The 71,618-nt window shown below is 41.3% G+C and overlaps 3 protein-coding genes across 4 annotated transcripts; 1 reads left to right on the top strand and 2 right to left on the bottom strand.

The window, feature by feature from the left end:
- The first annotated feature begins 11,839 nt into the window (after positions 1–11,839).
- On the top strand, positions 11,840–18,545 carry EIF2B2 (eukaryotic translation initiation factor 2B subunit beta). The gene is made up of 8 exons (XM_065871534.1): positions 11,840–12,074; positions 12,194–12,314; positions 12,455–12,603; positions 13,548–13,711; positions 14,685–14,780; positions 15,402–15,539; positions 16,627–16,693; positions 17,987–18,545. Exons 1-8 carry the CDS (start codon positions 11,912–11,914, stop codon positions 18,142–18,144), a joined length of 1,056 nt encoding a protein of 351 aa, XP_065727606.1. The 5' UTR covers positions 11,840–11,911; the 3' UTR covers positions 18,145–18,545.
- Positions 18,546–29,375: 10,830 nt separating this feature from the next.
- Positions 29,376–55,355, bottom strand: MLH3 (mutL homolog 3). Of its 2 annotated transcripts, XM_065871947.1 has the most exons (12): positions 52,073–55,355; positions 49,564–49,662; positions 48,775–48,860; positions 47,934–48,038; positions 46,825–46,897; positions 42,203–42,274; positions 40,811–40,922; positions 39,640–39,799; positions 32,709–32,732; positions 32,525–32,603; positions 30,459–30,610; positions 29,376–29,498 (listed from the first exon to the last, which is right to left on the bottom strand). In XM_065871947.1, exons 1-12 carry the CDS (start codon positions 55,353–55,355, stop codon positions 29,376–29,378), a joined length of 4,368 nt encoding a protein of 1,455 aa, XP_065728019.1. The 2 variants fall into 2 exon arrangements, with proteins under 2 accessions (XP_065728019.1, XP_065728020.1); XM_065871948.1 differs by lacking the exon at positions 42,203–42,274.
- Positions 55,356–58,606: 3,251 nt separating this feature from the next.
- On the bottom strand, positions 58,607–71,381 carry ACYP1 (acylphosphatase 1). The gene is made up of 3 exons (XM_065872146.1): positions 71,074–71,381; positions 66,403–66,500; positions 58,607–59,035 (listed from the first exon to the last, which is right to left on the bottom strand). The coding sequence occupies exons 1-3, from the start codon at positions 71,234–71,236 to the stop codon at positions 58,820–58,822; spliced, it is 477 nt and encodes a 158-aa protein (XP_065728218.1). The 5' UTR covers positions 71,237–71,381; the 3' UTR covers positions 58,607–58,819.
- Between the last annotated feature and the right edge of the window lie 237 nt (positions 71,382–71,618).

Genomic DNA, 71,618 nt, shown 5'->3' with positions numbered 1-71,618 from the left:
AAGAGAAGTCATGGACAAGCAGCCTTGGCTCCTCAGGGCCAGGCGCATGAGTGCTCAGAAATGCGCTAAACGTGTGGTGAAGGAAGGAAAAGGCTCTGGATTTCCTACACTGCTCATGGGACACAAAATAGAATGGTTGCCAGGGGCTGGGGGGAGTGGACAGTTACTGTCTAATGGTGCAGAGTTTCAATGTGAGAAGATAAAAAGTTCTGGAGACGGTGATGGTTGCACAAGAATATGAATATAGGGACTTCCTTGGTGGCGCAGTGGTTGAGAATCTGCTGCCAATGCAGGGGACACGGATTCGGGCCCTGGTCCAGGAAGATCCCACATGCTGCAGAGCAGCTAAGCCCATGCGCCACAACTACTGAGCCCATGTGCCACAACTACTGAGCCTGTGCTCTAGAGCCCACGTGCCACAACTACTGAGCCTGTGTGCCACAACTACTGAAGCCCGCGCACCTACAGCCTGTGCTCCACCACAAGAGAAGCCACCGCAATGAGAAACCCGTGAACCGCAATGAAGAGTAGCCCCCGCTCGCCACAACTGGAGAAAGCCCACACGCAACAGCAAAGACCCAATGCAGCCAAAAATAAATAAATAAATAATTTTAAAAAAGAATATGAATATACATTTAAAAACAAACTTTACTTTAAAAATGGTTAAAATGGTGAATTTTATGTTATGTATATTTTATCACAATTTAAAAGAAAAAAGAGGTCATAGAAAATACATCAACATGTTCTTAATGAATATTTTTGAGTGAAGGGATTACGGGTTGATCTTTATTCTTTTTAGTTTCCGACATTTTGCCCCTAGTAAATGAGATTTTTTGTTTGTTTGTTGTTTGTTTTAAGGAAGCTTGCTTCAGCATCTGCCAGATGTGTGCGGGGGTGGGGTGGGGGGGAGGGTAGGTCCAGCTGCAGTTGGAAAAAAATGAGGGGAGAAGCACAGCCTGCTGGGCGAGGGCTGGCTCAGAGAAGGCCCAGGGTCTCCCCTAAGCTCTCGCTCCCCCCTGGCTGGCCTCTTTCTCTGCCTTCCCTTCACACTCTGAGCCTTGCCCAGGGGCCTCTCTGTAGGAACAGTACAGTTGCTAGCCTGAAGGGGCTGTCCCAGCCATAGTGGGAATGCGGGCTCGGGGCTTTCTCAGATGGTCGGTACCCACGAAGCCTTCCCAGCTGCTGCTCCGCCCCAGCCCAGCTGCAAAAACAACAGCCCATACCCAAAGCCCTGTTACTGCAGCCCAGAGTGTTGCTTCAGTGTGCAGCAGCAGGAGTAGGGATGGGGCCAGTCAGCCCGAAAGAGACCTAGGGAGATGGGAGGTTCTCCTCCTGCTCCGCTGCAGGAAACCTGGCCCCAAGGTGTAGGGGGAAAGGGCTTTGGGAGGCCTGGGGGCTGAGAGCTAACTCTGCCAGTGGCTTCCCTGGCTCCCTGGGGGCTGTGGGGGGTGGTGGTGGAGGGGGGCAGGAAGTCAAGCCACTTGGGAACCCGCTGAGCCAAGCCGTGGGCAGGAGGCGGTACCACCGTGGCTCCCAGGCAGGCCAGGGCTAAGGCTTTCCCACGGGGTGCGCCTGGCCACTGGGCTCCAAGGATGCATCCACCCCAGGCTAGGCTTGTGAGCCCTGGGAGGTTTCCACTCAGGCTTCCCTTCAGGGGGTAGGGGTTGGCAGGGAGATTCCCTTACCCACCCCTCAGCGCCCTCAGTTGTGTGCAGGGCATCCTAGCAAGGCTAGGGCACAGCTCTCAGAGGACTGCCACTCAGCTTTCTCAGCATCAGCTCCAGTCTCATCCTTTGGCTCCTTATTCATGTGACAGGGTAGGGACACAGAGCTTTATATCCCCAAGATCCTGAAGACCTCAGGGACTGGTGGGAGTCTGGCCCATTTGACCCCTAAAGACCATTCCTCCCACTCTAACATGAACGGTATAGACGTTGCGGAATTAGGAGGCACTGTGGAAGTCACTGGAGAAGACCAACCTGGGTTAGAACCTAAGCTCTGTCTCACTGGCTATATGCCTGGGCATGGCATTTAACCTCTCTGAGCCTTGGTGCCCTCCAGTGTAAAATGAAGAAGTTAACATTTACCTTGTAGAGACTTGGACGGTTTCGATGTAATTAATACATAGCCTCTGGCACAATGTAGGTGCTTAGTAAGTGGAGGACACTGTGATTCTTATTACTCAAGCCCTAAGAAGTGAAATTAGCTGAGATTAGAAAGAACTTTCTGGGACTTCCCTGGCGGTCCAGTGGTTAAGAATCCGCCTTCCAATGCAGGGGATGCGGGTTCGATCCCTGGTCAAGGAGCTAAGATCCCACATGCTGCGGGGCAACTAAGCCTGCGTGCCACAACTACTGAGCCCACGTGCCTCAACTAGAGAGCCCACGTGCCACAAACAACAGAGCCCGTGCGCCACAACTAGAGAGAAGCCAGAATGCCACATGAAGATCCCGTGTGCTGCAACTACGACCCAATGCAGCCAAAAATAAATAAATAAATATTTTTAAAACAATAATTAAAAAAAAAAGAAAGAACCTTCTGATCTCAGTACTCAGTTCAGTTCTCCCCATCTGCCACGTTCTGCACAATATAGACAGCACGCTTGAGAAGCCTCCTTGCCTCTCCTTTTTCCACTCTGGTCAGGAACCAGTTAATCAAACTACCCTCTGCAGTTAGACAATCACTGTCTGTTGTTAAGGATGTTCCTGGCCACAGGCCTCAAACCAGGGATAGAAACTATTCCAGGGAAAGAAGGAGGGGAGCCAGATGGGAGACGGTGGGCCTTGGGCCCCTGCAAGCCACCAGCAGCCTCTGCCCGTAGGTTAGTTGCTAAGTGTCACTTATGCCGCAAAAGTGGTAGGAAGTGCTAGCACCCAGGACCCAGGCTTCCTGACTGGGCTGCCCCATCATGCAAGGTCTGTAGCTGTTCTGAAATACTCTCAGGTAGTTACACTAACTGATTCATTCTTGAAGAGAGGAGTTATAGAAATAAAAGCTAGCATTATTTTTGTCTGGACTATCTGGTCTTCAAAATTCTAAGTACATTAGAATCACCTTTTACTAGAGATTTAAAAAAATTCTCTTGATTATGGGTATGGGTATCCAGACCTACTGCTTTAAAGATCAATAGTAGTACAATGTCTCTAAATCTTTAAGATCACTACCCTTTATCAAACGTCACTGTTATTATCATCGCCACTGACAGTTAACATCACTCAGTTTCGGAGGGGCAGACCTAAGATTTCAACTGCGATTTACATGACTTCCAAGCCCAAGCATTTAAACATTTAACATTCCATTACACTGCTACCATAGCTAAGAGGATAACTGTGGGCCTTGGTCTCCACATTTTTTCCCCCAGAATCACAGACTATTTGATTTTGTCTACCTATGTGCTTGGTACAATTCTCACTTAGGATGGACCTGTCAATTGTGGAATAATTGATCTCTTGACCAGAGCCAGCCCACTTCATAGGGCTCTTTAGAGACCAAAAGAGATAAGGAATATGAATATCTTTAACTAAAAGGCAAGATCCTCTAACTGTAAGGGATGCTGCTGCTTATTATTATTGAGTCTCCCCTGTTACAGGGGCTATTTTCCAATATGCAGTGTGGTGCTTATATTTATTTATATGCTTGATAAATATTTGTTGCCTATTGAATATGTTGTTCTATGAAGAGCAACTGTTAATACAGTCTTAATAACAATAGTGGTAGTAGTTTCTTCTAATCACACTCTCTGGGACTACCACTGTGTCTGTCAGTAGAATTTCCCTCCAAATTCCTAGCAACGAACCACATTTAAGTACCAGGGAATCTCAAGAACAGAGCCAGTTTCCAAAAAATATAAATCCACATTTAGACCCAGACTAGCTTCTAGTCTAGCAGAATCAATCAAATAATAATAAACTCCTACCTTAGCTGAGAATAGGGTTGGGTCCCTTGGAGGACAAAAGAGAAACATAGTCAAGGCTCTAGCAACTCAACAATTTAAGCCAAAGGGGAATATGTTGAGAAGTCCAAGGGTGGCTCCACCTTCAGGCTCCATTTGCTCTTTCCCCTCTCGCTCTAGGACTTGGCTCTGCTTGCTTCTGCTTCTCCTGGAGCAGTTGCCTGACTTTCTCCTTCAGACAAGCTTTTCTCCATGACACAGGAAAGCTGGCCACTGATAGTCCAAGCCAACTTCCCTAGAGCAGATTTAGAGGAGAGAAACCTGCTCTCTTCCAGGTCTGTATAGCAAATCACAGGGAAGAACTGAATGGCTTTACAAAACCAGCCATCATGGAAGTGGGTGACTGACTAGACCTGGGTGGTATGCCATCCCTGCGGTGAGGGGCCATGCTGGGCACCAGGAGACCCTGGGATTGACAGTTTCACCTGAATGACATGGGATGAGGAGGGGCAGTTCCCAAAGGAAAGGGGGTGTAGGGCAGACAAAAACAACAGGTGTCCACTACAATAGCACTTGTTCTCAGGTTGCGTAGAGACATGACTTATCTACCAAAACAATCAGAGAAGGATAAAAACAGTAGTGCATTCACATGCCCAAGCCTTGAGTCAAAGCCCTTCAGGAAAAGGAAGTGATCTGATGGCCTAACGGAGATTCTTTAGAACAGGAGAAAGACACAAATGTTTTGGTCAGCTTCCCTCCCCCTACTTGAGAATTATCATCATAATCACCTTATTCTCCAAATTAAGTTTGGAAACTGCGATTTGATAATTATGCAGACAATTAGCCAGAATGTTTGAGATTGGGATCCTTTGGGAAAACCTGGAAGATTTGGTCAACATAATCATACTCATTGAGAGAATGGGCCTGATGAAGGATTTTTTTCTTTGACTTACAAATAACTTTTCTTTCTGATTATAAATGGGTGTGTTTATTGCAGAAATTTTGGAAAATACAGAACAGTACACAAATGAAAATAAAAACCACTCTTGCATTTGTTAGGACTGGGTGTGACTGCAAGTGAGAGGAACCCCAAGATAACAATGGCTTAAACAGGAATGAAGTTTATTTTGTTCAAAGCTACATGAAGTCCAGAAGTCCAGGCTGGCATGGGAGTTCTCACGGAGGCCTCAGGATGCCCAGGCTCCTTCCAGCTCACTACTCTGCCTTCCCTGCAGTGAGGCCTGCATCCTCATAATCTAAGCTAGCAGAGCAGAAAGGAAGCAAGAAGAGAAAAGGATAAAGAGGCCAAGGACCCATGACGGCTATTTCCTAGGGAAGGTTCTCATAAGTAGCAACACAGCACGTCCATACCATCTCCATTGGTAAGAATGTAGTCACATGGCCACATCTACCTGCTGGGAAGACTGGGAAATGTAGTCTTTTTTCTGGGTGGCTATTTGCCCAGGTAAAACCCTATTATCATAGAACAATGGCTTTTGAGGCAACTAGGGGTCTCTGATAAACCTGTAACCATTAACACCCAGAGATAACCACTGTTAACATCTTGGTATACATCATTTATACACACATACAAAACCACACACACACCTGCACATAGAAAAATAGATATAGGTATATGTAGACATATAGATAATGATACTTGATGTATATGTGTGTGTGTGTGTATAGGTGTGTGTGTGTAAGTATATATGTGTGTGTATTTTTATAATTTATATGAATAACATATATAAATATTGTAAATGAAATTGAGATCCCACCAATTATACTATTTTCTCATCCTGCTTTTTTGAAAAATTGCAGACCTTAAATAAATTCTCTTTTATTATCTATTTTAGCACTGAGTCATTTAATAATTACAGTTAGAGTAATGTAATGCTTTATGATTTTCTTTTAAATACATGTTTTTCATTTATAAATCCTGGTTCATGAAGTTTTATTTATTTTGAAATCACTGTAGATGCACAGGAGGTTGAAAGCAAGGTACACCAAGGCCCATGCATTCTTCCCCTGCCTCCTCCAATGGTAACATCTTATACAGCAGTGGTACAGTATCAAAGCCAAGATATTGACACTGGTACAGTCCATAGAACTTATTTAGATTTCACTAGTTATACATGGACTCATGTGTAGCCTTACATAACCATCACCACAATCAAGAAACTCAGTTCTACTATCCTTTGTGTCATGCCTTCAGAGCCACACCCATCCCATCCCCCCACTCATCCCTAACTCTTGGCAACCATGAATCCATTCTTTATCTCCATAATTATGTTTTATCATTAATGTTACACAAATGGAATTAGGTAGTATGTATACTTTTGAGATTGGTTTTCACTCAGTGTAATTGTCTAGAGGTTCATCTAAGTTGTTGCATACACCAATAGTTCCTTTTTACTGCTGAGCTGTATTCCACGGTATGCATGTACTGCAGTTTGTTTAAACATTAACCAATCGGAGAACATTTATTTGGGTAGTTTTCAGTTCGGGGCTATCATGAATAAAGCTGCTATGAACATTCATGTACAACTTCCTATTTGGACATAAGTGCTCATTTCTCTGGGATAAATGACCAAAAGTGTAACTGCTGGGTTGCATTATAAGTCCATTTTCAGTTTTGAAAGGAACTGCCAAACTATTTTCCAGAGTGACTGAAACTTAACAGTATGTTGTCAACAATTCTCCTTATCATTAAGCACTTCCTATGTCATTAAATATTCTTCTAAAACATGATATTCCATTGTATGGCCATACTATAATTTCCAAACAATTTCCTAATTTTGAATTTTAGGAATATTCTTATTTTTGTGCTATAAATAATAAAGTGAAAAATATTGTGGATAAATCTTTGTGCCTATTTCTGATTATTTCCTTAGGATAAATTTTTAGACATAAATATGCTGGTTTAAATATGAAAAAAATTTTTTAAGTCTTTTGCTTTTTTTTTTTTAAATGTCCTATTAAAGGTTTCAATTTACAATCCCACAGCAACATATGAGAATTGGGCAAAGTTTCTAAAAATACTAATATTTCAACATAAACTGCAGTCAAACAGTTGGTATCCTTAATATATAAATATATCTTATAAGTCAACTAGAAAAAATAAATACCCCAAATCAAGATGCTTTGGGCTGCAAATGACAGAAAATTCCAATTAAAATTATATAAGCAATAGAGAAATTTATCACTTCATATAATAAGAAGTCTAAAGGCAGGGCAACTTCTGAATTTGTTGATTTCACACAACTTTAAGAAAAAGGCATCACGATATATAGACTAATGGTGCAGGCTCTGAAGCTAGATTGTTGGGTTTACATCCCAACCCTTCCATTTACTGAGTGTGTGACACTGAGCAAGTTACTTATTTATGCCTTAGGTTCCTCTTTTGAAAATGGTTATATTAATAGTATCTGTCTCAAAGGATGAAGAGTTAATATATGTAAACTATCCATTAAGTATTGACATTATCAAGAGTCTAGGTTCTTTCTGTTTTTCGGTTCTGAAATCCGCAGAATGTTAACATTATCCTCAGTCTTAAGACCTCATGGTCACAAGATAGCTGCATTAACTCTAGGAATCTCATCCAAGAAGTCCAGAAATAGAAGAGATTACGTAGTCTGTTTCTTTCTTAAGAACAGGGAAATCTTTCCAGGAAGTCCCAAACAGATTTTCCTTACATCTCACTAACTAGAAAGTGTGTTATTCTACACCAATCTGTAAAAAAAAAAAAAGTAGAATGGAATTACTATGATTGGCTTAGACCAATCAGGATTTATTCATAAGCTAAAACCACCTTCCCTGTGGGTAGAAACAAAACAAAATCAGTTATTTTTAACAGGAAGAGAAAAATGGATATTGAATGAACAATCAGAATGTCTGCTATACATCATATTAGAAAAATGGGCAAACCACATGCACCAGTAATTCATAAGAGAAGCAATGCAAATGGTAAATAAACATGAAAAAGGCTCATCTTGATTAATGAGCAAAGGAATGAAAATTAAAAGGAGTTTCTGTATTTTCTCTATCAATTTGGCAATGATGAAAAAGAATGATAATCATCTACCGTAGTGACAAATATATAAGATGCCTAGGAATAAATTTTATACACAAGATGTGCAAGACCTAAATGGAGAAAATTATAAAATTTTACTGGACAACATTAAAGGAGACCTAAATAAGAGATATACACCACATTCATGGATAGTAAGACTCAGTATCTTAAAGATGTCAATTGTCCTCAAATTGATATAGAGATTTAAAGCAATGTCAGTCAAAATCTCAATACAGTGTTTTGGTTTTTTTTTTTTGAGAAATAGACAATTTATTTCTAAAATATATATGAAAGAGCAAAGGTCCAAAACTAGTCAGGACACCTTAAAGAAAGGAATATGGTAAGGGAGTTTTTCTTACCAGAGAGCAAGACTTTTAAAAAAATAAGACAGTAATAATTAAGATAATGTAATACTGCCTCAGGGATAAGCAAATTTAGCAATGGAACAAAATACAGGGCCCCAAAACAGACTCACACAATATACAACTTCACATAGTACAATGGTAGCACTGAAAATCACTGAAGAAAGAATGGAAAAAGAAAATAAAATTGGATCCCAGCTCTTACCCTACATAGAAAGTAATTCAAAATTATGTGTAAAGGCAATTTTTAAAATACAGGAGATTATCTTTATGCCTTTAGATTAGGGAAGGATTTTCTAAATAAAACACAAAAAGCATTAACTATAAAAGACAAGATTGATACATTTAATCACATTAAAATCAAGAACTCTGTTCAAAGACATCTCAAAGTGAGTAAAAAGACAAGCCATAAACTAAGAAAAAAATTAGTATTCAGAATATACAAGGAACGCCTACAAAGCTATTAGAAAAAGATTTTTTTTAACCAAAAGCAAGTAGGTAAAAGACACAAGTAGATATTTCACAAAGGAGAAAAAACACATGGCCAATAAACATATGGAAAAAGAAAAAAAAGAACAACCTCATTAGTAATCAGGAAAACAAATTAAGATTCCAATGATATATCTTTTTATATCCACCTGATTCCACCCCCAGCCCCCAAAATAGTTGATAATACCAAGTGTTGGTAAGCTAGAACTCTTTAAGCCCTACTGGAGGGAGCATAAATTGATTTAACCACTTTGGAATACTAGCACTATTTGTAAAGTTGAATATTCACATAGCCTATGACCCAGCTGTTCCACTTGTAGGTATGCCAAGATATACAAAAGAATATTTATAGTTTATATTCTCTCACCCCCCAAAAAGATTGGAAACAACCCAAATATCTGTTGAAGGAAAATGAATACATAAATTGTGGTATAGTCATATGATGGAACATTACACAGCAGTGCAAACAAGAGAACTACAGATACATATAACAACATGGATGAATTTTAGCAACGTCATACTAAGTAAAAAAAGCAACTTGTAGAAGATTACATTATAATGCCATTTGTAAAAAAACTCCAAAACAAGCAAGATCAATCACTATGTTGTTTAGGGATTGTAAATATAAATTATTTTTTCATAAAGCAAAGGAATATCAATCAAAATTTAGTTTAGCGGTTATCCTTGGGTGTGGTAGAAGGCAGGGAAATGGGTTAGGAAAAGAGCACACACATTGATGTGATGGTACTGGCAGTATTCTGGGTGTTTTTTTAAAAATATCACACATTATTTATGTTTTAAAATTGTGGTAAAATACACATAACATAAAATTTACCATTTTAACCCTTAAGTGTGCAGTTCAGTGGCATTAAATGCACTTATCTTGTACAATATAAATGCACATCCATCATCAACCATCCATTTCTAGAATTCCTTTCATCTTGTACAACTGAAACTCTGAACATTAAACAATAAACAATCCCTCCCTCGAGCCTCTGACCACCACCATTCTACTTTCTGTGTCTATGAATTTGAGATTTTTAGTTTTCAAGTTGACAGATGGGCCCATGGGTGTTCATTTTGTCGTCAAGTTTCATAACTTGCATATACATACGCACATATTCTTTTATATGTATAAAATAGTACGTACCTTATTTTTTAATGGCTTTATACCTGGAAAAATAATGACAATATCCAAAATTGGCCAGAACATAAGTGCCAGCAAGCATGTAAACTCAGAATTTTTTGGACGTTTTAAACTTAACACACGGTAAAATTGACAAATATTTTATGGCTTTTGGGAGCTACTACGTTTTCAATCTTGGTTTCTGATTATTCATCAGTAGTATACAGAAATATGATAAATTTTTGTGTGTTGACCTTGTATCCTTGCTAAATTCATGTATTAGTTCTAGGAGGCTTTTTCTTATTATTGTTGATTCTTTGGGAATTTCTATGTAGACAATGATGTTTTCTGTTAATAGGGACAGTTTTCTTTCTTTCCAGTCTGTATGTTTTTAAAATTTCTTTTTCTTGCCTTATTGCACTGGCTAGATCTTTGAGTATAATATTAAATAGGAGCAGTGAGAGTGGACATCCTTGCCTTGTTCCTGATCTTAGAGAGAAAGCAGTCTTTCACCATAAAGTATGACGTTAGGTATAGGATTTTGTAGATGTCCCTTATCATGCTGAAGAATCTCCTTTCTATTGTTAGTTGGCTGAGAGGTTTTGTGTTTTTTTTTTATATTCAATGGCTGTTGATTTTTGTCAAATGCTTCTTGCATCAATTGATATGATCCTGAGGTTTTACTTTTCAGAATATTAATATGGTTTCTCAAATTGATTTTTGAATATTAAAATAGCTTTGCATTCCAGGTTTAAATTCTACTTGATAATTATACATTAATCTTTTATGTATTGATGGATTTGGTTTGCTAATAACTTGTTGCAGATCTTTGTATCTGCATTCATGAGGGACACTGGTCTGCAATTTTCTTTTCTTGTACTATCTTTGTCTGATTTTCGTATTGATATATTTTTTTGGAGGGCAATTTGTCAACTGTAACAACAGTCTTAGAAATGTGTGTGCCCAAGGACTTCACTTCTAAGAATTTATCTTAAGGAAATAATTAGAGATTCTCATTACACACAGACTTTGGGTTCAGACACACCTGGATTTAAATATAAACGCATCCCCTTACTAACTGCTTAAGTTCTGTGGCTCTGTTTCCTGATCTGTAAAATGAGGATAAGAGGACCTACCTCACAGAGATGCATTAGATGAGACAATTCACACACAGTGTCCAACACCTAGTAAGCTTTAGGTAAATGGTAGCTCTTGGTGTTATGTTATACTCTCTAGTCTCTGTAGTCTGTCCAGATGGAAGGATATCATCTTTGCTCCCATATTAACTCCCACTTTGAATCTCCTTATTGGTGGGTATTCGATCTCCTCATCCCCGATTCCTCTGTCTTATATTATGCGTGCTAGACGTTTAAAAGGAAAGGGCAAAGGCAAACAAACAAACAATATATATATTGTCCCTGCCGTCAGGGAGCTCAATCTATTAGAGAGACAGAGGCGCGAACGAACCAGTAACACGCAGTGTAACAGCATTATAATGGGGCGTCGGCCCATGCGGTAGCTGACCCTGGACGCACACTCTGAGCGTCTGTGTCTGGAGGCTGGGCCGTCACCGGAGCTGAGGGACCGGGAAAGAGGGCGGCAACTTCTCCAGCGTAGCCTCGGGTAGTGGTGGGGGACGTTCAGACTGGCTGTTTCCACAACTGGTCTAGCCACCCTCTCGACGCCTCACTTGCAAGGTCTTCAGCGTCTGAGGAGCAAGAAAGGTCACTTCCGGTCCTCCAACCTCGGAGGCGCGCGGACGCTCGGCCGTAACTGAACAACTCGAGCTCCAAGTCTCTGATTGGCTCTGGCAGGTGGGGGGGCGGGATGTGGCAGCGAGGGGCGTGGCCCTGCCGTCTCCCAAACTGGAGTCTTCCTCGCAGAGCGGAAGCCGACCTCTCCTGCCCCGGAAGTGCAAGTCTGGAGGTCGTGCAGGTGAGGATTCCGCCGGCGAGGCGGGTTTTTTCGAGATGCCGGGGGCTGAGGCCAAGGGCTCGGAGTTGTCCGAGAGAATCGAGAGTTTCGTAGAGGCACTGAAGCGGGGCGGCGGGCGGCACAGCTCCGAGGACATGGCCCGGGAGACCCTGGGGCTGCTGCGCCGGATCATCACGGACCACCGCTGGAGCAATGCAGGTGAGGCAGGCCTAGCTCTATCGCCTCCCTCGCCACTTTCCGTTTCCGATCCCCGGGCGGAAAGTCGCCCAGGCCCCACCGCGCCCTTGCCGCGCTTACCCTCTCTCTTTGGACGACAGGGGAGCTGATGGAATTGATCCGCAGAGAAGGCCGGAGGATGACGGCTGCTCAACCCTCAGAGACCACTGTGGGCAACATGGTGCGGAGAGTGCTCAGGATTATCCGGGAGGAGTATGGCAGGTCAGGCCCACGTCCTGGGCCAGGGGTTGGACCCAGTGACGCTTTTTACATGGAGCCTTTATTGGAGCCGAGCAGCTGTTGTTACCTTAATGACCACATCTCTTCCCCACCTCCCTCTTTGGGTCTTGTTGCCTCCATAGACTCCACGGACGCAGCGACGAGAGCGATCAGCAGGAGTCCCTGCACAAACTCTTGACATCCGGGGGCCTGAGCGAGGATTTCCGCTCCCATTATGCTCAACTCCAGTCCAACATCATTGAAGCAATTAATGAGCTGCTTGTGGAACTGGGTGAGTCCTGATCCCTAGGTGGACAGGACAGGTGGCAGGCAGATGAGGGAACAGAAGACCCTGGAAGTTGTCATCAGCAGAGATGGGAGATTACCAGTCCTCTGGTTCTCGGAAGTTTGCCCTCGTCCTGATTAGGAAGGGTTGGAATAGGTGGCAGACTAAGATAACCCTCTTTACATTTCCTTACAGACTAACCCCTTATCGACTGCAGATCCGCTGTGGCGGAGACTCTATTTGGGAAGAGCTTTATTTTTATTTTAAAGAAGATGAACCCCCGAAAACCACAGTTGATAGACCGTCCTTCACTAAACTTCCTCTTGAATTTTTATACAGACACACATACACATACACACAGGCCGCCTCCACCCACCTTGTCTATGTGACTCGGGAGAACTGTAGATACTTATTGCAGTCAGCGTTCCCAGGGGAGGAAGAAGCCGAGTCTGTCTGTGCACTGAGCTGCTGCTTCCACATCCACCCCCCCACCCCACCCCCAGTTTTTCTACCGTGGCCTCCCTGTCAGTTGGAGGTGTTGTGGCCACCTTTTGGAGGAGGAGTTCTTTTGGGGGAAGCTCTGTTTACCCCACGCTCAGCACTTTAGAATTTCCCAAATTGGACCATTTCTTGCCTAAATTCATTGTCTTCAAAGTCAATTGTAAAGAGCTGGTGTTGGGACCCGGCAGGGGCACGGGGAGTAAGTTGATGAATAGGGGTGCTGCTGGGCAAGAGGGTAGGCTGAGAACTTGGGAGATGGAAGATCGTGGAGGAGCAGGGCTTTTAAGGAAAGGTGACATTCCACATTAAGTCCATTGACCACATGTTACCAGGGTCTGCTAGGTGGGCAGTCTAGAGAAGGGTGCACATCCCTTTCTGTTTTCTGTAGTGTCTGTCTGTGTTGTAGTATAGCAGTGTCATATTTTTCTTGAAAAACTGGCTTCTTGCAGAAGGGACAACGGAGAACATCGCAGCCCAGGCTCTGGAGCACATCCATTCCAATGAGGTGATCATGACCATTGGCTTCTCCCGAACAGTGGAGGCCTTCCTCAAAGAGGCTGCCCGAAAGAGGAAATTCCATGTCATCGTGGCAGAGTGTGCACCTTTCTGTCAGGTACGGGGACTGCTGGAGTTGCTAAGAAAAATTTAAAATAAGGAGAGAATAAAGGAGAGGTAGGTGGGCTCCATGCCATCTTTGAATTGATAAGCAAGGCACAGTGAGAAGACAAAGTAAAACACTAAGGGAATTTTCAAGTTCATCCTGTTAACATTCTTAAACATTGGTTTAGGAAAGTTGGGTGACATATTTTTCATACCATATAAAGAATGAAACCTTTGTTTTTAACCTTCAAGACCCAGTTTAGATATCATCTCCTCTGGGAAACTGTTTTTCACGGCTGTTCTTATCCCCCTTCTCCCCAACCCTTCCAATAGTAAATGAATCAATTCTAGCTCTATACTACTTCCTGCTTCAGTACCTCTATTATTATATCTATTACTGCATGTTAGAGTTTTATATATATATATAAAGTTTTATATATATATATGCCTCTCCTAAAAACTCCTTGAGAGAGTCAGTGGTATTCACTTCTGTAAAATAAAGGCTCAATAAATGTTTTCATAGAACTGGGTAAAAAAAGAAAAAAAAATAAAGTTGGGTGAGCTGCTAGGCCCAAGAAAAATATAACTATTGGTTGTTTTAGGAATCAAAATAGGGTAAATTACCTTGAGGATGACTGATGCTTGGTCTAACCTCACTCAATCTTTAGGTAAATAATAGGTCTCCAAAAAAGGAAGTATGTAAGGATGCAGTAAAATAATGAGCTAGGATCTGTCTTGTCAGCTCTGCTGGATTATGCAAGAAAGTCATATTTCCAGTTTTGTGGCTGTCCTAGTGCTGCTGGGGAGTAATAAACATTTATTAGAGTCTCCTGGGCTTCCTCCTGCTTCCCAGAGAATACCTACCAGATGAGTTAGTTATCTGTTGGAAATTGCACATTGGATATGCCCAGTATCACAGAATCCCCAGAGCGCTTTCATTCTCTCTCACTCTTCCTCCCAGCATCAGCCTTTCTCTCCTATTGCAGGGTCATGAGATGGCAGTCAATTTGTCCAAAACAGGTATTGAGACGACTGTCATGACAGATGCTGCCATTTTTGCTGTTATGTCAAGAGTCAACAAGGTGGGTGTATTTGGGTTATAGTGTGTCGAATTCATGAAGATTATACTTATAAAATGTTGGTTCTCCCCCCCCACCCCACCCCCAATATCCATGAGAAGGGAAGAAAGTTTCTAGCACCTTTTAAAAATATATACATGGGCCTTTTTAATCTATTAACTGATTTTGTTTCCCCCTTTATCTGAATCATTATTCCTCACTTGGAGGAGCCTCATTTTGGTTAAAGCATTGAAAAGAATTAAGTGGGACTAAGGTAAGTGTGTCAGCTGCTAGGGATCTGGTAAAGGGCTGCTCACTTCTGCTCAGAGAGCTTGGCGGTGGTGGATGGTGGAAGAAAGGCTCCCTGCTTCTCAGGAGGTATGAAAGATAGATTTCCAGGAAAGACAGGGCTAAGAACAGTAGATATTGCAGTTTCCTGTCCTGTACTATGATCATTCTTCCCTTGCGAACCCACTTTTATGCTAGAACTTGTGGTCTGAGCCTAGACTCCCTTTCCCTTGGGTGTACCAGCGTGTGACCTCCCAGTACACCAAGACTGAGGCTGAGCATTCCGGCTCTTGTGCCCAATGGCCTATTTAGGGCTCTATTCCTAGGATGGCTAACATTTTCTTTCCTGTCCCAAAGGTGATCATTGGCACAAAGACCATCCTGGCCAACGGTGCCCTGAGAGCTGTGACAGGAACTCATACTCTAGCACTGGCAGCAAAACACCATTCCACCCCACTCATCGTCTGTGCACCTATGTTCAAGCTTTCCCCACAGGTATGTCTGTCTGTCTCCATCTGCTCTCTCGTCTGTCTCTAGCCAACAGAAGGAAGTCAAGGTGTAGGTCTGAACTGTGGGCCTTCAACCTTCTCACTCTGGGGCTTCTCTTTGTCTGCATTTACTCAATGGATTAGACCCAGTGGAGGCTGGAAAAAGCCACAGAGGTCTTGATCCAGGAAAAGCCATTGATAGTTACAACCTGTCAGCTTCAGGAAGTCAAACTTGTAAGGTCAGGACAATACGCAGTTGGGGAAGGCCCTTTGTTTACATTGCCACCACTCGCTGACACCATTTCTGAAAATGCCAAGTAAGTTGAAACTAGAAACATAGAATTGGTTTTATTTGTTCCAGAGACTGTCCTCTGTAGCCTGAATACAGGGAGTTACAAAGTGAAGAGCAGTTTCACCAGTGATAGAAACTACTTGCTTTGAACATATCAGCCTATCTATAGGTGTCTACTTTTTTAAAAATTGAGGTGAACTTCACATAACATACAATTAACCATTTAAAGTTGTATAGTTCAGTGGCATTTACTACATTCACAGCATTGTGCAACTACCACTCTCTAGTTTCAAAACTTTTTCATCATCCCAGAAAAACACTCTGTACCTATTGAGTAATCACTCCCTATTCCTCCTTCTCCCCATCTCCTAGTAATTGCTAATCTGCTTTCTGTCTCTATGGATTTGCTTATTTTTGATATTTCACATAAAAGGAGTCATACAACATGGACCCTTTTGTTTCTGATTTCTTTCACTTAGCGTAATGTTTTGGGGCTTCATCCGAGTCGTAGCACAGTACTTTGTTCCTTTTTGTGGCCGAATAGTATTCCATTGCAGGGATATACCACAATTTAATTATCCATTCATCTGTTGATAAGCATCTGAGTTACTTCTACCTTTTGGCTTTTGTGAATAATGCTGCTGTAAGCCTTTGTAATCAAATGTCTGTGGATGTATGTTTTTTATTTCTCTTGGGTGTATACCTAAAAGTGGAAGTGTCAGATGAGCTGACACTCTCTTTTTTTTTTCTTTTTTCTTTTTCCCTAATTCTTTTTTTTTCTTTTTCCCTAATTCTTTTCCAGTTCCCCAATGAAGAAGATTCATTTCACAAGTTTGTGGCTCCTGAAGAAGTCCTGCCTTTCACAGAAGGTACAGAAGTTGCTTGAATGTATGTGGCACACGCGCTTGTGTGTTTTGGGTTTTTGTGTATGTGTTTCGGTCTTTTGGCTTTGGTTTTGGTGGCCAGTGGGATTGAATGCCGTCAGGTTGTGTTTTTTTTATCATACTTCTTGTGGGGACTGTTCTCTTTAGCAGCTTAGAGTGCTCGGGGTCCTGATCTAATCCATGTTCATTTTCTTCTAAAACTAATATATTTTAGCTGCGTTATTGGGGCCATGGCGGGTTGGATCACCCAGCACTGACTGGGTTTGGCCTTGAAAGTTCTTTGAGACACAGGCGACAACCCAATGAGAAAATGTTCTTGTTTTCAGCTGCTGCAGGGAGTCATTTTGGTAACGTGACTGCCAAAGAAAGCAGGCTCTGAAATGTTACTTCTGAAACTCGCCTGTAGCCTGGACACCTTTGTGTGTTGGGGTCCATTTCTCTCACATATTCTGAAGGCAGCTTTGCTCAGTGAGCCTGCTGCCTCGTCAACAGTTCGCATGGGCTTTAACACCCTCCTGGAGCAAAGCATAGTACTCGAGGTGCTGATTCTTCTTGGAAATTGAATAACTTCACCATTTATCCAAACATTCATTCTTTCAAGAAATATTTATGACTATTGAGTACCCACTGTGTATCCAACACTATTTCAGGCACTAGGGATATAACAGTGAATAACATAGATAGGCCCTGCTCCCCCAGAGTTTACATTATGTTGCAAAAGACAGACAAGAATATGTCAGGTCATGGGATGTTTTAGGAAGAAAACAAATACGAAGGATGAGATGGAAAGTGACGAGGGGACTACCTTGGTCCGGGGAAGGGCCTTAATGAGATGGCATTTCAGCAGAGTCCTGAAGGAATACAGCCTGCTGTGTGAAGATGAAGGAAAGAGTTTTCCAGGTGTTGGTGCAAAGGGCCTGATTTAGGTACATGCTTTGCCAGTTGGAAGAACATGGCCATGTGGCTAGAGAGTAATGAGCAAGAGAGAGAGTAATATGAACTATAATTAGTGTAATGTGGTGGCGAGGGGCCAGATCTTGAAGGTGCAATCCCAAATTTGAATATTATTCTAAGGGTTATCTATGGAAAGGCATTAGACAGTTATAAGCATAGGGTGTATCATGAACTGAAGTCATCTCTTCTGGTTTGTATGTTGTGCAGTTTCCCTTCCTTGGGGTGGCGAGTGTACTTGCATTACTGAGCCTAGAATCTATAAGATACTTAATTATTAGAACAGGAGCCTTGGTTTTATCTTTTGCTCATGTGATTACCTTTCAGGGGACATCTTGGAGAAAGTCAGTGTTCATTGCCCTGTGTTTGACTACGTTCCCCCAGAGCTCATTACCCTCTTTATCTCCAACATTGGTGGGAATGCACCTTCCTACATCTACCGCCTGATGAGTGAGCTGTACCATCCTGATGATCATGTCCTATGACCACCACTCGTCCTAAGCAGAAGCTGCTTAGGCAAACACAGAATGGAGTGGAGACTTCAGTGCCACAGCTGAAACACATCTTCCTTGTAATGGGGGAGTGATCTGGAGTCAAGCTGAGAAAACTTGATACTGATACTGTTCCCCACTGTTTCAGTCATCCTATAACCAGGATGCACATCCAGGATGATTTTTTGCCTTTCAGGTCTCAACAGAGCAGCAGGGCTTGACCTATTGATTTTGGAGCCTCTTAGTGACTTGGGGCGTCTGTTTCAGGAACTTAAACTTTCTGGTTCAGTGGTGTGTTAAACACAGCACTGAAGACCTTGCTGGGCCACAGGTTTTTGCTCAGAAATGACTACCACGCCTTTTCTGAGGCTGTGCCAATAAAGGCTGCTCGAAGGTTCCTGAGTTGGTTTATTTACTGTCCTGCTCTGACTGAAGTGCCTGCAACAGCAGCAGCAGAGCCCTTTGGTGTTTTCATAGAGGGCAATAATCAGAGGTAACAGCCTAAAACAGAAAGGCAGATGAAAGTATTTATGATTCCTTTATAACTGACTGGAATTTATCCCAAACAACTTGTTAATAATCCAAGACAGTGGTTCCAAAATCACTGATCATCAGAATCATCTGGGAGTTTGAGAAAATATACAATCCCAAACCTACTGCATCTGATCTCTGGGATGGCACATGGGAATCTGCTTAGAGTGCCCCAGAAAAGGACCCCCTCATGTACTGTTAATAGGATTGTAAATTGGTACAACCTTTTCCAGGGCAATTTTGAGTCCTCTAGAATTATTTTTACAAGCACACAAAGACACAGACAAGAATGTCCATTGTAGCAGCTGTAATGTCACAGCCTAAGTGTCCAGCGATATAGCATTTTGTATTCTGTTAGTTAAAAACAAGACAGGTTTTAAAATAAGTATGATGTACCGTGGAACATTATGTATACACTGCAACAGAGGTTTCAAAGGGTGGCTTGAGATCAGTGTCTGGATTAGACATTTTAGATGGTTCATCTAGTATTTAATTTGAATTATTTACCAGTATTTTAAAATCTGGAGGTTACACATTAAACAAATTCAGATTTCTTGCTACTCCTGAAGATTTGGCAACTCTGGGCCCACATTCCCAAATGGCAGCATTTGGCTATAGTTGGGTAGCTTCTAATTCCATTAAATGGAAAACCCCCAGTTTTCTGCAGTTCCAAGCCATGTCCACTAAACTCATTTATGTTGTCTGCCGAACCCTTGTAGGCATCTGAGTGGTGACCCTTGTGTTAATGAATGGGATAGATTTGTAAGCAAGTCTATTTTATATTCTGTATAAAACCAAAATCAAGCTGGGAAAACAAGCTGCAGAGCAATCTACATGATATGACCCTAACTAACTTCCTTAAAACAAAATATATGCATGCATAGGATAAAAGTCTGGAAGAATAACACCAAACGGTGGCAAGAAGGGGGACAGCTTCTAATTTTATTTAGTGTGTTTGTATATTGTTTCTATTTTTTATGTGTACTACTTTAGTAATTATGATTTCAAAAAGTCTCCCCAGGTTATCCAGATGATCTGGATGCCATGTTTGGGAAGTTTCGTCCAAAACAGGGGTCCAAGGTCCACTGAGTGTGCAGGGGGAACCCCCTGGGATGCTTGTCACAAAGCCAGCCTCCTGCCTCTTGCAGCAGTGTCTATGAGGTACGGGAGGAAGTTCTGGGAATCTGCATGTTTAACAAGCAACCCAAGGGATTTTAACAGGGCATTTGATAACCTTGTTTTGATAAACACTGGCCAGAGGTAGACGATGAGGGAAAGGGCTCCACTCTCTGTTAGCTACTTGACATGGGCAGATCCTTTCCTTAGGATTCTTATCTTCCTTGAGACAGGGAAAGAGCAAGACTGAAGAGGGTCAGTCTAAAGGACTGACCTAAAAGCTCTCTGACACAGAAGAGCCTGGCTCACTTAGGTCTCTGTCAGTTATTTCTTAAAGCATCTAAGACCCCACGCTTTCTCAGTGAAGTGGCTTATAGCTACCAATTTCGAGCAATTGTCTCCTCTGAAGGCACCAGTTCTTGACGGCAGCTCACTTGGGTACGACCATGTGCTCTGGGGTAAGAGCAGCAGTGAGTCAAGGAACTGAAATCTGTTTCTGGCTCCAGAAGTGCTTTATGATACTTGTCCTTTGTGCATCTTGGTCCCTGCGTCTAAAATTAGCACCAACATCCTGCCCAGGCAGAACTGAGATGGACGAAGTTTACCAGGGTAGAGGCTGTCTCTTTGGTCAACACTTACAGTGCCTAGAACAGAACTGCACAAATGCGTACTCTTTAGAACCTCAGTCAAGTAAATCCCACAAAGCTGTTTATATGCCTGGTTTTTCTATTTCTCTCTCTCCCTTTTCCCAGTTGAGGAAGAGTAAATATTGGAAAGGGAGAACCTGATCTGAACAGGGAGAAGCTAAGGCGTTTGTGTCAGCTTCCTACCTTATCAGCCTTTGTTTGGGCTTGCCTCTCACCCCTGCTTTTGCAGCAGAATCCAGAAGCTCATTTAAAAACTGTTGTAGCTTGGAAAATTAATAGAGGATTACATGGACGTGGAAGTCTTCCTGAATACGCTTAATAAACCAAGTTAGATCACTTACTCAACACAGTTGTAAAGACGCTTTTTCCCACGGTTTATGTCTTCCAATTTGGACGGAGGGCAGGAAAGGCACAATTCCTGGAACTCAAATAAGGAATAGAAATTCCCAACATAGCCTCTTAAGAGAAGTCTCTGAAAAATACTCTACCAAGAAAAACTGAAGTGTAAAGTGATACCTCAAAGAAAAAACTGCCGGTACTCGTAAGATCATAAGTTTCACAGATACGCTTCAAAGCCATTTCTCAAAGTAATCTGTTGCAGCAGTCTTCGGGTTTATGAAGGCTGCCAGGCTCACAGTTCCACCATTGAGCTCCATGACTCTGTAATACCACATATGTAGAACTCAGTACATCAGAATGCTTTGCCATAAAGATAGTACCAGATGGTGATGTAATTATTGTAAAGGCCTACACTATCCACCTGTCCTTGCAAAAACTCCCTCTGCAGACATGCATCTAGTTGACACAAAGGAGCTATTTTGAAATGTGGTTTGGAAATGTTTTTTTATCTCTGCTTTGGATTATCCTTTCATTCACCAAACAGTTGTTCCAGGATGTTGTGCAATGGCTAAGCGATTACAACCAATAAAGAGCTATAGTCTAAGCTTTCAGTCTTCACAACACACAGCAGAGGGCTGCCTTCAAGCCTAACCACACTTGAAACGACGATCGCCTAATGTTTAAATTAAATATTGTGCTGACGAGAAGGGGCCTTTCAGTAGTGTTTTTGCAGGCATGTTAGTTACATTTATTTTATAAATTCATTTATTTATTATTTATTTTTGGCTGTGGGTCTTCGTTGCTGTGTGCGGGCTTTCTCTAGTTGTGGTGAGCGGGGGCTACTCTTCGTTGTGGTGCACGGGCTTCTCATTGTCATGACTTCTCTCGTTGTGGAGCACAGGATCTAGGCGCGCAGGCTCAGTAGTTGTGGCGCACGGGCTTAGTTGCTCCGCGTCATGTGGGATCTTCCTGGACCAGGGCTCGAACCCATGTCCCCTGCATTGGCAGGCGGATTCTTAACCACTGTACCATCAGGGAAGTCCCTACTTACATTTAGAATTAAGACCTGCCTAGAGAAGAAGGAAGCTACTTAAAAACTTGACAAGATTCCAAAGATTCATAATTTATATGTAAAATTCTGCAGTTAACTACTATAAAAGAGAGGTCATGAAATACTTAAGTAATGATAAACTAATAGCAGTAGCTAACTCCAAACTACCATTTTTTTTTTTTTTTTGATTAATTGGATGCTCCTTAGAGCAAGTTGTTTAGTCAGGCAAGTTGTACAGGGAAAGTCTGGCCAAATCCAGCTTCTTCACACCGCTACTTGAGTCATGCTAGCTTGCTGGTTCGATAGATGGAGACACTCAGATGTAAGACACTCAGATTCCCACAGGCTTTGATCAGGTTGCCTGAACTTTATCAGATGTCTCTGGATAAGATTGAGTGCTCTGTGACAAATGGGCATGGGATGAAAGTGATTTGAGGTCTTGAAAAATCCTAAACCATAAGATAACTTCTTTTTTCTTTATCTCTTCCACAATTTCTGCCTCAGTACATTTAGAAGGGACTCACTAAATGTTACTGAATGATAAATAAATGAATAAATGGAGAGATAGAAGGAAGGAAGTGTTTATTTCGTGCAGATTATCCAGATTTTTGGTTTCCCAAGCTTTCTTTTCCTCTCTTCTGAGCCCACCTTTTTGCCATCTCACTGTTGATGAGCAACTTCAGCTGAGAAGGGGTGAAAATTGGCACGATATACAGTGGCAAACATACCAGTCAGTTCTCATTGTTAGCCTGCTTTTGTGAAGGGTTTTGATGGAAGGAGGTGCACTTCAGTGGAAAACAGGTAGGGAGAGTCTAGTTCTTTGTGCCAGAAACTGCTCTTCCCTTCCTTCAGATACGCGGGTACTGGCCCCCACCTGAAGCTCGGGCTGAGCCTGGTTGTCAGTGCCGTCTAGGAACTGATGGGCTGCATCTGTTCTTACTTGGCATGGCTTCCTCAGCCCCCTGCACATCTCTAGAACTTGGCCTTGGGCCCCTTCCTGCTGTGACCTGTTATGGTTGCCTTGTTCTTTTTATTATCTGTTAGGCTCAGATCCCAGCTGCTCATTTGTGTCTGACCTTTTGCCTTGCTCTGACGTCTGATTGCTAGACCCTCTCCGTTCTCAACTACTCATGGAGTTCCAGATCCCCAGCTGGGTTCCGGACTTTGCCCTAGCCCCCTCCCCAGACTCTCCTTTTCCTTCTAGCCTACATTCTAAGCTTTGCCTTAAGCTTTTCTGATACTAGCTCCTATTGCCATCTATATAGCCTTAATTCTGACGGTAGAATTGTTCATTTCCATTTATTTAAATAATAAAGACATAGCTGTAACTCAGGGTGATCCCTACACTTAGAGGAAGTTACCTAGTCTATCATTAGTTTCCTTGTCTCTCTCTCTGGCTGAAGCTAAGCTTCTTGAAGGTATGCACCTTTATTTCTCTATCCAGTTCTGATGAGTGTTACTGACAAAGGAACTCGTTAAGAATGGCTTCGTTACACATCTCATCTCTCAAGTTAACAAAGCCTCCGCTAACCAGAATCAAGTACAGTTAAACCACTAGGTTTACAAACTGATAAATCCCTAATAAATTAAAAAGATATAGGGCAGTGTGGGTAATAATGGGAACGTGTGCAGTGTGAAGTCCTACAGACCTGGGCTGGAATTCTCCCTCTCAGCAAACCGGTTAACATCTCTGAGGTTCAGTAGTCTCACGGCAAGAGAGAGATACTAGTTTCCTAAGAGGACCGTTGTAAGGATTAGAGATCATGTATACAAAGCATTTGGTATATAGTGAGCCCTCAGTAAATGGAAGCTAGTATCAGGACTTCCCTGGTGGTCCAGTGGTTAAGAATCCACCTTCCAATGCAGGGGACGCAGGTTCGATCCCTGGTCAGGAAACTAAGATCCCATATGCCGCGGGGCAACTGAGCCCGTGTGCCGTGACCACTGAGCCTGCACGTTCTGGAGCCCACGTACCACAACTAGAGGAGCCCGTGACAAAGAGCCCGTGTGCCACAACCGGGACCCGACACAGCCAAATAAATAAATAAACATTAAAAATAAAATAAAATAACATCTTTAAAAAAAAATGGTAGCTAGTATTCTTGTTCTTGGAGCCAGAAAACTTGGATACCACTCTCAGCTTTACTTATTAGCTATGTGATCTTAGAGAATATTTTTCAAACTTACTTTCCCACTTTGTAAAATGGGGAGAATAATACCACCTTATCTCATGGGTTGCCAAGAAATTCAAATAAGTTATGCAAATATTATTTGTAAACCTTAAAACACCATATAGGTGTTAATGATTACCATCATGTGTTTGAAGATTAAATGTATCTCTGCTCTTATGGCACCTGAGTTAAAACAGAATGAAACAGAACCCTAACAGGCAATAAAAGTAATGTTAGATATTTTGGGCTGATTGGTTGGTTTTATGCTGATACATGCTACTGAGTTCATAAATTATTAAGATAGGATAATTATCTCCTGCATTGCTAGAGTCAGGCTGGGCAGGATGATTGGTTACATGATTTTTGGAGAACTTTTTCTAGTCCTCTGCTCTTCTCAAGAACACAGGGGTTTGAGATTATTAGCAAGACCTTGTGAAATCACACCCCATCACCATAATATAAGAGGTATCGTAACGCTTTTTTTTAATCGTACAGATTGGTCTGACCTAAAAAGATTTTTAAAACTCCCAGGACAGCTGACCTCCATGTAGCTCTGGAGAGGGGAGACAGAGGTCCAGAGGCCACGGCACCCCACCGGGCCTGGAGGCTGAGCCCCTGAAAATACCCTCCTTTCTAAGGCTAGACCTCCCAGTCTATGAAACCACTTACATGTATTTAGAAGAATAAGGCCAGTGGTGCCTATTCTTCAGGGTTCCAATTACGTAATTCTACAAGGATCTATGAGGATCCCCTTGAAAACCAGTGAAGGCTTTCCCTAAACCTTCTGTGAATGCACTACTTCATCACTCCCGTAAGATTCACTGCAGGGCTGCCGGCAAATGAATTTTTCTCCCGTAAGCACAAATTTGTTTCCTGTATTAAAAAACGAAGAAAATCATTCCATTTGCTACAAAGACCAGTGGGAGCAGGCTGGTCAGGAAATACAAAAGTAGATATTCTCAAAAAAAAAAAAAAAAAAAAAAGTAGATATTCTCACTGCAACATCTTTCTCATTGTATGGCATCCCAGATGCAAAAAACATTACCAGCTGTTTTTTTGCTTTTTCTTTTTTTCTTTTATAGGACTTTAGTCTTTTGAGTCTTATTAACCAGAAATCAAGTCATCTAAAAAGGTAGGGGTAGTACGGATTAAGAGTGGCATAACAAGCGTCTGCAGAAAGATCAGTCCCGGTCCCAAATGAAGTTACGAGGCCATTAGTTAGGCATACTGTAATGAAACCAAGATACAATTGGAAAGGGACCAAAGTAACCTTTGCCTCCTGAAAAAGGGTAGAGAATACATCTGGCTAGGTTGAAAGAATAAATGCTGCATTTTTGTTATGAAGATTGCTTTCACATAGATACTTAAGTACAAAAAAATGTTTTCTAGAACAAGTGCATAGTACTTTCACCATTTTACTGGTTTGGGATATGAACAATATCAGTCTCTGAAAGGGGTTTTATTTATTTTTTTGTCTTACTTTCTTTTATTTTTTACATATATGCAAATATGTTTTATGTACAATAATTGGTTCTACCAAATCATTAGACCAAGACATTCTATTGGTAATCTTCCCCAAAATAGATTCAGGCGAAATCAGATATTCGTGCACTTCGTGGACTACCAGAACTTGAGACTTCATTATTGATTTCAGTTTTGAGATCATATACATAATTCAAAATACACATGAACTGGGTTAAGGTGGTAAATGTGGGCTGAAAGAAACCACAGGATTCGGAACAATTAAACTGTATTTTGCTGGCATTTGAGCCACACTGTGAACAGCACATGTGTGTATCCCATAGCTCTTTTACTGTGGGAGAGGGGAAGAAAACAGCTGATACGACCTGGCAGAGGCTTCTTCACCAAGGGCTCCTTTCTTCTCCGCCTCTGCCCCCTTGGGTTCTTGTTTCCCTGTGTCATCCGCCAGGGTGGCCTGGGCGGCACCTTCAGCCAGCAGGGAACAGTGCAGCCACAGGAGGAAGGAGAGTTCCTTGGCTATGCCAGTGTCTTTTTTGTTTTTTGTTTTTAATTAACTTATTTATTTTTGGCTGCGTTGGGTCTTCGTTGCTGCGCACGGGCTTTCTCTAGTTACGGCGAGCGGGGGCTATTCTTCATTGCGGTGCGCGGTCTTCTCATTGCGGTGGCTTCTCTTGTTGCGGAGCACAGGCTCTAGGCGTACAGGCTTCAGTAGTTGTGGCTCGCGGGCTCTAGAGCACAGGCTCAGTAGCTGTGGCGCACGGGCTTAGTTGCTCCGCGGCATGTGGGATCTTCCTGGACCAGGGCCCGAACCCGTGTCCCCTGCATTGGCAGGTGGATTCTCAACCACTGCGCCACCAGGGGAGTACCTATGTCCGTGTTTTGATGGTCAAGTCTTCCTCCGCCGGTTCCCTTTTACCCACGGGGTGGCTCACCGGCTGGAGGCAATCGGAGCCACAGCCAAATCTTAAACCTGGCGTCCACGCTCGTCCCCTTTTCATCCACTTGAATCTGGAATTTCATTACGTCACCACGTGTACAGCCCCCACAAATCCAGTCCCAACATGTTTAGATGTCTTGTCAAGGGACCCGTTTCTAGAATTTTCATATGATCAACAAGCTTGTGACAGAGCGGGGCTGGAGCTGACAGCTCCTCACGTGGGCAGGCGGAGGCTCCGGAGCTGCGTGCCGCCAGGGGTGGCAGCTCCAGCCACCACCCCGTGTGGGCTTGCACCTGCCTGAAGGGTTTTTTTGTTTTGTTTTGTTTTTAACATCTTTATTGGAGTATAATTGCTTTACAATGATGTGTTAGTTTCTGCTTTATAACAAAGTGAATCAGTTATACATATACATATGTTCCCAGATCTCTTCCCTCTTGCGTCTCCCTCCCTCCCACCCTCCCTATCCCACCCCTCTAGGTGGTCACAAACCACCTAGCTGATCTCCCTGTGCTATGCGGCTGCTTCCTACTAGCCATCTATTTTACGTTTGGTAGTGTATGTATGTCCACGCCACTCTCTCACTTTGTCACAGCTTACCCTTCTCCCTCCCTGTGTCCTCAAGTCCATTCTCTAGTAGGTCTGTGTCTTTATTCCCATCTTACCCCTAGGTTCTTCATGACCTTTTTTGTTTTGTTTTGTTCTTAGATTCCATATATATGTGTTAGCATACGGTATTTGTTTTTCTCTGACTTACTTCACTCTGTATGACAGACTCTAGGTCCATCCACTTCACTACAAATAACTCAATTTTGTTTCTTTTTATGGCTGAGTAATATTCCACTGTATATATGTGCCACATCTTCTTTATCCATTCATCTGTTGATGGACACTTAGGTTGCTTCCATGTCCTGGCTATTATAAATAGAGCTGCAATGAACATTTTGGTACGTGACTCTTTTTTTTTTTTTTTTTGTGGTACACAGGCCTCTCGCTGTCGTGGCCTCTCCCGTTGCAGAGCACAGGCTCCGGACGCGCAGGCTCAGCGGCCACGGCTCACGGGCCCAGCCGCTCCGCGGCATGTGAGATCTTCCCGGACCAGGGCACGAACCCGTGTCCCCTGCATCAGCAGGCGGACTACATGACTCTTTTTGAATTATGGTTTGCTCGGGGTATATGCCTAGTAGTGGGATTGCTGGGTCGTATGGTAGTTCTATTTGTAGTTTTTTAAGGAATCTCCATACTGTTCTCCATAGTCGCTGTATCAATTTACATTCCCACCAACAGTGCAAGAGGGTTCCCTTTTCTCCACACCCTCTCCAGCATTTATTGTTTCTAGATTTTTTGATGATGGCCATTCTGACTGGTGTGAGATGATATCTCATTGTAGTTTTGATTTGCATTTCTCTAATGATTAATGATGTTGAGCATTCTTTCATGTGTTTGTTGGCAATCTGTATATCTTCTTTGGAGAAATGTCTGTTTAGGTCTTCTGCCCTTTTTTGGATTGGGTTGTTTGTTTTTTTGTTATTGAGCTGCATGAGCTGCTTGTAAATTTTGGAGATTAGTCCTTTGTCAGTTGCTTCATTTGCAAATATTTTCTTCCATTCTGAGGGTTGTCTTTTGGTCTTGTTTATGGCTTCCTTTGCTGTGCAAAAGCTGTTAAGTTTCATTAGGTCCCATTTGTTTATTTTTGTTTTTATTTCCATTTCTCTAGGAGGTGGGTCAAATAGGATCTTGCTGTGATTTATGTCATAGAGTGTTCTGCCTATGTTTTCCTCTAAGAGTTTGATAGTTTCTGGCCTTACATTTAGGTCTTTAATCCATTTTGAGCTTATTTTTGTGTATGGTGTTAGGGAGTATTCTAATCTCATACTTTTACATGTACCTGCCCAGTTTTCCCAGCACCACTTATTGAAGAGGCCGTCTTTTCTCCACTGTATATTCTTGCCTCCTTTATCAAAGATAAGGTGACCATATGTGCGCGCGTTTATCTCCTGGCTTTCTATCCTGTTCCATTGATCTATATTTCTGTTTTTGTGCCAGTACCATACTGTCTTGATTACTGTAGCTTTGTAGTATAGTCTGAAGTCAGGGAGCCTGATTCCTCCAGCTCCATTTTTCGTTCTCAAGATTGCTTTGGCTATTCGGGGTCTTTTGTGTTTCCATACAAATTGTGAAATTTTTTGTTCTAGTTCTGCGAAAAATGCCAGTGGTAGTTTGACAGGGATTGCACTGAATCTGCAGATTGCTTTCCAGAGCTGAAGGGTTTTAAGGAGGCAATAAAACAAAGAACGAGGAGCAGTGCTTTACAGTTGCTCTATTCCATCCTGGTCCTTGCTTCTCTTTGTCCGCCGTTTTTATCCTTAAAATAATCCAACTACAGGCCTGGTGGAAGACTACCCAGCACGTTTTTAATGAGCATGGAGAAACTCTTTAAGGCTGAGATACAGAATGTAAAGCAGCAGCAGAGGGAAGTGGAGGAGGCTGGGGGGGAAGGAGGGGCTGTGGGAGCAGGCTGTGGGAGGTCTAGGGAAGGCAGGCTTGACCCCTGGGAGTTCAGCATCAGGTAGATCACATCAGTGCAAACTATGAGGCTGGAAAAAAATTGCAAAACGAAACCAAAAAACCCCATCCCACCCCCCAAAAATCCCACAAACAACCAGACAATCAAACAATTAATCATTAGATTTTATCCCCAAATAAATTACAAAAAGTAGATATTATAGGGCAACCTCCAGTGTCCATGGATGCCAATGAATGAACAGTCTTTAGGCTTGAATTCCATCTGGCTACTTAACTGGAGGGATCATCTGCTCAGGGAAGGTGGAGATGCTGACTGGTGCCCTGGGCCCATTCAGTCAAGACCTTGCCAGTGCCTGCTGCTCACAGTCTCTGCCCAGAGGCCTACAGTCAGCATCCCTTTGGTTCCTTAGAGACAATAATTCTGTTCTCATGGCAGCTCACAAGGAGGCGCAGATGCCTGCAGGCTTTGCCCTGTATCACATCCTTCTGCTTTTCCAAAGAGATGCCAGGCCTGAGCCATTCTGCGAAGTTTAGCAAGATTGGGTTTAATCTATGGGAAGAAAGAGAATAACTCCAATTAGCAGTATGAAAAGCCAAGGAGCATATAAGTATTTCCTAATTATGGCTACTCAAATCAGTTTTGATTTCTAATTTCTGGATTGGGAAAAGATTATAGATTTCCTTAGGATAAATGGGACTGAAAACTCAGTCTAGAGGCACATCTATTTGGGAATGGAGACAAAACTTTTTTCATTTTTTTCACTGTCATATGAAACAAAAAGTTCTTAATGGAGTAAAATGTACTAGATGAGTCAGAAAACATTAGTACCTGAAAACTCCATGCGAGAAAAGACTTTATAGCCCTTGACAGGAAAGGTAAGCAAAATAAAAGATTTTGGAAAGTGGCAACGTAGACATTCCTATTATGCTCTCACGTTCTGTTTCATTTAAGATTATAACAAGGACAGAAAATGCTCTTTCGTTTAAACCATCGGTGCCTTTATTGCATTATCCACATCATTGTTCCTGGACTGCTGAGCTATCAGGGCCAAAGCATAATGTGAAATGTCCTAAGCTTGGTCTCCTGCCTGGAGGTCCTCAAATCGTTACTCTAGAGATCCCTGGAGATGGCTACCATTTCCAGTAAGTACTATCAAGCAACTGGCTGTTTCGGCTACATTTGCCAGCAGTGAATTTGCTGTGTTTCTAGCAACCTTCTGTGGCCCCAGAGAGAACTTCTGCATCTTATCAAACCTAGAGCCCGTAGGCAACAAATGTTCAGGATACATCAGTCTGTACATGTGGTAAACTTAAAAAATACAAAGGCATCATGTGTATAATGAGATAGTTCAGCCTAAACTCCATTTTGAATTTGAGCTAGAAGATGAAATGGTGAGACTTCCAAGAAAACTTCCAATGCATATTTTTCAAAACTCTCGTAATTGGGAAAGGATTAAGACAGATTACATTCGGTTAATAGGAGCTAGTCTCCTGTTAGTCATTGCTCCACCTGTTTGTCCTGCTCCAAGTGGTCAATGTCAGCTAATGGCAGCATGGAGGGCCTGCCATGAGCACACTGGAAAGGCAGCTGGCACCAGGACAGAGCTTCAATAAGGCGACAGCTCTCCTCTAGGCTCAGGTCGTCATTAAACTTAATGGCCCCTAAACAAAAGACAGAAACAAGAGGGTATGGTGTGTACGGTGGGAAACCGGTGCTGGCCCTGGGTCAGAGCCAAATATCTGGGAAGAGCAACGTGGTTCTGAGGCTCCTTTCATGTGACTTTAATACTGCTTGAAATTGGCTTCAGGACAGACCTGCGCTCAGCCTTTCCTTATGGAGTCACTGTCTGTCTAATCCCTGTAGCAGGCATCCCTTAACTTGTTAGGATTTCGCCTGCAGAGTTTTTTCAAAGAGGCGAGAGCAATATTTTTGCCTACGTCTTAGGTTTGTGAAATCAAGGTCATCTTTCATCCAGAGCCAATCTATCACCAAGATCTCTAATTGTTTCCCTACAGTGTCCATTTTATTTGCTGCTTTTTTCTATTTCTAGCATAATCTTCTTACTCTAAACTCTCATATTGTCAGAAACTGCCTTTATGCATACATTAATTCACTCAGTCAACAAATATTTATTAAGTATATACTCTGTGTTGGAGGTATGCCAGGCAGTGAATGAGATGGATGCCCTGCACCCCCATGATGCTTACAATCTAATAGGTGAGACAAACATTAAACAGTTACACAATAGTTTAAATTATAAGTACTATAAAATATAGAATATCGAAGAATATATAACCGGAAGACCAAACCCAGTTTAGGAGGCTCAGGGAAGGCTTTCCTGACAAAATGATATTTAATCTGAGATCTTAGGTTAAGAAAAACATGGCTAATTGAAGAATGCGCAGAAGGGCATTTCAGACAGAGGAGAAAGGCAAGCGCAGAATTTAGCACACAAGACCAAGACCAAAGAAGCAGGCTGGAATGTGAAGGGCAAGGTGGAGAGGGATGTGAGAAGAAACTGGAGAGGCAGGCAGAGGCTGGACCATGAAGACCCCTGCAGGCCACGGTAAAGAATAAAATGTTCATCCTATGAGCAATGGGTAGTCATTGTCAGGCTTTTGGTAGAAGAATGACATGCTCAGAGGAATGTTTCAAAAAGATTCCTCTGGGTGTTGAGGGAAGAATGGCTTGAAGGGGAGCCAGAATAGATGTGAGGAGACTAAGTCAGAGGACTCAACAGTGGCAAGAACTAGGGAGGCGGCAGTAGAAACCGATCACATCGGAGACATTTAAGATACACTTTGAAGGCAGAGATGATGAAATTGGGGATGGAGTAATATGAGGAGTAAAGATAGGATAAAGGGGGGAAGGAGTTTGTGATATTTACAGGAGACAAACTAATGAGCGACTGAGGTTACAAAGCCAGAAAAGACAGGAAGTGAAGAGAGGAGAAGGTTGATGGGGAGAGATCAAATGGAGGGAGGGTGTCTGGAGTGGACACCCCACCATGGTCAAATGATAGTTGCAGGGGATTCTGTGGCTGTCATGATCCCTAGAGTAAGTTCCTCCAATACCGTTTTCTATATTTTATCATATTGCGCTACTCAAGAACCCTCAATGATTCTTGCCCTCTGTATAAAGTCTAAAGGTTTTGCTGTGACCTTCTAGGTTTCTGTGCTTCCTCACCAGCTTAATTTCCTGATATTCTTTGCTGCTTCTCATATAACTAATTTGTTTCTGCCTTTGGATCTCTGCACAGGCTATTTCCTCCCCTGTAGTAATCTCTCCCTTCCTCTGAATCCATGTCCCACAGCTCATTCAAAACTTGACTCAAAAATGCAGTTACTGCTCCACTCATATAAGTCAGTCTGCATTATGGTCCAATATATATGGTGGTATTTTGCTTTGTAAAAGTAATTTTTTCGGGTTCATTTTTAGTGTACTGTTTCCTGATCCAAACTGAACCCTCCAAGAGGCAGGTGATAATCGTGTCTTCTACTTCTTTCATAACTGCTGAACCCGGCCAGCACGCAGCACGCAAAGGCACTCAATAGCTAGTGTGTCAAGAGTCTTACCATGGCAGGCTTGGGATGCCAACACCTTCTGGACAGTCAGTGGCAAAGTCCGTTGGATGCCTCCTGTGGCCTGGAGTAGCTAATGCATAAACACATCCTTTGTTAATGGAAAAGCAAGTGGGACAATGGAGCTTTCTGTGTGCGGTGTCTCTGTGTGAAACCCCAAAATAAGAGAAAAGCTTACCTCCAATTGTTCTTGAATAAATTCCTACGAGGAGAAAAAGGAAAACAGGCATTAATCGATTGCTATGTTATAATAGCCCTTTGATAATTTACAAAATATTCCAATTTTCTTCTTTAAAATATGCCTCTTGAAGAAAAGAATTCCAGCAATATAGCACCTAGATGCAAATAATTTACTTGTTGTAAGGCACTTTGAATACGAAATACCAAGACAACTGAAAGAACTCTTACTGAATGGAGAATGTATTTAGCTACTGAAGCTTTCTCCAGAGATAGCTCATCAACTCATGAGGTTATATAACTGGTAGCCTAATGACTCAACTGAATAGCAGGGAGGTTTCTCACTAAGAGGCTCTCTGTTTGCATTTATAATCTTAGCTAGAACATGTTTAATACTGCACATAAACAGAATAAATACACGACAATCGTCAATACAACTATGCACTCAGTATAACACTTGTTTAAATATCATAAAAATAAGTAGTCACTTAGTTCCCACAGGCATTTTTTTTGTGTGTGACAATTCCCTTCAGGTCAAAAAGCTTACTCTCTGAGGCATTTTGTTGAGAAATTTCTCCTCCTTTGCATATCTCTGTCCCTAGGGTAGCCTTTTCAATAGTAACATCCCTGCAGATGTTAACATTTACAAAAGGACTAAAGAAATTTAAAGCAGACACTATTTCGTGCTACTAATTTGTTTACCCTCTGGAGGTTAAAAACTGTTCTGAGATATGGCATATTTAATAATTTCTTTATAAGAAAACACAGGATTTCTTTACTCCTAGAAATGGCTATGTATAAATTAGCTTCCTGGGAATACCCTCGTGATCCAGTGGTTAGGACTCAGAGCTTTCACTGCTGGGACCTGGGTTCAATCCCTGGTTGGGGAACTAAGATCCCACAAGCCAAGCGGTGCGGCAAAAAAAAAAAAAAAAAATTAGCTTCCTAAGATTACAACATGATAGACTTCTTTTTAAACCAGACTCAGAAAGTTCTCTTCCCGAAAACTTAGGAAAAACACTCTGACATAAACCACAGCAAGATCTCTTTTGACCCACCTCCTAGAGTAATGAAAATAAAAACAAAAATAAACAAAGGAGACCTAATTAAACTTAAAAGCTTTTGTACAGCAAAGGAAACCATAAACAAGACGAAAAGACAACCCTCAGAATGGGAGAAAATATTTGCAAATGAAGCAACTCACAAAGGATTAATCTCCAAAATATACAGACAGCTCATGGAGCTCAATATCAAAAAAACAAACAACCCAATCCAAAAATGGGCAGTAGACCTAAATAGACATGTCACCAAAGAAAACATACAGATGGCCAAGAGGCACATGAAAAGCTGCTCAACATCACTAATCATTAGAGAAATGCAAATCAAAACGACAATGAGGGACTTGCCCAGTGGCGCAGTGGTTAAGAATCCACCTGCCAATGTAAGGGACACGGGTTGGAGCCCTGGTCCGGGAAGATCCCACATGCCGTGGAGCAACTAAGCCCACAATGGAGCAATGTGCCACAACTATTGAGCCTGCACTCTAGAGCCCACAAGCCACAACTACTGAAGCCTGCATGCCTAGAGCCCGTGCTCCACAACTAGAGAAGCCACTGCAATGAGAAGCCTGTGCACTGCAATGAAGAGTATCCCCTGCTTGCTGCAATTAGAGAAGGCCTGCACGCAGCAACAAAGACCCAACGCAGCCAAAAATTAATAAATAAAAGTAAATTAAAAAAACTACAATGAGGGCTTCCCTGGTGGCGCAGTGGTTAAGAGTCCGCCTGCCGATGAAGGGGACACGGGTTCGTGCCCCAGTCCGGGAAGATCCCATATGCCGCAGAGCGGCTGGGCCCGTGAGCCATGGCCGCTGAGCCTGCGCGTCCGGAGCCCGGAGCCTGTGCTCCGCAACGGGAGAGGCCACAACAGTGAGAGGCCCGCGTACCGCAAACAAACAAACAAACAACAAACAAAAACTACAATGAGGTATCACTTCACACCAGTCAGAATGGCCATCATCAAAAAATCTACAAACAATAAATTCTGGAGAGGGTGTGGAGAAAAGGGAACCCTCTTGCACTGTTGGTAAGAATGTAAATTGATACAGCCACTATAGAGAACAGTATGGAGGTTCCTTAAAAAACCAAAAATAGAATCACCATATGACCCAGCAATCCCATTGCTGGGCATATACCCTGAGAAGCATAATTCAAAATGGGCAGGGTTGGATAGGGAGGGTGGGAGGGAGGCTCAAGAGGGAGGAGATATGGGGATATATGTATACATATAGCTGATTCACTTTGTTATTCAGCAGAAACTAACACAACATTGTAAAGCTATTATACTCCAATGAAGATGTTGAAAAAAGAAAAAAGACACATGTACCCCGAAGTTCACTGCAGCACTATTTACCGTAGCCAGGACGTGGAAACAACCGAAATGTCCAACAACAGATGAATGGATAAGGAAGATGTGATATATATATATACAATGGAATATTACTCAGCCATAGAAAGGAACGAAATTGGGTCATTTGTAGAGATGTGGATGGACCTAAAGTCTGTCATACAGAGTGAAGTAATCCAGAAAGAGAAAAACAAATATTGTATATTAACACATATATGTGGAATCTAGAAAAAAAAATGGTACAGATGAATCTATCTGCAGGGCAGGAATCGAGACACAGATGTAGAGAACGGACATATGGACATGGGGGGTGGGAAGCGGAGGGTGGGACAAAATGGGGGATTAGGATTGACATATATACACTGCCATGCGTAAAACAGATAGCTAGTGGGAACATGCTATAGAGCACAGAAAGCTCAGCTTGGTGCTCTGTGATGACCTAGATGGGGGAGGGGGATGGGAGGGAGGTCCAAGAGGGAGGGGATATAGGTATACATATAGCTGATTCATTTCATTGTACAGCAGAATACAACATTGTAAAGCAGTTATGCTCCAATTAAAAAAATAAAAATAAAAAGAATTTAAAAGTTTAAAACTTCAAAACAAAAAAGAAAATTCTCCTCCCTGCCTCATTTACAGACTAGTCCACCATACTTATAAATGAGCACAGTTACCAAGAGCTAGTTGGTAGATACTATGTATTTTTTAAAAGCCACATATTTTCCCAAACAAACCTAAATAGAAAGATGTCTCGTAGTACCTGGCCCACTAACAAAGTTTAGTGTGGATACAGATCAAACCTAACTTCTTTGCTCTTCTCTCTTGTGCTTATGTATCTGGGACTTGTAAAACATCAGTCTGTAAGCGTGGAGAAGGGGAAATGGATCTTATTCTCTATTCATTTCATATTTCAAATGTTCGATTTCAAATTGAACACTAATGCTAGATAATTTAATATTTAAAAGGCTCATTCATTAGGCTAGAGGATAGAACTTTACAGAAAGATGTCTTAGTGATCTTTCAACTGCTAGATCCAAGTAACTACCGCTTTTTCAAGATACCAGAACTGTTCCAGCTTCTTTCAGAATCAACAAAATCTCTCCTGATCAGCCTGACTTAATATAATCAAGACTTGCTGAAACCATAAGCCTTGTTTCAGTTTGAGGTAAACTTCTTGCCAGTACTCTTTGAAGTCACTTTAGGAAAAGTTTTCATTATAATTTTCTCATTAAATACTTAAGGATTGAATTACTATAAAAGATTCTAACAGATCCTATCTCTTGGATTTAAGACAATTTGGAGGAGGAGCCTTGGAGAAAATAAGCTCTGTTGGGAGAAAAGAGCGCTGCTGAAAGCCAAGCAGAGGTGGTCTGATCAAAGGGCAATTCTGGGAAGGGTAAAGTCAAGATGATCCCAAGGCTGGCATGTTAGCTGCCTCTTCCTCTCAAATGTCTTCTCACACTTAGACTACAAACATGCTCAAGTCTCTCCCATCTGAAAAGAAACAAAAACCTTTCCTCCACCTGTGTCCTGCCCCACACTTCCTGACACCCTTAACCTTTAGCTGTCGCCCCCATCTCTTTGGTATGTAGCCGAAGTCCTGGAAAGAGAGGGCTCCTTAGCTCCCCTTTCTCCCTTCCCTCACTCCTGACCCCCTGCCCACCCCTAGGAACAGATTCCACAAGGCAGGCAGTGTCCCCTGACAGACAAATCCAACTCCTCAGGCTTTACTCTCCGGCCACTGTTGACCATTCCCTTCTTGCTTAAAACTTCCCTTGGCTGTGGCAATATTACTTTTCCGTGGTTTTCCTCCTCCTTCTCTGACCAAATATTTTCAATCATCCTTTACAGTCTCTTCTTTTCAGCAGTAGCTTTCTGGACCTTTGCCAAAACATATACACCCTGAATGCTGGTGTTCCACAGCCTCCATGCTTGGCTCTCTTTTTTTCTACGTATTCTCCCTGAACAACTGCACGTCTGTTAGACCCTTCTCCAGATTCTGATATCATCAAAATACATACAGTTGACCCTTGAACAACACAGGAGTTAGGGGCACCAACCCTCTGTGCGGTAGAAAATCCTTGTATAACCTTACAGTCAGCCCTCCGTAGACGCGGTTCCACATCTGGGAATTCAACCAACCGCAGATCCTGTAGTAGTGTAGTGTGTATTTTTTGAAAAAAATTCGAGTATAAGTGGACCCGCACAGTTCAAACCCATGTTGTTCAAGGGCCAACTGTATACTGTTAACCCCCAAATAGATACTACAGCCCTGACTTCTTTCCCAAGTGCTAGATCTCAAAGTCTGTCCATCCACTGGACATCTCCGTTTGAAGGCACATTCAATGTGTCTAAACTAAGGCTCATAATCTAACTCCCTAGCCAGGTGTACTTCTCCTCTGTTTCCTTTTTCTGTCAACGGCACCATCCCTCTAGTCATCTGAGTGAGAACCCTCAGAATCATTACTTATCTTTTCTCCTTTATCTCTTTTATATTCTCTTGCTCACAGGGTCCTCTTGAGTCTACCTTTCAAATATGTCCCTCCTCTCCATTCCCATTGCTACTGACTTAGTCAAATCTTCATACTGTCTTACTTCCAGTGCACTAGCCTCTCAACTGCTCTCTACCTCAAACCTTTCCTATATCCATGTATCCCACACTTTATCCACTAAATCTATCTTCTACTTTTTATTTTTAAATATTACTAAAGTAATTCAGATTTCTGGAAAAAATGATAGACTGAGTTGATGTGGATTTTCCTGTGCTCCAAACAGAAAGAGCTAAAGAAGGAGTTAAGAAACCACAATGAATAAAAAAAGGACACCATGAAAAACGAACAGATAGATCTGAGAAAGAGCCAAATAAAACTTCTGGAAAAAAATAATAGTCATCGAAATAAACAACCCAGTGGACAAGTTAAACACCTAATTAAACAGTAGATGAAGAGTGAACTTAGTTTACTGGAAGATAAATGAGGAAATTTCCCAGAATACATCACAGAGAGATAAAACCATGGGAAATATGAAAGAGAAGGCCAAAGACATGGAGAATAGAATGATAAGGTCCAGTAGACATCTGATAGCATTTCTAGGAGGCAAGAGAGAGAAGGGGGGAAGAAGCAATGTTTGAAGTGATAATAACTATATTTTCCAAATTGAATATGTAAGATGAATCTCAAGAAGGAAATCAAAATAAATCCACACAAAGATATATCATAGGGAAATGGCAGAACACCAAAGACAGAGAAATCTTAAAAGCAACCAGAGACAAAATCAGGTTACCTACAAAGTAATGATAATAAAATTGACAATGGACTTCAGTAGCAAAAATAGAATGTCAGAAGTAATAGAATATTTTTGAAATGCTTGAGGAATAAATAAGAAAATGGAATTCTACTTTTAGCTAGACAATCATGCAAATGTGAAGGTGGAATAAAGATGTTTTCAAAGATATTTTATTCATGGACTCTTAACAAAAGAACTTTTAAGAGATTTACTTCAGTGAAAAGAAAACAACACAAAGAATAAATAGGATGCAAGAAGCAATAGTGAGCAAAGAATGGAAAACATCTTGGTTAAGCTAAATAAACATTTACTATAAAATTAAGGTCTACCAGGGGAATTAAAGACAAGGTGGAATTAAAACAGGCAACAAAATGGAAGATGGGAGAAAAGTGGTACAAGAGAAAGGGTGGTAAGGTTTGTGTACGGTTTATGAAGAGAGCAGAAGAACAAATTACCTTTAAACTGTGTTATATATGCAAGCTAAAATTCCCCTGCTAAACCAGTAGAGGGGAAAAAAAGAGAAATAAAGAAAACTCTAATAGAAAACAGGAAAGGAGGAAAGAAAAGACAACAAATACAAAATAAATTGTTTTAAAAAAACGAAACACATCAGTAAAGTATTTAAAATGCAGTGCTAAAGTGTATTTTGCTCTTCTTCATTGGCTGCCTACAGGATGAAATGCAAACTATTCAGCTGAATATGGTAAATCCCGTTATGAGTTGGCCTTGACAACCTATCTAGCCTCATCTAGGCCCACCACTACCTTGTGTGTATCTTAATTCGAGCCATGTGTACTGGTAGTTCCCTAAGCACGGGATCTGCTTCAAGTCTCTGATATCTGTTATTCTGTCTAGAATGACCTTATCCCCTCTTCTGTACTTGGCAGGCTCCTACTGTTCTACAAGACTTTTCCTGAAACAAACAAACAAACAAACAAAAAAACAAATGCTTTTCTGTGATAGTCTCCTTGACCTCCACCCTCCTGGGCACAGTAAATGTTCTGTATTTCCATGGCACTTCTGAACATACCTCTGCTGGCCAAATTTCATTATAGTATAATTATTTAAATGTCCTTCTCCCTCACCTTGAGCTAATTCATCTTTGAATCTCTGGCACCTGGCACCCAGCAGGTTATTTCATAAATGCTTGTTGAATAAAAGATGAATATAGAGAATTCCTGAACAAAGTAGGAGGTTATTAGCACTCAGCAGTTTTCTCGGCTTTTGCAGCTGTGTCTTACCTCCACAATGCTCTTGGTCACAGTAGATCTCCCTCTTCGAAGTTCACTGGCTTCTCTTTCCACAAAACAGAGTGGTACTTTTCCTACAAGGACCAGAGAATCACTAGTGTCTGGAAATATAATTTCAAGGCCCAGATCTTCCAGATTTTTGTGGTAACACCTAAAGAGAGAACCTCAAATGTAAAAGAATTACTTCATTCACATTTCAGTATCAGTTCCAAATGCTTGATAGTTTCTCAAAAGCTGCCAAAAGCTTTAAAACGTACAATATTTTTCTCACACTCATGGTTGTTTATTTAGATTTTATTATCAAATTTCCTTTTTGAATTACAGTAACCTTCATTTTGTTTTTCCTCTTTTCCGTTGAGAGAATCAATTTGTTTCTATGTCTTGTTCCTAAATGTTTTATTCTTCACTGAGGAATTGCTAACTTCTCCTTGCTGGCACTTAAAGACGTTTGGCACAAATAAAAGGGTTAAGAATGTTTTGAATCAGCACTAAAAGCAGGGAGATAATTAACAGCGGGGAGGAACTGAGAAGTCCTAATTAACGGAATGTAAATAAATGGATCTGCCTCTAATATAAATTATACCCCAGGGAAAAAGATTTATTGGCAGTGGCATATTCCCAAACTTTAAATAAATTTAGAGACAATTCTCTCTTTTTTATTTCCAATAATTTGTGCCACCCCGAAGTAGGAAAATGTCCTATCTTGTGACTCATTGTATGATTTGCCCCCTCCTTGTGGCCTGGTGTTTTACTTTCTTGCCAGTATGATTATGGTAACAAAAACTAAGAATCTAGAATGTACCAAGGCAAAGCAGAATGGAAGCAATTACTGCAGTAACTTCACTTTCAGAAACAGCACAGCATAAATATTGACCGTTCCAAGAAATGGTAAGAGTACTGTAAGCCAACTGCTGGAAAAAATTATCAGGGAAACTCTATCCTATACTCAATAGCTGTGATATAGTGGAAAGAACAGCATTTGGAGTCAGACGACCTGCATCTGAGTGCCTGCTCCACCACTTAAAACTTGTTATGACCTTGAACAAGTCATGTAACCTCTCTTGGTCTCAGTGCCTCAACTGAGATAAGCAACAATAGTTATGCTTATACCCTGGCCAGAGAATGTACATTAGCAACATCACAACCTCGTGGTGGTACTAACGATAAGAGTCTCCTTTGTTCCTCTGTCACTGTTATCTCTAGTGGAGGACTTATAGTGGAAGACAGTAATTTTTTTCGACCAGAGCCTGGCGGCTGTTGCTTCTCATAGGAACCTATTGAGAGAAAGATGAATGGGTTAAGAGCAGGAAGTGAAGTCTTCCAGATTCAGATAAAAACGAAGACACAGTCATGGAATTATTATAATGCCTAGCAGCATGTTCAATGTTCAGTTTTAGGCTTTGAATTTCCATTATTAAAGTCAAACCAGTAAATATCTAGTTTGTTTATTCATTTTCGCAGTATTTTCTTAAATAAGAAATATAAGACTTAATCTTACATTCAAATGAACAAAGCGATGTTCCTGTAGATAGTCAACAAATGTGGTTTCAGTAACAGAGGCTGACTAATACGGATTACTGGGGAGATAAAAGGGGTTTACTTCACAACCCAGTGGCTCAAGAAGGCTCCCTCATTCTTCCAGAAGGATTTCCCAGGCTCTGAAGAGAACCAGTCAGTACTATTCTCAAATGGTCCAGGGCCTAGAGCAAGAAAGTTTTTCTAATACTTTTTATTGTATCTTTCCCAACTCTTAGGTCTTCATTTTATAAGGAAAAGTGAACATGGAAGTAACGTCACTGCCATTCTAGTCCATGAAATACCTCCCTAGGTCCTCAACTAACTCTACAACATTTGGGTTTTTTATTACTTGACCACAGGAGTAAAGATTTTTCTGGTATTTTACACCTTGGGGAACAGACTGCCTCATATGAGAAAAATGGGTAGCAAAGATTAAAAAGCACAGATTGATTTTGGAAGAATGCATAACAAATTAGCGATACAGGTTGCCTCTGGGGAGAGAAACTAGGTTGGATGAAGGGCAAGGGTATAAAAGAGACCTTATTTTATTCCCTTTTGTACCTTTCAGACTTGAGCCTATTGGATTATACTACCTATTCAAAAACACATTAAATTTTAAAATAAAAACAATATATTGGGCCTTCTGAGCTGCCTGGTAGTCTCTGCCTGATGAACTGTGAAGGTAAACCAAGATCACATGGGCATGTGGAGGGGCATATCTTTGTGCTGAAAGTTGTAATAAAGTAGCCTAATCTTTAGTGTTGATGATAAGGATACAGCAAATACACCTTTGACCATGTGTTAAGACCCACATGTTTGAATTAGTAATGTGAACTACTGCCTTCTTTCAATTATAAAAGAAGCCATACCTGCAGGCTTCAGCTTCATTTTTTCTTTACCGTTTTTTTTCAGCTTCATTTTTTAAAAGGTACGATTCACCTTTTTTTCACAACAGTCACAGTTAGAAAAACTCTTTCAGGTACATTAACTCTGCTGGGGAGTCTCGAATCTTTCCTAGTCCTCAGCAGATCCTTACCAATGGTCAGCTGCTCCAGTCGGATGCGCTCATGGGCAGCATGCTGGTCCACCAAGACCAGCAGGTTTCCACCTAGAAGACCAGCAAGCACCACCGGGTTTCAAATTCTCAGGTCAAGATTAAAATAATCATGTTGTGTTGAGGGAGAAAAAGCTTAATTCAAACTATTTAACAACATGAGCATAAGAGAAGCATACAGACTGAGCGATAACAACTGTATCTTTTATTTCCTAAAAAGTTAAAGTTACGGGAAAAACTAAAACAAATGTATCCCTGATGAAAAACTCTTTAGTTCATTAGTATTTCATTTCTAAAACATGGTGAAAGCCCTACATTCTCAATGTTTAAATACTGATTTTGCTTTATTAATTCAAATTTGATACAATGAAGGATCATTAAACCACACATTTTATAATCAGCTGACCTTGATTCGCAAGCTGCCCCAGAACCCATGAAGCATTCTACTACACTTCAGATCAGAGGTCAGCAATATTTTTCTGTGAAATGCCACACAGTAAATATTTTAGGCTTTTGGGACACATGGTTTCTGTCACAACTACTCAAATATTCCTTCTGAACCAAAGCCGCCATAGACATGTGAATATTGTAGCTGTGTTCCAATAAACTTTTTACAGACACTGAAATATTAATTTCATATAATTTTAATGTGTCGAAAAATATAACTCTTCCTTTGCTCTTTTTTTACTATTTAAAAATGTAGTATACCTGAAACTAATGTAACACGGTAAATTAACTACCCGTCAATTAAAAAAAAAAAGTAAAAACCATTCTTATCTCCCTGGCTGTACAAAAACAGGTTATGGCTGGATCCGGCCCCCAGGCCACAGTTTGCCTTGCTTTAGACTCGGGCTTTGCAAACTCTGAACAGCAGACAAATCACCTGGGGATCTTATTAAGATGCAGATTCTGATTCAGTAGGTTAGGGGTGGGACACAAGATTGTGCGAGTCTAACAAACTCCCAGATGATGTTATTTACAGACCTTGATTTTGAGTAGCAAGGCTTTGCACTCTCAGGTGCAAGAGAGAAGCAGAATGTCCTGACCCCAAAGCCAAACCTACAGGGAAATAAATCCCTTTCGCACTGACAGGAGGACTGATCCTCTATTACATTAGTACATCTTTTTAGCTTGTAATTTTATTACTTTTGGCCAAAGGGTTGAGGTTTATTGTTACTGATTATATTGAAATAAAAGTTCTCCTCTTGAATTTGATCAAACTAGATAATGCCTGTTTTTCCTATTTCTACTAAAGATTAAAAAAATTGTTTGTATGACACCATCAAATTCATGGCGTTAGAGCTACTGACTTGAAAAATAAAAAGATTATGATTTTTCTGACAGCATGTTCAACCACAGAACAGGCCCCAAAATGTTGAATTTTAAACTCCTTTGAGGATAGGAGGAGTTGCAGCTGGTTGTGATGAATACTGAACATCCTGTATTGGGCAGAACAATGGAATAAATAATAAATTATGAGGGAGTAACCTCAAACTCAAAACCTGAGCCAATGTGAATCACCAAGAGTCAGGGACCCTACGAAATCAATCCTGCACCTGACTCTGGAGGAATGATTTATAGTCTACAAAATGTTCATGATATTTTCCATTCATTGAATGGAGCAGAATATATGAAGGTAATTTACTCATGTCAGAGCTGTATTTTTGATATTCCAAAATAACAGAATAGAAGCTTCATCAGGGCAAGGATTTTTGTCTGTTATATTCCTGGCATGTATAATAGCACTAGGCACATAACAGGCACTCAGTAAACATTTACAGAATAAATGAATGAATCCTTATTCTTTAGAGGATCATAACTGAACAACTGTATTTTATTATAGGTGGAAACATGCAATAAAAAATGCCATTATATGGCATTAATTTCACAATAATGTAAAACAATAGTATATTTATCCATTAAAAATATGTGCAAATATTAAAATAAAAGTAACTCAATTATAGGAATAGGTTGCTTTTGGTATTTGTGAACAACAATAAAAATACATTTTGATTTCGAAAAATTCTTTATATAAAAGTACTCCTTGATGGCAGCTAACCAATACCGTAACAATCCAGAATCTCAAGAGCAATTTAACTGTCTGGGGATTTTGTGGCTACACCCGTCTCAGGTGCCATTAGTAGAGATTTTGGTATTAAACAACAAAGAATTCCAGGTAATCAAAACTTTAGAAGACAATCTATTCCCTTTCTAGAAGTAGTAAGACTACTAGAATTTGACCTTCATTAATTCTATATTTATGATAATTACGACAAAACTTTTGGTTACTTTACCTTTGATCTGTGATGACATTTACTAAATAAATTTATACTGTAAACAAGATAAAAAAAGAATATTTTGAAGTACAAAGAGAATGAACTGCTTTCAAACTTTAGAAGCTCTCGCCTGCAGGTCTACCCATCGGGAGCCACCTCCTCCAGTGGTGCTCAGGACTCAGCCACTCAGGCCTTTTCCAGAGCCTGACAGGATCAAGCATTCCTTGTAAATGGCTCGAGAGTCTCCCAGTTAAAAAAAAAGCCTCGCACCCTCACTCTCCTTAGTCCCTCTTCCATGTCACAGATTTTGGAGTCTCTCCTGTCCTATGTCTTCTCTGAAACAGCTCTCGTCTGAAGTCCCTGACCTCCACTGTCTGGAAACCTAGCAGATATTTTTGGTCCTCATCTTAACCTCTCGGCAGCACTTAGTACAAAGTCTTGGCTTTGCAACACAACCTTTGCTTGTTTTCTTCCTATTTCTGTTGTTTCATAACCTCTCTTGCTGGTTCACCCTTTCCTACCCAGCTATTAAATGGCGGAATTACTCTAGATTCAGAATCTCTCTTCCCCTCCTCACTCTTCATTCTTCTTCTAGGTGATAAAATATATACACGTGACTTCAGTGACTGACTTTATGCTGACAGCTCGGACTTAGATCTCCATGTCAGAATGCTCCTCGCATCCTAGACCTGTAATATTCCTGACACATTCTTGAACACTTCAAAGGGGTTTCAGGCTGAACTCATGATTTTCACCCTTCTTGCCTGCTTCTTCTCCAACCTCGTCCTCCTGCAACATCATCCACTCAGTTACATAGGTCAGAAAGCCAGGAGTCATCTTTGATATACCTTCCCCATATCCACTCCATCACCAAGTCCTGCTGACTTTATCTCCTAAATATCTTTCTCTCTAGGTCACCCTGATCCCAGCTAACCATCATTTCTTAGATATTGCAACATCCTCCTAACAGTCTCTCTGCAGTTACTGGGACTCCATCTCGACACGCGCTCCAGGCTCCACACTGCAGCCAGAACAGTGTTTTCAAAATGCAAATGTGATGTGACATGTGCCGCTGCGAAAACAACAATAAAAAAGCCTCCAGTTGTTTCCAGTTGGTGTTGGGAGGAAGACAAAGCTTGTAATTGGTCTTTAAGATCTGGCCGCCACCTACTTGTCTAGCCTGTCTCCTGCTCTCACACAAGGAAGGGCTTGCCCTGCTTCCTATCACTGAAGGAGAGGAAAGCACAAATTGCATATTATCCCCTCTGCCCAGAATACTCCTCCCTCCTTTCCTTACCTAGTTAACTTATACTTCAGATCTCACTTTACCCACAAAACCTTCCCTGACCTCCCTACTAAATCAAATCTCCCAATACAGATTCTTACAGCATCTTGTTTCTCTCCTCCATAACACTAGAGTTAAAATTTTAATTGTTTGTGTAACTATCTGTTTCTCTTGCATGAATATTTTCTCCCACCATTGTATCCCTAGCACAGTTCCTGGCATGCAATAGGCACTCAATCAATATTTGTTGAATGAGTTAATGTTATTATTTACAAATTCTTGTTGTTTTATTAAAGCAGGTCACCAAGAGATTATATGTAACTCTTGATAAATCTATCAGAGTTCATCATATAAACTTTCTATTATTATAAAGGGAACACATTAAAACATTATTAAAAAGTCAAAGACTATAAAATATTTAAAGAGTAAAAGATGAAATTTCCCCTCTGCCCATTTCCATTCGCACTCCCAAGGTAACCACTCTTAATAGTTTAACATGTATATACATGTCTATGTATATAAAACTAAATGTACTTTAAAACTGTTGTTTCATAATATTAATTTAGATTGGTTTTTCCTAATCTGTCCAAATCATTGAAACTGTGTCGTATATTAAAAAAATAACCTTAAAAGGAGGTTGTCAGAAGACCAGCTGGGGCTTCCCTGGTGGTGCAGTGGTTAAGAATCTGCCTGCCAATGCAAGGAACACAGGTTCGAGCCCTGGCCTGGGAAGATCCCACATGCCGTGGAGCAACTAAGCCCGTGCACCACAACTACTGAGCCTGTGCTCAAGAGACCGCAAGCCACAACTACTGAAGCCTGCGTGCCTAGACCCCGTGCTCCACTACAAGAGAAGCCACCGCAATGAGAAGCCCATGCACCAGAACGAAGAGTAGCCCCTGCTCACCACAACTAGAGAAAGCCTGCGCATAGCAACGAAGACCCAACGCAGCCAAAAATTAAAAAACCAAACAAATAAATAAATAAATTAAAAAAAAAAAAAAGAAGACCAGCTGGTTACTGAGGCTAAACCTCATTCTTACCTGCCTCACCATTCTCTTCAGTCTTAGTGCTCATTACACAGGCAATAAACTTGTTATCCACTTGCTGGAGAACCTGCCATACATTCAAATAAGTGGTACAATACTAAATAAAGATTAACAAAGGCTTATCTGCATAGAGAGAGACAAAACTGTACTTAATTTAAAGTTGTTTGCATTATAACATTCATATCTAAGACTGAGGACAGGTGCTGATGAACCTGAGGGAGTCATTAGGAAGGAAAAAAGAATAGGCAAGTAGAGTGATCAGAAGACAAAAGGAGAGACTACAAGGAAACAGACTGAGGCATCTAAGAGGATTAATGCTAATAAAACTTGCAAGTAGATTTGAAATGTTCCCAACAGAATGACTCTTATTAACAGGTGATATGACTAGAGATTTATTAATACGACCAGAGATTGCTAACAAATAGGTCTGAAAAAAATTTGGAAAATGTATGCAAAAGCAAGGAAACCCATCTTGTAGGAGCTAGTCCATTAAAGCTGTAAGTTAAAAGCCACCGGTGGCTTCAGACCTTGGTGGCTCTGCTCTGCCTAGATCGGTCTAACCTCCTAATTTGTTTCCATACTTAAAATAAGGAGATGAAGACAGCCTGAGTGGCATAGAGAGAGGGCAAACTAGAAAAGCAGATGAGAGAAGGGGTCCCTTCTGTTAATGGAACTCCTCAATCTGGGGTCTCCTAAGCCATATCATTTGTAGCCTCATACAACAGAGGGTCATTTAAAAAGGGGCATTGTTGCACAGTTAAGGACAATTTCTCTACATTACTTGGTTGATTTACAAATACAAATTATTGTCAGTATAGAAAGTCAATATATAATCCTTGAAACTGTGAGCCTGAATCCATAATTCATCCCTCCAAACCTGCTCACACTACAAAGGACACTTTTATCTTTGTAATTATAATTAATCCTTCGCTTTTTCTTCTGATGATAAAAGTTTCAGTAAGATTAAAAAGAACACATGTGCCTTGACCAGGATGGTCTATATCATCAAATAAATCCAATTTCACAAGAGTTAGTCTAGCTTAGGTTTTATATATATATATACACACACATATTTTAATGAGATTTTACAGTCAATCTTTTACCTGCATGGAGTGAATCATTTCTTTGGTGAAACGATAAGGATACAAGATGTTGTGAATTTTAACTGCTAGGCTCTCAGCCTGGCCGCTGCTAACGTCAACAGCAACCTAGAAAGACCCAGATCAAACGTCATTTACACTGTAATCTTTTATGTCTGCAGAACTGTTTTACCCAAGATCTCAAAGTGCTTTACAAACATTCATTTTCACAGAACCTATTAGAGGTGGGTTGAATTCAGGAAACTTATAAAAATTCAAAAGGCTTTATGAATTATTACTCTTAAATAATAATTTTTGCTTATACAGAAAATTACTGACAAACACCAATACTTTCAGAATAACAGTTTGCCTGCGCTTCATGAGCAAGTCCTTAAAGACATCTTAACCGATGAATCAGTAACAAATGCTCATATACGCTACACCTGTATTACAACACACAAAGCGCATTGTGTGATAACCCACTGAGGAGAGGATGCATACTCAGGTCCAGTGGTGAACTGTTCCTCTAGCAGATTCACTGCTTTACCTAATGATAACAGTTTTTATTACCACCACCCTAAATACTTTGCCAAAGCTGCAAGTCAGGGTTTCTGAGAGTGGTAAACACACTCACTATTCACAAAGTGGTTACACATGTATAACCCAAAATGTCCGAGCTTCCAAACTGCTGTGAATTCTGATTCCTCCTCTCTACAGTAAATATTAATTTCCAAATAAATTATTTGGAAACATGCTCACTTGCCATTCATAATTACAAATGAATATAGTCATTCGTGTCCATACCCAATTTAAATGAAATTCAAATTTTTAAATAACAAGCAAAGAAAAATTGCTGCAGACCTACCTCTGGATAACGGGCAAATACTGGGTTGTCCCATTCTGAGAACAAAGACTGAAGCGATTCGGGACCAACAGCGCCGTCCCCAGTAGCTACAGCAAAAGGGGACAAGTAAAGTTGGCATCAAGAGCCTCAGGGAAGTGGGTGAATGGTGAATGGTGTCTCATGCTTGGTGTGGTGCAGCCTCAAGACCAAAGATCAGACACATTGTTCCCACATACTGCAAATGTGCAGCGTTTGCTGTATCTCTAAATTGTTTTGATCTGTTACTTTTTAAACTAAACTTGATGACTGTATCTTCTGGCACTATAGCTTTTTCTCCAAACTATTTGCACCAGATATTTCAGAATACAAGTCCAGAAGAAAAACCAGTTCAAATTAGTAGCCTCACTTCTTTTAGGTAAAAATATACCTTATCTATTTTTAGAAATGAAGAAAAGAAAAATGATAAATGTCTGTAGCTTTTTTTGCAGATAAGAATTTTGCTTATATAAAACTAATGCAATATGGACTCAGCTCCAATCTTTACAAATAAGAAACATTTTCTCAATCACAAGGCACCACAGACTGCATGATCACACAGTATTGACCTCGTCTGGAAAAGTAATTTCTGATCTAAATGCATGCACTGAATTACTTAGTTCTGCTGTTAAACAGGACTGTGGGGAATTCCTGGTTCCAGGAAGGCACAGCTGGCACTGATCAAGCTCAATAACACAACCCTGCTTTGTTTTCTTTAAGCTAGGTGGCACAGTATGTACTAGGTGTTCTGGCAATCTCTGTTAATGCCCCTACCTCTGTTATTCTGTCTCATCACAGTCCTCTCTTCCCGGGCTCTAGGAAGGAAAGGAAGAACAAGGTCGCTTCTAAAAGGATGACACCTGTACTGAGATCCTAAATATAAAAAAGAAAAACCTAGACATTTGAACTCAAAAAATAAACTAGTAAAAAATTAAGTTACATAAAATCTCTTTCTGCACAAACTGAATTAAGACATAAGGCAGACTACTGAACAACAGATTGAGTCAGAAGTTCTTTAATGAAATTATTCTGCTAACTTAGGAATCTGCATTAATGCTTAGTCCTATTAGCCATCTATATCAGACAGAATGAGGAAGAATAGATCCCCAATTTTCATGCCTCTTATTCCCAATATATGTGTCTCTCTATATGTGTGTGTGCCCAGTGTGTGTCTAACATTTATCTCATCATATTATAATTGTTTAGATGGCTGTCCTCCCTAATAGACTGTGGACTCTTGAAAGCAAAGCCAGTTAATCTGCAATGTGGCAGCTCCAAACACAGTGTGAATGACCAGCAAATGAGTGAATAAGTGAATAGATGAATGAATGAAAGGTTCACAACTTAAATTCCAAAATCCAGTAAGATCTGGCCCAAATTCTACCCTCCTCTCTGAAGGATGATAAGATTTGAGTTTTAGGAACAATGTTGAATTTGACAGTTTTGAACAGGGGCAAAACATGATGAAACTATTATTTCAAAAAGATAAACGTGTTGGACAAAAACTGGAGAGAGATAAATTCAGAATGATAAAAGTAAAGTGTGAGGTGAAATAAGGTTGTGTCACTATCAACAGAAAGGACAGCGTTAAAGACATTTTAAAGAAAAAACTACCAGGGCTTGAAGACTTGACACTATTCCTTAAAATTACCTTTATAGATCCTCTCTTCTGTCCAATTAAATTTACCTCTTAACAGTTCATCTCATGTGATGTTTTTTGGGTGGTTCAACAAGTCCTACTGTTCTGCTTCGCACCAGCCATTTCCAGCCATTTCCTCCCCGTGAATGGAGGGTGCTCGGAAGCCATCTTTTCTTCGAACTAGTTTCTAGACCCTAACTACTTAATTTTTCATGATGAATCTCTGACTTAACATGACTCTCAAAAGTTCACCACAAGACTTGCTAACGCAGGCATTGAGCAGGTTGAAGTGTTTTACACATCTAGATTTGTTTAACAATAGCAGATGTTTAGGTTGAGCATGGCAGCCAAGTTTGCCCCCCTTTGTTTTAGCAACAACCATCTCAGTTTAATGTGATCCAGTTATTTTTTGTCACCATATCAGAAGCAGTTGCATTTCAGGAAGATGAGGTGCCAGTGCCTTAGATTTACCTCTGATAAGCATTCACTATAAATCAGGATACAAAACTACATACGTTGAAAAACACTTGTGTCTTTACGTACGAGCCGTCTGCTAGTCTCAGGAGCAGTACTGAAGAAAAGGGTTTTCTTCTATTTAATATTTTGAAAGTTACTACAGTGATTATTTTTTTTACAAGGAAAAAAACTGGAAACCATTGAAAAATAAAAGCCTTATTTAACCTTAAATAAATCAGAGCCTCCTGTTAGAGATACTTATCCTAGGGAGAAATTATAAGTTAATTTGCAATTACCTTCATACTATTTACATTCTTTTGCAACATTCAAGACTTTTAATACAGATGAACATTTAGTGTTTATCATCCTGATGCAAAACCAAGATTATTGCCAGATGGAAATCAGTTTTACCATCTCCCAACATCTGGCTCTCAAGACGCTGCCAAAGCAATGTCACTTTTAATGCTGACTGAGACCTGGGAACTCAGAGTCCTAGCCTAGGCCCCAATGTGGCCTTGTGGTCTGATCTAAAAGCCACATTACTGTCTTTCTGAATAACAGCCACTCATACAGATCAAGATTATTAGCATATGTATTATAATAAAGTACATTTGCAAAGTATGATTATAAAAATACATACTTAAACTATATTCCCCAAAATTTACGGTCAAGTTTTTTTCTTTAAAAAAAAAAAGTTTATAAATATACCACTGTACTGAGCCCTAGATTTTCCTGGGAAACCTAGGATGATTACAGGATCATTCTGGCCCTTTACCTGGGAGCTGCAGAGAGCAACTTCCAGAAAAATACCACGCTGGCATTGCAGGTGCCTTTAAAGACCAATTTCTTAGAGAGTTGTGTGTTTGGGAGAGAGGGGAAAGTGGGGTAGGGAAACACTGTAGATCTTCTCAACTATCAATAGCACCATTTTCATTAAAAACTGTCTCACCCTCTTGCACATACCTACACCCATAGACACATATACATACACTTCCATTCTGTATCATTCTTTCACTGTATTTTTATGTTTAAATAATAATAGACCTGGAGAATTTTCACATACATTTTATAATTAAGCTTCAAAATATTCTATCTGCTGAGATAATCTCTTTGAACATGATTACCTTACTCCTTAGCCATTATTCCCACCTTCCAAAGCATTCATGCCAGTGAACACCATATACTTACCATTCTCAAGTAGAACATCCACAGCCATAGTTGTCAGGTCTTTAGTACAAGCAGCCCGAACGTCCTCAGTAGGAGCAGTGAATGTGCTAAGTCCTGTTAGCTTGTTGATGTAAACCATTCTTCCCAGGGCTACATCAAAATGCTGCTGCCAATCCAAAGAACATGTGTTGGACTCTTCATTTTCAGAACAAGTTCTTGCTATAGATTCCTCACTCTGACAACAAGTTTCATTTTGGCCAGCTGTGGAATCTTCTCCGTGACTCACTAACATTCGACTCGGAGAGTCAGGACTTCCAATCTGTTGTTCTGAAGCTATAAGAACATCTGAATCCTTACCGATAACTGTAGAATGATCATAGGGCAGTACTAAAGGAGTTTCTGACATCACAGAGTTCTCTGTTGTATTGTTAGAATATGTTTCACTGTCTTTATTGAAGGGATTACCCTGTGTGACAGAGTCCGACATTGGGATGTTGCCACTTTCTGGTTTTTTATGCTCATTTTTAAATAACTTACAAGAATCTAGGGTTAACCCACTGGACAAGTCACTGTCTTTCCTACTGGAATCTGATTGTGAAAGTTCATCAAAATGACTCGTCATCTCCATTGTTTGAGTCTCTCTTTCGGAGCCTTTCAATCTGGATAATTTAGAGGCTAGTGATTCAGGTGACTTCTCAACATCCAAAGGCTTTCTGTTAAAATGAGATAACTCCTGTAGAGGTATAGGGCTTTCTCTTAAGCAAGGCATCTGTTCTTCCAAACAACTGTCTTCCTTGGAGAATGGTAACTTTTCTGAATAAAACATGTGACTTACTGGTTGACAACTACTATTTGAATCATCATGTTTCATAGTAGTGATTTTACAAATACCAGAGTTGTCTAAGTGGTTTTTGTCTTTCCACAGAATGTCAGGTTCAACCTGAGGATTGAGATCGGTAGTGATTTCTAAAGTGATATTTTCCTCCACTTCTGTATTCAGAGGATTTTTAATCTTCCCATATTGCCTCTTAAACTTCTCTAAAGATCCTAGTTGTGAACTTAAGCTTAGCTTCTTATGAGCTATGGGTTTGGCAGAACAAATCAACTTACCTGTTTTCTCACTACCATCTGAACCATGTCTACCCCGAGTGAAAGAGGATGTGTCAGGTAGTAAGCAACCTGTGTACGATTTTTTACTACTTTCCTGAAAAACAGCAAAATTTTTATAAGTTGCTATAGGTTTGTTCTCTAGCCCATAACTTACATTTGTTCTGCACAATCTTTTGTTGGGCAGTTGAGCAAATTCTTTACTTAAAGTGGTGGTTAAATCTTTGGTGTTTGGAGTCTCAAATGAATGGCATGTTCTATTTCCAAATGTTTCTTTGGCACTCACAAGACCAGGTTGAACATAATTTTTAAATAAATGTTCTGTTTCAGTTGATTTAGTTTGCTCATTTTGTACCACATGAGTTATGAAACCAGTGGAACATAATTTAACTTGCCCATAACTAAAAACATTTATTCTTCCACAATTACTAGGTTCTTCTTTTCTTTTCTCTTCTCTCTGAGCACAATGTGCTCCCGATAATGTTGTCTCAACAGGCAGAGGCTGGCATCCCATTTCAGTAGCATCTTTAAATCTCTCTGGTTGATTCTGAATTCTATTCTCTTTCGGGATGTTGGCAGCCATGCCATTAGCAGTAGTACTTACTTTCTGTATTTCTAGACCTTCTCCACTCCCCTCAAAGTGATAAAGTGTCTGAAAAGGGCTTGCAGACATTTCTGAACTGGCTCCACATGGATTTTCTGAAGAGTTAAGTTCCAAGCAAGATTTTTTATGTTTCTCATTTGCTCCTGATTCTGATGCTTCAGCTGTCTCTTGTTCTAAGATCCTTGACTCTGAGCAAGCGCTATCTTCGTTTTGTAAAGATGACTCCATTTTACTATGGGCTGGCCCATCGGATTTGTAAGTGTACAAAAATGAATCATTTGTCTTTTTTCTGATAGCTTCCGAATCCCTAGAATTCTGTGTGCTTATGTTTTCTACAGGAGCTTTTCTTTTCACAGCTTTTGATTGCAAATTAAACATTTCACAGGAATCCAAAATATTATTACATGCTTCTTGGAAATTGACCTGGTCACACTTCTCATCGGAGGACACTTGCTTCTGAAGAGTGGCACTAAATGAACTAAACTCATTTTCTTCACTAAATTCCTTAAGGTCTTCACTTGATAATTCCACAAATAATTTTTCTTTCTTTAAAAACATTTTTACTCCTTCCTGAATACAAACCAAAACAGTATCCCAGTTGTGAAACTCAATCAGAGTTTTTGCTGGCTCCAGGCACACGTCATACTCACAGAAGTGGCACTGCATGTTGATTACATATATACCATGGAGTTCTGGGTTAGACCGATGCCGAGGACTTGAATTCGTTTGCCTACTGGCAGAGCCGTTCTTTGGCTTGCATATAATGCTTTCTTTCCTTAATAAAAAGTCAATGAGTTTATGCAACTTTGTCCTTAAAACTAGCCTCTTGTTCACAAACAAAAACTGCATATTCTTATTATAATGTGCTTCAGAGCTGATATAGCCACTAAGCTCAAACTCCTTATATTTAAAATCTATTTCTCTTAACTTTTGGGACTTACCCAGTCCATAAATTTGACAAAATCGGGAACATATGTCTTTGGTTTTAGGGAGCTGAAGAACCATGGAACCAGAAACATCATTTCTCAAAGAGAAAGAAATGGAAGGGTGCATGAGTGAGAGAGCTTCTATCCTCTGCCTAACCTTCTCAAACTCCAGTCTAGGATCCATGCATTTCCTCCTTACAGGTAACTGATAAAATAGGTTATATACGGTGACTGTTGTCCCAGCACTTGGTCGAGTCAAGTCAGCTTCACAAGCTTTCAGGACTTTTCCATTCTGAAACAGCTTCACAAAAGTTTTCATTGACTTGTTTTTCTTGGATGAAATTTCCACAGCACTGGCCATGTCAGCTATACTGGCCAAGGCCTCCCCTCGGAAACCATAAAACCTTGGGTTCTCCAAGTCCTGTACAGAGTCGCATTTACTAGTGAAATAACGATTTCCCACCTTGTCTACGTCATCACTCCCCATCCCAAATCCATTGTCTATCACCTGAACTTGGAAGGTTTCCATGTTTACCCTGACAGCCACACATTTTGCTTCAGCATCGATACTATTGAGGGCAAGCTCCTCAACACACTGGCCTAAGGAGCATATAGCCAAACCAGAACGCAACCTGGCTTGTACTTCAACTGACAAGCACTTGATCATGGCAGGTAGAAAGCTGGTGAGAAAGCCAGGCACTGGTTCCCTTTTCTGACTGGAAATAATTGCCTACGGGAGGAAAAACAAAACACACACACACACATTTAAAGCTTCGGAGTTACACGGCATCAACCATTTCTCTCAAGCTTTATAAAGAAATATTTGAGGTAAATGAAATCTCTTACTAAACCACATTGTAAAACAAAACAAATTATAGCTCTGATCTCTAGGCAGATCACACAGCTCTTGTTTGGTGCAGTGATTTTAACATCCAAAACAGCATTCATAATTTCATAATTTTTACTGCTCCTCTCTAAATCCCATATGCCCTAAAGTGAAATCATAATCACACTTGAAGTTGACCTGCAAAGACATGTTCAAAATGCTAATCACTTCACCAAAAACAGATGCCTAAATTACACTAAGAAACATTAGCTAGAAATTCTTCATGAAAAAAAAGTCCAAGCTAGTTTCATAACATTTATACATTACACAATAACCATGACTTTTAGAAAAAACTTATAATGAAGTGTTAAGACACTGTAATAACTAGGGTGAAGGAACAAGAGGAAATAAAATCAAATTATGTCAAGAAGAGATTAAGATTAATAATAGTAATTATTATTATTGGCTAAATGTAGTTATCTCAGGGGAAACAGACTAAGAATGTAAAAGGATAGGACAGGAAAATTCCTTGTCATTGTAAGCCGTTCTGTATTTGATTTTTAAATATTGTTCATGTATTACTTTGATAAGTTTTCAGAAGGCCCTTACTATTATTTTGTATTTTGGTCTTTACAGATGGCTTCAAACTACCTTGGCAATAATCATGATGGCAAGGGGCTGTTTAAACTTGATTTTAAGTTTTCTGACAGGTAAAAAAAAAAAGATTATAGTGCAATTAAAGGTCCCCTCCCTTCACAGCTGAGAGCAGCATGGGGGGGACCTCTCGCAAGTGGTAGGGCTAGTTTTTCAAACCCGGTAAAATCAGAGCGATAATTGCAGATCTGACGATTTCTAACATCATGAACTTTGCAGCTGGCAAAAAATGAGAGGTAAACGTTTAATAAGTATTCCGACTGCTACCCAACTCAACGATTTCCTGATTATATCCCAGTCCTTTCAGGGCTCCTGGGACAAACGGGACGACTCCATCCGGGTTCCGAGCTAATAAGAAAGCATCGGGGAGCAGGGCGGAGGCCGCCTACCCCGCCAGACCCAAGCTCCACCCCCATCCCCTCCCCCAACTGGCAACCAGAAACCCCAGCCGGCAACCAGAAACCCCAGCCTGCCCAGGCTCGGGCGCCCCGCTGAAGGCAGGCCAGGGGGCTTCCCGGAGCCCCTGCGCAGCTGGCCCGTAAGGTTGGCCCGCAGCGGTCGCCAGGGCCCTTCTAGTGGTAGAAGAGCTCCCGGAATCATCCTTTCGTCGCGTGCTTTTCCCCAAGTCACCTCGTATCGCGCCTCAACAACTCCCTGACACCAACCGCCTCGGACGCCGGACGCGCGCACGTTGGCTCGCAAGGCTCGTGCACGCGAGGTTCACGCACGCGCGATCCCGCGAGCATGCGCTTCTTAGCTGCCCCGCCGAGAACAGCCTCTAGTCCGTGACACCCCAATGCGCATGCGCACCAGGTGTTCCCGGCTTCGGTACTCACGTGTCCCAAGGTCTCTTCTCCCTAGTACCCCGAATTCTCAATCCTTTTCCCGTTTTAGCATGGCGTGAAAAGCTGTTTCTAGCAATTTTTACTTGTTTTTTCTTCTTTCCCCTTCTCTCATCTCTCCTTTGCACGTACGACCATTTAATTCAATATATATTTTATTTGCTTATCGTCTATCTTCTCTCACTAGAATGTAAGCTATATGAAGGTATGGATTTTGTCTATTTTTGTTTGCTGCTGTATCCCCATGGCAAGAACAGTGCCTGGCTTATGTTAGGTACTCAGTTAATTAATAAATCCAAAGCCTTCCATCTAGAGATCTATAGTATTATTTCAGAGCTGGAAAAGACCAAGAAACTATATAGCTCTATTCTTAAGTTACAGATGAGGACGACAAGACTCCCTTCATTGACTTTTTTGGTATCTTCCCAATACCACCTAAGCTTTCTTTTCTAATGAATGAGAGTGGAACTCTAAGGGCATTGTGAGAATAGGTGTTATGGGACTCGTTAACCAACCTACAGTTTTGCTTTGTCCTGTTTTCATTGAAACCTTGTATTTTAAAAAACTGGAATTTATGACAAACTTGTCAAACTCAATAAGCATTTGATATATACTTTTTTTTTTTTTTTTTTTTTTGCTGTACGCGGGCCTCTCACCGCTGTAGCCTCTCCCGTTGCGGAGCACAGGCTCTAGACGTGCAGGCTCAGCAGCCATGGCTCACGGGCCCAGCCGCTCCGCGGCATGTGGGATCTCCCCGGACCGGGGCACGAACCCGTGTCCCCTGCATCGGCAGGCGGACTCTCAATCACTGCGCCACCAGGGAAGCCCTGATATATACTTTTTTTAATGGCTGACTAAACCAAATCAGGAGATATCTAAGTCTGATGAAGCAAAATGCTTATCGCTTGTATTAGTTTGCTAAGGCTGCCATATCAAAGTACCAAACTGGGTGGCTTAAACAACAGAAATTTATTTTGTCACAGTTCTGGAGGCTAGAAATCTGAGATCAAAGTGTTGAAATGATGATTTCTTCTAGGGCCTCTTTCCTTGGCTGGTAAAATTGCTGTCTTCTCCCTCTGTCTTCACATGTTCTTTCCTCTGTGCACACAGGGCTGTGTCCAAATTTCCTCTTCTTATAAGAACACTGGGGCATATTGGATTAGGGCCCACCCTAATGACCTCATTTAACCTTAATTACCTCTATAAAAGCCCGGTCTCCAAGTGTAGTCCCATACTGAGGTATCCAGAGTTAGGACTCAACATATGAATTTGGGGGGGGGGATAATTTAGCCCATAATATCAATTTATGTGAATTCCTTACGCAGAGGACAGGGATGACAGCAGAAACTCCAGAAAATGAAAAACAATTGGTCCAAAATATCATTTGAACAGCTAACAAACTGAACTTGTGGTATTTGTTCTTATTAGGTACAATTTCCTGAAGAAAAGTTCATGGAAACTATTAAAAAGAAATGATTAAAAGTAACTGCTTTTTCTTTCAGACTTCTTTAAATTACCTCAAAATTCTCTTCCCAAAGATGTTTATTAAGTAAATACCTCTTATTTTGCCCAAAATGAAGTTTACCAAAAAGAAAATAAGTATCCCACACAGAAGGTTCTGTGTTTTTATTGATTAGAATTGTGTACAGTTGTAATCCTTCCATCATACACATAATATACAGTAACTATCAAATATCTGATACTAAAATAACTTACTTACAAATTCTAATATTGAACACAGAATAATTCTATCCCTATTAAAAATAAAAAAACAACCACTGAGTATCTTGGAAAATTTAATTCAGACCGTTATTTCACAATTTGGAAATCTGAGTAATCCAACTTTAAGATGACTTTCTCATTGTTGAAGCTTGCTCTATCAATGTGCGATTTGGGACTTCCTCTTGTCTCAAGCCATTCCTGCATATGACGTACTTTGGAGGTGGGACCTTGCAATTGTCCTTGCACTGTGCCCTGGTCAGTGTTCTGGACCCAGCCTACTAATCCGAGCTTTTTACCCTCAGCCTAAGGGAAAGAGAAAGACAAGAGAGAGAAATCCAGTGAGATTGAACAAAACAAAATTAGACTACAATCTCTTGCCAGAATCTTGGCCTAGAATCAAGCCACTGAAACTAATTTGATATTGTCCAGAACAGTCAAAACAGAACTACAGCAAGGAGAATCTCATTGCTGATCTTAACATGCAGTGTTGACCACTTGACTCCATTTCCTTCTTCTACCCTATAAAACCAGGCACCAGAAATTTTCACTATGTCGTCAATTTGGTTAAGTACTAAAGATTTAAGACCAAATCAGATGTTTTCAAAATGATTCCCTAAGGATGACTGTTGTTAGGATACTGGAGTATTATCTTGTTCATTTTCCGTCTCCTAATCAAGAATCTACTGGGTATATTAAATAGAAAAAGCATGAAGCTATTTGATCCTTCTTTTTTTCTTTAACCAAGACCACACCTAAACAAATCCAGATGATTAAGTGTCCAATATCTCTTTAAAGATCATTAGAGAGTATTTTACAATTTCCTGGGCAAGGCAACCCACTGTTCTCACTGTAAAGAAACTGTCTAACCCAAGGTCTTTATGTTGCATCCAAAGCCCACTTTCTCTCATCCTCCTAGAGAAGGTAAAAGCAGCTGGTGATCAGCCTCTAAACACTAAAGTTTCATGAGACTACATTAACTACTGTTTTCACTTGACTTTCTTCTGTCTAAATAATCACAATGTCTTTAATGTTGCATAAGCTTATGAAAATCATCTAATCACTGTAGTTGCTCTTTTCTTAGGCTTTCCAATGCTGTTTCCTTTAAACCATTAACTGTGGAATAACTGAAAATTGGGGAAAGGTAGCAATGTTTTAGAGGCAACTTTATTTTTGTAAAATTTCCAATTAAGGATATTATAAAAGTTATTGATTGTTACATTCTATCTAAATAGAAGGGGTCAGATTACAAAAGAAAACAGGAGTTAACTTGATTGCATGTCCAAATGCCAGACTAGTGACCTAGTAAATATGGGAAATTGCTGGAGTTGGCCAAAGGAAATGTTATGCATAGCAAAACTATGTTTGATGAGGAACTGAAGTATTCATCAAATCAGTTACGTTCAAAGCAAAGACATGTTTGCATAATGAACAAGAGACTTTGGTCAAATAAATAACAGTTTAAAGGATACAGAGGAAATTAAGGAATGAAGAAAAATAAGAGATACCTACAGCATGATTGAGTGTTGTAGATTGTGGCATTAAAAAAGAATGCAGAGAATGGATTTGAATAAGACTCCACATCCAGCTGACTTTGTGTAACAACTGCACTCTTCTACTTCTTTTAACCTAGGGGAATGGGCTATCCCTAGTTCTTAGTTACCTTATATGGTAATTAGCTATGGGAATGATTGTGTTGAGTTTTGAGCAGGAGGTTATAACAGTACTGCTCAAAACTAATTTATTTAAATTTTAAATTGCAATACGATTTATCTGAACTCTGAGAGTGAACAAAACACTCCCAACTTTGACTGGTGTTGAGAATGGGGATTTCCTATAGGTTTTATTTGTGCACTCGATTCTGTTCTTCTTATATATATATATATATATATATATATATATATATATACACACATATATATGTATATTTATTTATTTGGTTGCACAAGGTCTTAGTTGCGGCAGGTGGGCTCCTTAGTTGTGACATGCAAACTCTTAGTTGTAGCATTAATGTGGGATCTAGTTTCCTGACCAAGGATTGAACCCAGGCCCCTTGTATTGGGAGCATGGAGTCTTATCCACTGTGCCATCAGGGAAGTCCCTGTTTTTATTTTTAAATGATAACATAATGTTGCTGAGTCATGTTCAGTTTTGAATATATATCTAAACAAGTAAGCAGTGTTTTCTCCTACGAAAATTCCAAAAAGCTAATTCTCCCTCATAATAATATTTCTGCTTGGATGGTCATCTGGAAACGTTTTTTTTGTTTTGTTTTGTTTTTTGCGGTACGCAGGCCTCTCACTGTTGTGGCCTCTCCCATTGCAGAGCACAGGCTCTGGATGCGCAGGCCCAGCGGCCATGGCTCACGAGCCCAGCCGCTCCGCGGCATGTGGGATCTTCCCGGACCGGGGCACGAACCCGTGTCCTCTGCATCGGCAGGCGGACTCTCAACCACTGCGCCACCAGGGAAGCCCCTGGAAATATTTTAACGAATATAATCACCAACTCTAGTCTCAATCTAAAAAGAAAGTACCCTCAAACCAATAACCTAGACTTCCACCTTAGGAAACTAGAAAGAGAAGAGCAAACTGAACCCAAAACAAGCACAAAAAAGGAAATAATAAGGATTAGAGCAGGAGTTAATAGATACAGAAAAAAGAAAAAAAGAAAGGAAGGAAGGAAAGCAGGAAGAAAGAAAAAATAAATGAAACCAAAAGTTGATTCTTTAAAAAGACCAACAAAGTTGTCAAACCTTAAGCTAGCCTGATCAATTAAAAAAAAGAGAGAGAGAGAAGGCTCAAAGTACTAAAACCAGAAATGAAAGAGGGGACATTACCACCAACCTTACAAAAAAAATAAAAGGATAAGAAGGGAATAATATGAACAGCTGTATTCTAACAAATTAGATACCTTGGATTAAAAGAGCAGATACCTAGAAAGACTCAAAAACTACAGAAGCTGAATTAAGAAGAAATAGAAAATCTGAATAGACCTATAACAAGAGATTGAATTAGTAATCAAAAACTGCCCATGATATGTCAATGGACATTTAGGTTGATTCCATGTCCTGGCTATTGTAAATAGAGCTGCAATGAACACTGTGGTACATGACTCTTCTTGAATTATGGTTTTCTCAGGGTATGTGCCCAGTAGTGGGATTGCTGGGTCATATGGTAGTTCTATTTGTAGTTTTTTAAGGAACCTCCATACTGTTTTCCATAATGTGGCACATATATACAATAGAATATTACTCAGCCATAAAAAGGAATGAAATTGAGTTATTTGTAGTGAGGTGGATGGACTTAGAGTCTGTCATACAGAGTGAAGTAAATCAGAATGAGAAAAACAAATACCGTATGCTAACGCATATATAGGGAATCTAAAAAAAAAATGGTACTGATGAACTTAGTTGCAGGGCAGGAATAAAGAGGTAGACATAGAGAATGAACCTGATGACATGGGGTGGGAGGGCAAAGCTGGGGTGAAGTGAGAGTAGCATCGACGTACATACATTATGGAATGTTAAATAGTTGGCTGGTGGGAAGCAGCAGCATAGCACAGGGAGATCAGCTCAGTGCTTTGCGATGACCTAGAGGGCTGGGATAGGGAGGATGGGAGGGAGGCTTAAGAGGGAGGGGATGTGGGGACGTGTGTATGGGTGTAGCTGATTCGCTTTGTTGTACAAATGAAACTAACATGGTATTGTGAAGCAATTATACTCCAATAAAGATGTATTAAAGGGCTTCCCTAGTGGCGCAGTGGTTAAGAATCCGCCTGCCAATGCAGGGGACACGGGTTCGAGCCCTGGTCTGGGAAGATCCCACATGCTGCAGAGCCTGTGCGCCACAACTACTAAAGTCCACGTGCCACAACTACTGAGCCTGTGCTCTAGAGCCCGCGAGCCACAACTACTGAGCCCACGTGCCACAACTACTGAAGCCTGCGTGCCTAGAGCCCATGCTCCGCAACAAGAAAAGCCACCGTAATGAGAAGCCCGCGCACCACAACAAAGAATAGCCCCTGCTCACCACAACTAGAGAAAGCCCGCGTGCAGCAACTAAGACCCAAAGCAGCCATAAATAAATTTATATTTTAAAAAAATGGGCAACGGATTTGGAGACATTTCTCCAAAGAAGAAATATCTTCTTCCATGTGCCAATAAGCACATGAAAAGATGTTCAACATCATTAATCATTAGAAGGCAAACAAAACCACAATGAAGGTATACACATACACCAGAATATTACAGAGCCTTAAAAAGCAAGGAAATTTGAACAGATGCTACAACATGGATGACTCTTAAGGATGTTATGCTAGTGAAATAAGCAAGTCAGGAAAAAAACTGAATACTATATGATTCTACTTATATGAGTTACCTAGAGTAGTCAAATTCATAGAGACAGAAAGTAGAACTGTAACTGCCAGGGGCTAGGGAAGGGGAATCAGGAGTTATTGTTTAATGAGTACAGAGTTTCAGCTTTGCAAGATGAAAAGAGTTCTGTGGATGGATGATGGTGATGGTACCACAACAATATGAATGTACTTAAGGTCACTGAACTGTATACTCAAAATGGTTAAAATGGCAAATTTTACATTATGGATATTTTACCACAATTAAAAAATATGTGTTCTATAGTTTCCAAATATTTGGGAATTTCCCAGTTTTCTGTTATTGATGGCAGTTTAGTTTCATTATGGTCATAGGAGAACATGCTTTATATGACTTAAATCCTTTTAAATTCATTGATACCTCAAAACAAAACAACAAAAACCCAAAATGAGATACCACTTCACACTCACCAGGATGGCTATAATAAAGAAGACAGACAATAACAACTGTTGACAATTGGGAGGAATTGGAATTCTCAGGCGTTGATAGTGGGACTGTCAAGTGGTGCAGCTGCTTTGGAAAACTGCTTTGGCAGTTCCTCAAAAAGTTATACATGGAGTTATCATGTGACCCAGCAATCTACTCCTAGGCATATATACCCAAGGGAACTGAAAACAATGTTTACATAAAAACAGGTACATAAATGTTCACAGCATCATTATTTATAACAGATAAAAAGTAGAAACCACCGAAATGCCCATGAATTGATGATTGGATATATACAACGTGTTATATCCATACAGTGGAATATTTTTTTAAACAATTATTTTATTATTTATTTATTTGGCCACACTGCAAGGCTTGTGGGATCTTAGTTCCCCAACCAGGGATTGAACCCAGGCCCTGGCAGTGAATGCACCGAGTCCTAACCACTGGACTGCCAGGGAATTCCCCATACAATGGAATATTACCCAGCCATAAAAAGAAATGAAGTACTGATATAAGCTACAACATGGATAAATCTTGAAAACATGTCAAGTGAAAGAAGCCAAACACAAAAGGCCACATATTGTATGATTCCATTTACATTAAATGTCCAGAACAGGCAAATCCATAGAGATAGAAATGAGGTTAGTGGTTGCCAGGGGCTGGGGGGATGAAGAGTGAGTGCTAATGGGTGTGGGGTTTCTTTTTGGGGTGATAAAATGTTCTGGAATTAGTGTACATCTTTATGAATACTAAAAAACCACTGTATTATACACTTAAAAAAATAAATTTATTATTTATTTAATTGTTATTCTTTTTTGGCTGCGTTGGGTCTTCGGTGCTGCGTGCGGGCTTTCTCTAGTTGCAGCGAGCAGGGGCTACTCTTCGTTGCGGTGGGCAGGCTTCTCATTTCAGTGGCTTCTCCTGTTGTGGAGCATGGGCTCTAGGCATGTGGGCTTTGGTAGTTGTGGCTCGCAGGCTTTAGAGCACAGCCTCAGTAGTTGCAGCGCACGGGCTTAGTTGCTCTGCGGCATGTGGGATCTTCCCGGACCAGGGCTCGAACCTGTATCCCCTGCATTGGCAGGCGATTCTTAACCACTGCACTGCCAGGGAAGACCTGTATTATACACTTTAAAAGGGTGATTTTTAAAAAATATTTATTTATTTAATTTATTTAGTTTTGGCTACGTTGGGTCTTAGTTGCCTTAAGCGGGATCTTCGTTGCAGTGCAGGGGCTCTTTGTTGCGGTGCGCGGGCTTCTCTCTAGTTGTGGCGTGCAGGCTCTAGAGCACGTGGGCTCTGTAGTTGTGGTGCATGGGCTCAGTAGTTGCGGTGAGTGGGCTTAGTTGGCCGCGGCATGTGGGATCTTAGTTCCCCGACCAGGGATTGAACCCATGTCTCCTGCATTGGAAGGTGGATTCTTAACCACTGGACCACCAGGGAAGTCCCAAAAGGGTGAATTTTATGGAATGTGAATTATATTCCAACTTTAAAAAAAAATCCCTTCAAGTATTATCACTCATTCTAGGAGTGATGGAATTAAATTAAGAGGCTAGATGATATCAACACATAAAAAGACTGTAGCAAAACAAAATAATTGTTAAAATGAACATATATAATAAAATGATTATAAGTAGTCAAGAATAAACTACAAGTCTAATTAAGGGGAAAAAAGGATGACACTTTCCTTGCAGTTTTCCAAATCAATATTTGTTTTTCTGCATTCTTTTATTCTCTCTTTAAATTGAGGGGTGGGAGGCGCAGTAGAGAAAGATGGAGTATACTGCCATCTGGTCCTTTTCGCTCAACAACTTTAATTAATCTTTGAGGCTGCTACCTCCATTTACTAAATCACAGGAACTTACCATACATAATTAGTAGCAAAGCTAATTGGAACATAGCTCTTGCTATGACTTTCAGTAATTCTCTTTTTCCAATAGGCACTTCATATATGAGCATGAAACAGGAGGAAATGATTTGCAAGTAATTGGAAAAAGAGGTAATGATATTTAACATTCATATTTCAAAGATTCACGTTTGAATTTTAAGGACCACAGTCCCAGGAATGTGACACTTGGCAAGTTCTGCAGTCTTAACTCAGTATCTTTGGGGTTGGAGATACATTGGGAAGGCAATAGCCTGATACCCCTCTATAGAAGACAGAAAGCAAACTGAGATTGCATCTGTGTGTGCCCACTGAGGGAGGATTAGTGATATTAAGACAGAGGCTGTCAATAGTTTGTTCATCCCCTCAACTACTCCCTAATATCCAATAGGAATACCAGGCTCCATGTTCAATGTTACCATTACTTACCCTGGAATGGATAAAGTATTTTCATTAGAAAAGCTTCACCTGGAAAAGGTAATTGTTCTTTAAAAGCTAAAATGAGCGGAAAGGAATTACACAGGGGAATGGGAGAGGTTGAAAAAGGAAAGAGGTCTGAAGAAAATGCAGCAGCTGCAGAGGAAGCAATTAAATGTCACAAGTTCACTTAAATGCCATCTCTTTGATCAATGTTAACTTTCCTACAAGAATTGTGACTTGGTTTGATGATGCCACAACAGGGAGAACTGGGGAAGCCCTCTATTCCCCTTTGGAAAAGAGAAGCTCACCCATATGTGTCTAGGTACTCAAGTACCACTGTTAGAAAAGACCAATAATAACAGTAGACAAATTTTCCATTTGCATTGTGTTTTACCCACTGCAAAGCATTTTCATACTCATTGTTTTACAAACCACCTCTTTGCCATCCAGCTACCAAACAGAAAGGTTCTCCAATGCATATTTTTCAGGAACATGTCTCTTGTTCCCATGCTCATACCCTAGGTATGTCCCCAAAGCCTGTAAGCCACATACCTGAGTGTACTTGCGGAAAAACACACCTTGCACTTTCCCAAAAACTTCATAATCCACTGATATCAGGGTGTCCCCTTCTGCCATACTCACGCTCAGACCTGTCAGAGACCATGAAAGCAGAAAAGTAAAGGACTCATTATCCTATTCCCGGGCCCCCAATCCTGAGGCAGAATGGGTCACACACACACCTCTCCATCGTTAACCACTGTGACCTCTCCCTGACCTTAAAGTGCCAGTACTTCGGAGTAAGCGGTCACGTGTAAGCGCGGGTGTGTGAAGTTAACAGGAAGACACCCGGGCAAGGGAGCCCACAGAGGCCTCTTCTGGGGCAATTACCTGCTTATCCAGTTACCTCCCTACACCCATCCCCGGTCCCGCTCCCTCTCCATCCCTCCCTCTTCCCACGCTAACCTGGCTTCCGCGCCCCCACCAGAATGCCCTATTAATATTTCAGGGCTAATCGAACTGATGAGCACGCCCCGTGGCCCTGCCCCAGGCTCACTCTCCTCGTCCTCCTCTCCGGTGGACTACCCGGGAGACCAGCAGGCCAATTGTTCCCCCGGTTGAGTAACCGCCGCGCCCGGTAACTTAGAACGCGGCTCCTCCTTCGCTGTCTCTCAGGCCTATCACCTCTACCGGCCAATCACGCACGGCGCGCTCGGCCCAGAGCCCGCCCAGAGGATGGGATTTCGGGACGCCAGTGTCTAGTAGCCCCAGAGCCTCCGATTGGCGGGGGGGCGGGATCTGTCCAGGGTCTCGGCTAGGATTCTGCACACCGAGCCCTCACCCCACCTCTGTCACTAAGCGCACGCCTTTTTTTATTTTTTCGCGGGGATAAAGACAAAGACGAAGAAACACTTGAGATAAATCCAATCATTCTGTAAATATTTACTGAGAGCCTCTGTGTGCCAGGCACATTTCTAGGTGGTTGACACACGTTAATGAACAAAAAGGATCCCTGGACCGGAGGAGATTAAATTCTGGAGACAGATGATAAACACTAAACATCATAAACAGACAAACAAATTAAATAGAAGACATACAACTTTTCTGCCCTTTTTCTCAGTTCTCCTCCAATTCTGAGTCATGCCTAAGTCTGGAATTGGTAGTGGAGATAACTGTATAGGAGGTCCCAGTGGAGGTTATTTCTCCCTCTGTGATTCTGGAAGCGGCCCACCAGAGTCTACCTTACTAAGAAAACTACAAACAATGCTTATCTAAAGCAATCAATCCATCAATCACAAGCACAAGCAAAATAACCCATAATCACAACTGAATCAGTCAATCTAAGCCAAGTGACCAAGTTGCATGAATTTCTTTTGGGAGAAGGGAATTGTCAAGGGGAGTTGTGGGTGATGATTGTTAAAAATAGGGTCACCTTGGGCTTCCCTGGTGGCGCAGTGGTTGAGGGTCCGCCTGCAGATGCAGGGGACACGGGTTAATGCCCCGGTCCAGGAGGATCCCACATGCCGCGGAGCGGCTGGGCCCGTGAGCCATGGCCGCTGAGCCTGCGCGTCCGGAGCCTGTGCTCCTCAACGGGAGAGGCCACAACACTGAGAGGCCCGTGTACCGCAACAACAACAACAACAACAAAAATAGGGTCACCTTATAGATAACTAATGAGAACATACTGTATAGCACAGGGAACTCTACTTAATGCACTGTGGTGACCTAAATGGGAAGGAAATCCAAAAAAGAGGGGACATATGTATATGTATAGCTGATTCATTTTGCTGTACAGTAGAAACTAACACAACACTGTAAAGCAACTATACTCCAATAAAAATTAATTAAAAAAAAAAGTAGGGTCACCTTGAAGGCATTTGAATACAGATACCCTTAAGATTAAGAATGTGTATGAAGGAAAACTGTGGTGTTTATTGTTGCTCTTTGGAGTGCTTGTGTACCTTACATCCCTTCATAACATAAGATTCCATTTGTGAATATGCCAGGTTGGCAGACTTGGCAAAGTGAGATGGATTTGCAATGGAAGCCATGGAGATTCATTATTCCATCAGCTCCCCACTACAAAGTGAGGATCCAGATCCTGGAGAATCATACAACCTCAGTGCTGGCGTTGGGGTGGGAGTGGGGTGGGAAGCTGAACTGAATTGTTACGCTTGGTAATATTTGAAAATAATGCTGAACAGAGTAACTGGCTGATGTTATTTAAAATTTATTTTTAAAAAACTAGTTTCTCTGTAGAATTAACCTATTGAGTATCTACTATGTATATACACTGCAGGATATACAAAGATGGATGGTATATAATCTTTGCCCTCAAAGAGTCTTTTATTTAGTGTAAGGGACAAATACGCGTGCAAATGATGACAATACAATGCACAACATGCTAATTCAATTCCACAAGCATCCACTGAGAGCTCATCATGAGCCAGCCCTGTGCTAGAACAAGGACAGAAAATATTATGAGAACACAAAGGAGCAAAGAGGTTCATTCTGGCTGGGAAGAGTGGGAAAGCATTCTTGGAGGAACCAGCATATTACCCAAGGTTACACAACCACAAACAGTAAGTGATGGAGCTGGGATTTAGTTCCAAGCAGTCTGAGTACAGAACCTACTCCCATGAATGCTATGCTCCACCACCTCCCAGTACGTGGAGCTTGGAGTAAGGCCACTGAGGTAAGAAAGTACAAGTAGTCAGGTGTGGCTGGACCAGGGTTTCTCAACCCTGGCTGCACATTAGGACCTTGGGGAAAGCTTTGTAAAATACTGATACCCGGGCCTCACTCCCAGAAATTGCTTTCCAGGTAGTCCTAAAGCACAGCCAAGGTTCAGATGCCCTGGGCTAGCCTCTGGGGAGGCAAGACTGGAAAGGTAGGCTGAACCTAATCTGGCAAGCTGAAGTTCCATGCAAAGTTACACATTTCAACTTTATCCTATAGGTAAAGAAGAAGCCACTGGGTAGGAGAATTATGGGGTCAGAAGTATTCAGGATAATTATTCTGGCAGCAGCCAGAAGGATAGGTTTGGGGAGCAGATGAATAGCAGTTAGGAGAGTGGTGCCATCCCAGTGAGAAGTGAGGGAGAAACTCACCTAGGGTTGTAGAAACGTAAAGGAGGGGACATATATAAGAGACATCGCAGAGTAACTTCAACGGAGCCTGCTGACCAGTTAGAGAGAGGGGGTGACAAAGTGGGAGGAGTAGAAGATGACTGATGCTTTCAGCATGGGAGGAAACACTGGAGAAGTAGATTGGGGAATGCGGAGGCGATCACAACTTCGTTTTCTGTCACATTGAGTTTGTGGTTCCTGAGGAACATTCACGTGCAAGTGCTACATGGGAATTTGGAAATTTGAGTCCGTAATTAAGGAGAGAGAACTAAGCTAGATATCATTTAAACATAGGTGAGACCTGAAATTTCAGCATTTGGCTGAAATCATTAAGGAAGAGAATGTCTGAAACTACATTTATATGAGAAATACGAGGGCCTTGGAGAACACCTAACATTTGGGGGGAAGGTGAAGAAAAGACATAAATGCAAGGACATGAAAGAAGAAACCAAGAAGGCACACAGGAGCAAGTGAGAAGAGTTCCAACGGAGAGAAAAATCAATGTCAAATGAGTAGGCTGAAGAAATAGCAGCTTTTGTCTTTAGGGTCATTGGAAAGTCACTGGTAGCCTAGCAGTTAAATAAAGCGGACAGAGGGGAACCAGACCACAATGGACTGGATAATGAAGGGGAGTTGAGGAAGTGGGGGCAGGAAATGTAAAGTTTTCTATTAAGACGTGGAGAAGAGGAGAAAGGAATGGGACCCTAAGGTGAAAGGTGTGGCCAAGGGAAATGAGGCTTTTTGTGCAGGGCAAAGTTAAGCATATTCTAAAACCACAGAAGCGTGTGTGGACAGATACAACTTGAGGTTAACAAGATGCAGGGGTAAAGGGAGTCAGTTCCTGGAGGGTACTGAAAGGGACTAAGTCAAGAGAACTCAAGGGAAGACAAAGATTCTTCTTCCTCATAAAGAGGGAAAGAAGTCAAGATGGAGGGAGGCACCCTGGGAAATTCTGCCAGGCTGGAGGGGAGCTTCTGGAGTTGATGACAGGCAAGCCCCATGCTGAGATAACTGGGACCTTGAGAAGAGTGGGAAATGTCTGAAAATGCATACATAGAGAAGGCAGTGGAGAGTCAACTAGGAAAGAAAACAAGGCATAAAAGGACTGCCTTGGAGCACCACCAAGGCGTTTCTTTATAACATGTAAAAGCTGTATTATGACATGTTGAAGTATTAACACCGACCACTGCTGTCTATATTATTTTCCATGTGCATGAATCTTTTAAGTAGTTACAGGGAAAAAAGTAAGCTGCCTGTTCCAAACAGCTTACACAAATGAACTGAAGTATGAAGACAAATAAACTCTCTTCTGATGTTAGCAAGTTATGGAGTATCTTTAGCGTTGAAACCAGGTTATACTGAGCATTTTCGATCTGGTAGTTAACTTTATTATCATTACACTTGTCTGAGTCACTCCTGGGCCCTAAGAGAGGGCCAGAGTTACCACGTGAGAGTAAAACATTATATCAAAATAATTAGATTGGCTACAAAAATTTCCCCCCTTCTGCGTAGCAAAACCTAGCCGAGTTGCTAAAATTTGACGCAAGCTCCAAACTATTTGCGAGGAAAAGCATGGAGAGATAGTATACAGCCGTACCTGGGGCCCGTACAAGGCAGCCGAACGTGCTAAGAAAGGCTATCAGCAGGCCCACTCCCGCTAAGGGGGCAGACACCGGAATCCTGCGGCAGAATGACTTGAGGGCACATCTAGGCGCTCCGTCTTTTGCCAGAGAAGGGCACACCCCAGGATCTGAGACCATCGCTCTGAGAAAAATCCAAGCTCTTTGATGGAGCCCCAGAAAAGCCTCTCCCACCCCATTCCCCCGTCCCCTAAGGGCAGAGCTGGACGGAGCTGCAGAGTTGGCGGGACACCGGGTCAGGCGACACCCTGGTCGACCGCGCCCGCGGCCGGGGCGGCGCCCGGTGGTGTGCGGACTGCGCTTGCGCACGCCTCACCCACCCACCCACCGCGGAATTCGCGGCGAGGTGGGGCTGGGCGCCCACGCTCTCCCGTCTCCAGGCAACGGGAAAAACAGAGGCCAGCTGAGAGCGCCTGCGCGGCCGTCGGTGGAGGGAGGGTTCGTGGTCGGCAAAACTAAGTCCTGGGGTTTCCCCTGGGCAACAGCTGTTCCCGAGAGCCTC

This window comes from Phocoena phocoena, chromosome 2 (assembly GCF_963924675.1).
Source record: "Phocoena phocoena chromosome 2, mPhoPho1.1, whole genome shotgun sequence".
In the NCBI taxonomy this organism is placed as follows: domain Eukaryota; kingdom Metazoa; phylum Chordata; class Mammalia; order Artiodactyla; family Phocoenidae; genus Phocoena; species Phocoena phocoena.
This window is presented reverse-complemented; position numbering and strand designations above follow the sequence as displayed.

Excerpts from the sequence above, each read along its gene's own strand:
- EIF2B2 (XM_065871534.1), top strand. The coding sequence starts at position 11,912 with ATGCCGGGGGCTGAGGCCAAGGGCTCGGAGTTGTCCGAGAGAATCGAG. Across the intron at positions 14,781-15,401 it reads TTATGTCAAGAGTCAACAAG|GTGATCATTGGCACAAAGAC; the intron begins GTGGGTGTATTT and ends CCTGTCCCAAAG. Across the intron at positions 16,694-17,986 it reads AGTCCTGCCTTTCACAGAAG|GGGACATCTTGGAGAAAGTC; the intron begins GTACAGAAGTTG and ends ATTACCTTTCAG.
- MLH3 (XM_065871947.1), bottom strand. The coding sequence starts at position 55,355 with ATGATCAAGTGCTTGTCAGTTGAAGTACAAGCCAGGTTGCGTTCTGGT. Across the intron at positions 32,733-39,639 it reads TGACCAAGAGCATTGTGGAG|GAATTTATTCAAGAACAATT; the intron begins GTAAGACACAGC and ends TTCTCCTCGTAG. Across the intron at positions 32,604-32,708 it reads TTATTCAAGAACAATTGGAG|CTACTCCAGGCCACAGGAGG; the intron begins GTAAGCTTTTCT and ends TTTATGCATTAG.
- ACYP1 (XM_065872146.1), bottom strand. The coding sequence starts at position 71,236 with ATGGTCTCAGATCCTGGGGTGTGCCCTTCTCTGGCAAAAGACGGAGCG. Across the intron at positions 66,501-71,073 it reads CTGCCTTGTACGGGCCCCAG|GTCTGAGCGTGAGTATGGCA; the intron begins GTACGGCTGTAT and ends GGTCTCTGACAG. Across the intron at positions 59,036-66,402 it reads TTTTCCGCAAGTACACTCAG|GCTGAGGGTAAAAAGCTCGG; the intron begins GTATGTGGCTTA and ends TCTTTCCCTTAG.